Consider the following 66,526-nt stretch of genomic DNA (forward strand, 5'->3'; position numbering starts at 1 on the left):
AAGTTGATGATTATTGGCTTAAGAAGTGATATGATCAAGCTCCATCTTCATTTGATTCTTCAACAAATAAAAAGGGTATAAAGTTAGTAAGATGTTAATGAAGTGAAGATATAAGAAAGAATGGTAGAAAGATTTGTTGATGGGGGTGCAAGTGATCTCATGGCTAAGGAGGGGTATTTATAATGGGTTTTGGGCAACTTTTTAGTTCATAAGATTGTATGAAAAAGAAGGTTAACTTGTGTAAGTGATTTAGAGTGTGTAAGTGAATGTGTAAGAGTTGGAGTGTGTAAGTGGATGTGTAAGAGTTTGGAGTGTAGAAGAAGGTTAACTTGTGTAAGGAAATGGTGATAGCTTGTGTAAGTGATGAACATTATGGATTGATGTAGAAAGGATTTTGATTCATCAAATTTTTGTTCTAGTTTATGCTAGTGAAATGTTTTAGATTAATGGGAAAGTATGATTAAGGTTTGATTATGAAAATATGAAAGTTTACTTAGAAAATTTTAGTTAAAACTATACTTAAAGTTAATAAGAAAAATATAGTTAATTTTTAGGTATAAAATAATTAAATCAAAGTTGTAAAGTTAAAATGATAAGTAGTAAAGTTAGTTTAAGGAAACGAAATTGAAACGTAACGTTTTAATAAAACCGTAAATATAATATTAAAATTTTACTTTTCGTAGTATAAAATAATAAAATAATATTTTAGTGCTTATAAAGAAATTTAAGAATATATATACATTTTTAAGTTTAATATTTGGAAGAAATTACAAAAATCGGAATAAGGTTTAGAAATTAAAGGTGATTTGAATTAGATAACCAAAGGATTAGGAATTCGAAAAGAAATTTCGGAATAATTAATCGGAAGATTAAGATTAAGAAATTTGAGCCTGTTACAAGCACATTACAACAAAATGGCGATTCAGTGGAAGACTACATCAAAGAGTTTGATAGGCTTGCCATTGTGTGTGAAGTAACTGAAAATGAAGAGCTCAAAATGGGGCGTTTTGTAGCTGGGTTGGATCAAGAGTTGCAAGACAAGCTTGAAGGTTACACTAACCTTACTTTTGTGGAAGCTTGTAAACTTGTGACCAAGTTTGATGCAAAGAGGAAGAAGAAAAAACCAACTACCACTGCTCTAGTGGTACGTAAACCACCTTTCTCTTTGAAGGATGGTTCTTCCTTTAACAGGCCCAATGACCCACCTAAGAAGGACAAGAAGGATTTCAAGCTAAGTGACATTGTGTGTTACAAGTGTGGAGGAAGGGGACATTTTAAGAAGGATTGTCCTAACTCAAGAGCTTTAACCATGCAAGAGGTTAAGCTTATGGCCAAGCAAAATATTAATTGGAAGGATTTTGAAACAGAAGAAGAGGAGACCGAGAATCCCAATGAAGAGGATGGGGAAGAAGATCATTGCTTTCCGGAGATGGAGGACAAAGCCAATCTGGTTGTTAGGAGGGCTTTGCAAGCACGAGTAGATGAGCCCTTGGCACCACAAAGGCAACACATTTTCATCACCAAATGTAAAGTTGGTGACGAGGTATGTGACTTAATTATTGATAGGGGTAGTGAGGCTAATACTGTGTCAAAGACTTTAGTGTCTAGACTTTGTCTTACCACCACTAACCATCCACGTCCTTACAAGTTGAGTTGGTTAGATTCAAATTCTAGTACGGGGGTTAGAAAACAATGTATGCTTAGTTTTTCTATTGGTTCCTATCATGATAGTCAATTGTGTGATGTTGTGTCAATGGATGCTTGTCATATTCTACTTGGTAGGCCATGGCAAACGGATAGAAATCATTTCATAATGGATACCATAATACATACATTATAACTCACCAAGGGAAACAAAAAAAATTACACCCTTTACCACCCCCACGGTTTTCACAAAAACCATCCAAAGAAATTTCCTTGTTATCTTTTAAAGAATTTGAGAGGGAAGTTGATAGTGAGGAAGAGTTGTTTTTGTTGTATTCAAAAGAAATTCATGAAAAATTTGTGAGTCAAAATCCCAAGTTGGCGCAATTGATTAAGGATTTTGAGGATGTCTTTCCAAATGAATTACCTATTGGGTTACCACCCTTGAGAGGAATTGAGCATCAAATTGATCTCATTCCAGGCGCACCTTTACCAAATAAACCTGCCTATAGATGTAACCCTTTAGAAACTATGGAGTTACAACGTCAAATAGAAGAGTTGATGGGTATGGGTTATGTGCGAGAGTCTATGAGTCCGTGTGCTGTTCCTGCTCTTTTGGTTCCAAAAAAGGATGGTACTTGGCGTATGTGCATTGATAGTAGAGCTGTTAACAATATTACTATCAAGTACAAGGTTTCCAATTCCTAGACTTGATGACATGCTTGATGAGTTAAGTGGTTCGAAGGTGTTCTCAAAAGTTGATTTGAGAAGTGGTTACCATCAGATTCGAATGAGGGAAGGGGATTAATGGAAGACCGCCTTCAAAACAAAGCATGGGTTGTATGAATGGCTCGTGATGCTGTTTGGTCTTACAAATGCACCTAGCACTTTCATGAGATTGATGAACGAAGTGCTAAGGCCATTTCTTGGCAAGTTCGTGGTGGTGTACCTTGATGATATCCTTATTTACAATCGAGATAAGGATGAACATTTGGAACATTTGTTTCAAGTTTTTGCTGTTTTGAGAAAGCATAAATTGTATGGAAAACTTGAAAAATGTGATTTTATGTTATATGAGGTCACTTTTCTTGGTTACATAGTTTCAGGTGATGGTGTTAAAGTTGATCTAAGCAAGGTTGAAGCAATTAAATCATGGCCTAGTCCTAAAACACTCACGGAGGTCCGTTCTTTCCATGGGCTAGCTTCCTTTTACAGGAGGTTCATTCGAAATTTTAGTACTCTCATGGCTCCCATAACCGAGTGCATAAAGAAGGGTTTGTTTGAATGGACTCCTCAAGCTCAAAAGGTGTTTGAAGAAATCAAAGAAAAGATGTGCAACACACCTATCCTAGCACTTCCGGATTTTTCAAAGCCATTTGAAGTTGAGTGTGATGCAAGTGGGAAAGGAATTGGTGCCGTGTTGATTCAAGAGGGGCGTCCAATTGCTTACTTTAGTGAGAAGTTGAGTCAAGGCAAGCTGAATTATTCCACCTATGATAAAGAGTTCTATGCAATGGTAAGAGCTCTAGATCATTGGTCACATTATTTGAGGCCACAACCGTTCATACTTCATTCTGATCATGAGTCCTTGAGGTTTATTCATGGGCAAAAGAAGTTGAATTCAAGGCATGCAAAACGGGTAGAATTTCTTCAAACATTTAACTTTTCATCCAAATACAAGAGTGGAAAGACAAATGTTGTTGTGGATGCCTTATCTAGAAGGAATAATTTACTTGGTGTTGTTGAAGCCAAGATTCTTGGGTTTGAGTTGATCAAAGAGTACTACAAAGAAGATGAAGATTTTAAGACCATTTTGAAGAAATGTGTCAATGGAGTCTATGATTTATTTTCCTTACACGATGGTTTTCTTTTTAAGGGAAATAGATTATGCATTCCTAAGTGTCCGATTAGAAGTTTGTTGATCCATGAAACGCATGGGGGAGGTCTAGCTGGTCACTTTGGTGTTCAAAAGACATTGGAGCTTCTTCAAGCTCATTTCTATTGGCCTAAGATGTTATCTACGGTCCATCATGTTATCACTCGTTGCTCTACTTGTCAAAGGGCAAAAATGGTGTTTCATAAAGGTCTTTACAAGCCACTTCCAGTTCCTGAGAGACCTTGGAAAGATGTTAGCATGGATTTTATTGTGGCTTTACCTAGAACTCAAAGGGGTAAAGACTCAATCATGGTGGTTGTTGATAGGTTCTCAAAGATGGCTCACTTCATTCCTTGTCATAAAACCGAGGATGCTATGAAAGTGGCTAAGTTGTACTTTGAAGAAGTGGTTCGTTTTCATGGGGTGCCACACACCATTGTGTCCGATCGTGATACTAAGTTCCTAAGTCATTTTTGGAAGTCATTATGGCGTCTCATGGGAACTAAGTTGTTGTTTTCTACATCACATCATCCACAAACCGACGGTCAAACCGAGGTGGTGAATAGAGTTCTTGGTTCTTTACTTAGAACATTGGTTAGTAAGAGCACCAAGGATTGGGATGTTAAGCTTGCTCATGCCGAGTTTGCTTACAATAGGACTCCTAGTGCTACTACAAAGTATTCACCTTTTTGAAGTAGTCTATGGTGTTAATCCCTATGTTCCTATTGATCTCATAGCCCTACCTCAAGATAAGTTTGTGCATGGAGGTGCTAAGGAACAAGCTGAGTTCATGGTCAAGATTCACAAGGAAGTGAGGAAGAATATTGAAAAGGCCAATGAGATTTACAAGAAGCAAGCCAACAAGAGGGTTAGAAACGTGAAGAATTTTGAAGTTGGTGACTTGGTATGGATTTACATGAGGAAAGAAAGGTTTCCTAGCCAAAGGAAAAATAAACTCATGCTACGAGCTGAAGGTCCCTTTGAAATTGTGGAAAAGATCAATGACAATGCCTATAAGGTTGATTTGGGAGGCCAATATGGGGTCTCAAGTACGTTCAATGTGGGTGATCTTGCACCATATTATGATGATGAAGAATTGAGGACAATTCCCTTTGAAGAAGAGGAGGATGACCAAGATGGTCAAGGTACGAATGTCCAAGATGCCCAAGTCCAATCCAATGGAAGGGAATTAATTTTGTCCAAGTCTTATTTTGATCATGGCATGCACGGTCCAAATAAGTCATCAAATGGTTGTACTTTGCTAAGTATAACTAATTATCTTGTTGAAGGGACAAATTGAACACAGTGACAATGAAGGCGCAACTTAAAAGTGGCGATTACAAGGCTTGATTACAAGCCACATCAATTGGAATACAAAGGGGCGTGTTTTAAGGAGATTTAAAGCTGGTTTTTATTCTCATTTAAAGCTACAGTTTTGGAATACAAAGGGGTATGTTTTAAGGAGATTTAAAGCTGGTTTTTAATCTCATTTAAAGCGGCAGTTTTGGAATTCAAGGGGCAGCTTGTTTTTAATCTCATTTAAAGCGGCAGCTTTGGAATTCAAGGGGCAGCTTTGAATGACGGTATTGGACAGTTTTGAGAGATTAATTGCTGAACATTTATCTTTGTTTTAAGCTTAGTTTTAAGTAGTCTTTTAATTATTGTTGAATGGGGTTAAAGTGGACGGTTATGAGCCCTTTCATCATCTTTTGTTTTCAGCATTTTATTTTTGTTTTGTTGCTATTAATTAGGCAAGAGGTTGATGTAATTATTGGATGTAAGAAGGCTATATATAGCAAGCTAAATGATGAATGAAATGATATCCAGAAATTTGCCAAAGAAAAACGTGTGTTTGTTTATTGAACTTGACTTGTGTTTAGTCAATTTTAATTGTCCAAATTTGAGTGGTCCAAATTTGAAGAGTTAGAGTTTTAGTTAGAGTTCCTAAAACTAGAGCTTGTAGTTGACGATTTGGTGAGAGTTCCCTAATCTAAGCTACACCCAAACAAGTGAGTGAGTGTTCCTCCTTGTTATATCCTCAAGTTTAGGGTGAGAGTTCCCCTTAACTATCTTGATTAATTTAAACATTTTTCCTAAGTTAAACAAAACCCAAGGACCCCTTATTTTATACTTATTGTGAACAAGTTTTCCATCTTGTTTACACATCAGTACTGTACCATTCCGTGGGACGCGTAGAACTCCGTGGGGTGCGAAGTTGGTTCTGCTCCTTTTCACGGCTCGCGTAATAACGGTTTTTTGGCACGTTTTTGGCCGGTTACTCTTAGTCTTTGACGGTTTTTTGTATTTTCTTAACCCTAATTTCCATTTATTATGAGGTATATTATATATAGGCCCCATGTAATTTGAATTAGAAGGAGATGCAATGCAAAACACAAAGTGAGGAAAACTAAGAGAGAAAAAGCTTGGAGAGCCATTGTTGTGGTTTCTCGTGTTCATCTTGTAATCTCCCGGTTTATAGTGAAAAGATTATTCTCGGTGCCGGTGGATGTAGCTATCACGTTGATAGTGAACCACGTTAATTTCTCGGTGTGATTTTCTTTATTGTTTGTTTGAATCTTTATTGTTTCATTATTGTTTTCGATCTTTGCTTCTGCTGTCGCACAACAATTGGCATCAAGAGCTCAGGTTTAATCCTAGGAAAAGTTTTTGAAGGAAACAATGGTAGGAGATTCTACAATAAGGATTGAGAAATTTAATGGAAAGAATAGCATTGGGCTATGGCAGATTAAGATGAAGGCGTTATTAAAGCAGTTGCAGATTTGGCGTTCGTTGATCCCAAAGAGTGCGACATCTACGTCGGGATCTGGAGACGGATCGATTAATGAACACTTAATAATGATGGAAGAGAAGGCTCATTCTACCATCTTACTATGTCTTGATTATCATATCATCACGGAGGTTGCTGATCAGGAGACGGCCGCAGAATTATGGTTAAAATTGGAGTCACTGTACATGACAAAATCTTTAACCAACAAATTGCTACTGAAATAGTGGTTGTTTGGCCTCAGGATGCAGTCAGGTACGCCATTAAGGGATCATCGAGAAAATCGTAATTCTATTTTACTAGATTTGCGTAATTTAGAAGTTAAGATAGATGATGAGGATGCAGCGTTAATATTGCATGTTTCTCTACCGAATAGTTATGAGAACTTTGTGGAGTCTTTTGTGGTTGGCAAAGACTCGTTGACCGTAGAAGAAGTAAAGGCAGCACTTTATACTAGGGAGTTGCGTCAAAAGGCGAAAGGTGATAATGAGAATTATGGCAGTGGGTTAGTTGTTAGGTCGGGTAGAAATTCTAGAAAGAATAAGGGGTCTAACAATAGTAACGGTGCTAGGTCGGATACTTGTAATAGTAGAGATGGGTCTAGCAACACTAAGACCATAATATGTTATCACTATGAGGAACCAGGACATTTTAGGTCTAAATGTCCAGAATTAAAGAATAAATCTCATGCCACTGTAGTCGAAAGTAAACAGAACAAGAGCTATGATTCGGAGGAAGATTTAGCATTGATTAGTTGTGTTGAGTCTAATGATTTGATTGGTAGCTGGATTCTTGATTCTGGTAGTTCGTTCCATATGAGTCCTCGTCGGGATTGGTTTGATACTTATCAGTCTTGTTTTGGGGCTTCAGTTACGATTACTAACGGTACTCCATGTAAAGTAGTAGGTATTGGTTCCATGAGACTTCGGACTAGAGATGGGAGAAGGGTTACTTTGACTAAGGTGAGGCATGTTCCTGCATTGGAGAAGAACTTGATATCGCTTGGGACCTTAGATGATTTGGGGCTCAAGGGTGAGTTTAGCAATGGGGAAGTGAGTGTCTTTAAGGGTTCGTTTTTGATACTTAAGGGTGTCAAGGTGAAATCCCTGTATGTCTTTCAGGGTGTAACGCTGCCTAGTTCTGCTGTTAGTGCTTCTACTTGTCACCAAGAGATGACGATTTATGATAGGCATGGTCATATGGGTGAAAGTAGAGGGCTGGAATTGTCCATTGAGAATCATCTTACAAGTGTCAAGGATGCCTACCTTGAGGAAGACAAGCATTGTGTGTTTGGGTTTAAACACGGGTGTGAGCTTAGCATTGAAGCTCATGATCACTTGTATGGTAAGATGGTTAGTTGGCTACATTTGGATAGTTCGTTTTGTGGATTTTTTATGTTCTGTGTTTTAGGTATTTTGTGGCATCATACCTATGGGATAACACCATTGCAAAACGGTGTTATAGGAATAGCAAATTGGACCTTGTTAGCGAGAGTCTTATGCATGATCTCTGGTATTTGGTTGTTGAGTAGATACTGGATTAGTTTGTTCGATCGAGGTTTACACACGGGATTAGAGGTGCCCAGTATGTGTGTGGTGTGGCTCAGTAGGGTATCGTGCTATCTCATATTTGGAGTCTTGTTAGGGCTTTGGCGTGTTGTTGTGTATTTTACAGCAGCTGGTTATGGTGATAGTGGTACCGAGTTTGAGGTGGAGTATGAGATTAACTCCTCATTCATTTTTGTTCGACCCCAGATTGATGGTGCTGATGTTACCCCAGGTATCTTTCTGACTGTGATTTCTGGTGCTATCTTTATCTCTGTGGATAGTTTAAAGGAGTCAGTACAGGGAACATTCCGCCGATCTAAAGGATTTCAAAAAAGGCCTATATGTGTTATCGAGAAGTCTAATAGGTTGGCTGTAGGGAGTGTTGTTTTGGTTGCTATAAGTGTGGTAGATTATGCATTGAACCTTATGGGATTGGCAAGGTTGGTAGCCATTTTTGTGGAGTCACTTGGACCTCCAACTTATGAGCACATTGTAGAGTATAGTGAGCGGGCGCAGTGGCTTGCTATGACTTTACGTATGAGCAGAGTGTGGGAACTGTTGTATGGACTGGTAGTGTTACTTAGCTCAATTACATCACCTCATTTTGAGGCTAAGTCGGTCTACATGTCTAGAGTAATGGTTCGGTGTTTGAAGTATACTGTGATGTGTACTTGTTTTGCGCATGCCAGAAGTGTCATTTGTAGTTTGTGACTCTACCTGGGTGGGGGCACTGGCAGGTAGAGATTTGTTCTCTCTACGGTTTGCTTGTATTAGCTGTTTTGTTTATTATGTACGGGAATGATATTAAGTGCTTTGTTACATCGGTTGAAGCTTGGGTTGTGTTGGCTGAGTTTGATTATGTCTTGATCTCAGTGATAGTTCTTTGTGATCAACCTTGGTTGGCTTTTTTGTACTACGATTGTGTGTTTAGTGATCAGGTACTTGATGTTCGGGAAAAGCACAGTGTGATCAGATTTCATTCGGAATGCACGTACATGAAGATAGAGGTAAGGAAGGTAGGATGGTCTGACAGTCCTAGTAGATTCTTTACTATGCTGGATTCATTAGCATAGGCCCTTAAGGGTGGTGTGAGGGAGCTCACAGGTGGATGTGTTCACAACCGCAAGGTGGAGCTTGCCTCGTGTACTCGTGATGCAGATAGAGCATTATGAGTGAACTTGTGATGCTAGTTGAGCGTTTTGAGTTGTTATACTTGGAAACGAGTATGTGATGGGTCTTAGTTTAAGACTTATCAGGATGGGTCTTGGTTGGAGATTTGTCGGGATGTATGGCTTATACTTGAGCTTTGCATCGGATTTTGGCTTGAGAATGGTTTTTCTTCACTATGGTTTGATGAGGTAGTGGTTGACTACGTGTTCTCGTCAAGGTGGAGATTGTTGAAATATAGTGACTCGAACAAGTCGTTATATGGGATGAAGAGGAAATGGGTCAGAGAGACCTCCGCGGGGCGCATAGAAGACCGCGGGGCGTGGAGTACATACTGTACCATTCCGCGGGACGCGTAGAACATCACGGGGCGCGGAGTTGGTTCTGCTCCTTTTCACGGCTCGCGTAATGACGGTTTCCTGGCACGTTTTTGGCCGGTTACTCTTAGTCTTTGACGGTTTTTTGTATTTTCTTAACCCTAATTCCATTTATTATGAGGATGAAGAATAATCCATATGAAGATGAAGAATGCCGATCAACCCACAAAAACTATATTCAACTCATGTAATCACATGCATAATAGGTAAATAAGGCTTTGAGTGTGAAATTACTCAAGGAAGATTGCTGGAGGAATGGGCGATCAGATCTAAGATTTAATATCATAGGAAGTAAATAAGGAATATATAATGGGATTGAGACATGGATTTATGGAGGGTAGCTGAATAATTTTTCCATTTTAGAAAAAAAATCTATTAAAGTAATTAAAAGTAGATAGTGTATGGGTGAATTAAAGTAATTGAAGTAAAAAGATAAGATTGATAATGATACGTGGGGAAAAGAATAAAATAAAGGTAAAATAGAAAATTTTTTAGTTGCTTTTTACTAAAAAGAGTAATGCTGCAAGTAATATGAAATATCTAAAGATGAAAACTGTTGCAAGTAATATGGAACGGAAAAAGTACTAAAATACAACCACATGTATAGTCATGTCAGAGAAATGTCAACATATACGCACATCAACAAGTAACCTTATGTTTAGGTCATTAAGTGATAATAATTTGCTAGAAGAAATTTAACTGTTAAGTTTGTCTCAACAAACACAATACTTAAGTTGGACATGATAAATATTTTTTAACAAAAATTGGCTCTTTATGTAAGTAATTTTTTTCTATGATAAAATATGTAGATGAATTTCACATATTAAAGCACTTAAATTAGTTATTTCCAATATATATAACTTTTGATTTTAATAGACTTTTTTAAATTAATATTAGATCACGTCTTATAATATATTTTCACATAATAATCTGTATTTATGATAATATATCTTATCATATATTTTCACTTTGTGTTGTGGCCTGTGAATATGATAAATTTATTTCATTTTTAATCTGTTTTCAAAATTGTAAACATATTATTAAAATATTTTATGTTAAATATTTATTGTTAAATTTAAATTGCTTATGCTTCACTACATATTTTATCTCAAAGTATAACATTTTCTTACAAAAATATATATAATTTTATTTCCCTATAGCTTAATTTTTTTGAAATATGTATTTTTAATATAATCCAAATATAAATTAAACTAATTAAGAAACTTTTTGTATATTTGAGTTTTGCCTTTTTACCACATATTTTAGAATATATAATAAAAGAATAATTTAGAACATATCTTAAATTAAAATATATCAAATTAAAAAAAGTAAATTAAACTTTTTAAAATAAATAAACTATTTTAAAATTTTAAGAAATTAATTAAATTAAACTAAATTTTCATTTTTCATTGTTTTTAAGAGTTATAAGGTAGGTATTTGGGCGAACCACATTAGAGGGATAAGTGTAGAATTTCTTTCTTTTCTATTGTTTTTAGGATTATAAGGAGGTTGAAGTATAGTGATTTGAGGTGCTTTATCTGTTATACCTATTGTTGTTGATGTGTTAGTAGTGTGACAAAGTATGGAGGAAGTAGTATGGTTTATTTTGCAATACTTGGTCACACTAGAGAATTAGAGGAGTCGAGGAAAGGGCGGTATAAGAAGTAGATTAGGTTTGGATTCATGTCTTAGCCTTGATTTGTCATCTTTTTTTCACCTTGTGATTTGCTCGAGGACAAGCAAAAGTTAAGCATGTCGGAATTGAGAAAAAGGTAAATGATTGGATTTGTTAATCTAACGAACTCTAGGAATGCAAATTAGTCTAAAAATATATGATAAAGGAATCTAGGGCGTTGGGAATCGCTAAATTCTTGTATGATCGAACTTCTGTTAGTGTCAATAAAATGTCGGATTAATTATGTGATTAAATAAGATCTTGTTAATTTCAAACTCTTGCATGTTGATTAATTATACGATTTAGACTCTATTAATTCAATTCTTACACGCTTGTTTTATTGAATGAATTAATAAGAATTTAATTAAAATTTACTCTAAAGCAAGTTAATCCTAATCTCACAAGCTATTTTTATTGATTAGTCTAAAAAAGCATATTTAATTTAGGTTTGTTAGCTCAATTTAATCACTTCAATGTTAAGTTTATAGACACCTTCAATGGTCAAATCATACTTGAATCATAGGTTCAATCTCTAACCTTAGAAAAAGTATCCACTCACTATTCATGGTGAAAGCATTAAATAAAAATCGTAGGATGAGAGTAATCATGATAAATAAAACTTTTGAGGAGGAGCTATTAATGAGATATGAAAGAGCACATTTAAAGATTTAAGGGAGATAAGACAAGCGAAATAATACTATTTTTATTAATAGCTACTACTAGGAAAAATAATTAAAGTTTGACAAAAAAAGAATAAAATAATAATAATGAAGTAATTAAATGACAAGAAATTAAATGAAAATAAAATGAAATTCTAAGGAAAGCTTACAATGATTGTTCACTAAAGTGCAAGAAGAAGGAACAAGAAGAAGGAGGAAGAACCCTAATCTAAAAGTCTTTCTCTATTTATACTTAAGGAACAATCCTCCCTAAAATATTGAATAAACCCTAAGAATTTAATTCAATATAAGTAAATAAAAATAATATCCATATTAAAGTAGTGGGGAAACGCATGTTGACGGCTTCAATGGCCTGGTGACTAGTGGTGCGTCGCATACTTACTACCTGCAAATCAACTTTAGACACTTTGCAGCGAGTCGCAGCTTTTAGGCGACAACTCATCGCTTGCTACTGACTAGCAAACTTTACACTGCCACCATTTTTTGCTCGGCTATCGTAATTGGTGTGTAATATACAGTTGGAAATGTCTTGAAGTCTAGTTTTCAATGCCGCAACCCTTTCACTAAATAGATTCTAAAATTAAAGCTTATGGCTAAAAGAGTGAACATGTTTCAAATTTCACCTCAAAACTTTTGCTTTTCATTATTGTTCTTGTTTCTCTTATTGCTTTATAGAATGTTTATTGCTTAATAGAATAGTAATTGGTTTTATTTCCTTGTTGTATTTATTGTTGCTTTCTTGTTAATTATATTAATTATTATCATGCTTAGTTTTGTTGCTTCATTTATTACTATTGTTTTAGTTAGTTTAAACATGTGTGAGTAGTTTCTTTAGGGGTTTGATTTGTGAAACCCTAGGAATGGTCATGTTCTTCATTGCATAGGATTAGAGTGAATTTAACAATACTTATTGTCATTGACATTCGATATGAATGTTATCTTGCCATTACTAGGGAGACATAGGGCAATTATAGGTCGTTCGTGTGGTGTATGGAATCACCAACTTCCTCTTGTTATCATGAGTGTCTAGACTAGTTGTTTGATTTTCCCTAACCTAGTTTATCTTTTGTCAAAATCACCTTTCAAGGGTGGATCTAATTTATCCTGTTTTCCTTCTTTGATTTATATCATTTTTAATCTTGCATTGTTATCCTCGTCATTAGTTTTAGACTTTATACACCCAGGCTTAAAAACCTTCCTATATCAAGTGCTAGGGCTTAACTTGCCTTTTCCTCGTGGTTTGATCCCCTACTCTTGTTATACTTGTGTAGTGTCTAGGGGTGTTATAAATATTATTTGATAGGGTATCACGACAAAAGCCATTATCAATAGTCTTCCAATCTACTTCATGAGTTGTCCAAGATTCCGAAGATTTTTGCGAAGAAAATTATAGAAATGCAAAGAAGATTCTTCTGGGGGAATTATACTAGTGATAAAAGATTTGTTCATGTTGTAAAATGGTCAAACATAGAACTGCCGAAGAGTTAGGGGGTCTTGGTGTTAGTAACATTATGCAAAAAAATTTGATCTTTCTTTTAAATTGGTGATGGATTATACTCAAAAGATGATAGTACCTTATGGAAAAAAATTTTAATGTGTATATAGGATTAAAGGAAAGAAAGCATCCTCAAAGGGTCACTTTTAGTGATGTAAAGGAGGGCATGTGGATTGTGGGCACAAATGATGAGCAAAGATATGGAGACCACCAAAATTAGAGAAATAATTGAAGGTGGAATACATAATAGATTGGGGGATGGAAGATTCCATCTTATTTTGAAAGATCATTGGTGTTGTCCAAGTTCTTTGAAAAATGCTTTCCCTAGACTGTTCTTAATCTTATTACAGAAGGAACACTACATAAATCAAATAGGTGAGTGGCATGATTGGATATGGAATTGGAACATAAAGTGGAGAAGAAGATTATATGAATAGGAGGAAAGAGCTTTGTAGGATTTAAGGGCATACATTGAGCAAGAGAAACCGTAAAGTGGAGAAACAGATAGTGTGAGGTAGAGATGGTCAGAAAATAGTAGCTTCTCTACCAGGATCCTTAAAGATATAATCTATATATCTACAGAGCCAATCTTGCCTAAGTTAGTGATTAAACCATATGGAAGAAAATAACTCCTTTGAGAGCTCAAATAACCTTGTCACTTGCAAAAATGGAAAAATTGAAAAACGGGAGATTTTCTATTTAAAAAGGTATCTGTTATGGGGTCAAATAAACAAACCCATAATTTATTTAGTCAAACCCTAACCACCCAGCTCGGTTCAATAACTTCTTAAAATAACTACCCACTACTCACCATTACCTACCACTCACCCATCATACCCATGATTCCCACATTAATTCACCATCCAACCTCCATTCTACCATTATAAATAAATGTTGCGTACATCATTTGCAGGGGACTAAGTTTATATATTCCTATCATTACCCATAAAAAAGACACTGCCCTCCTACTTACAATCTATATTCTTGATCAACTATCCTTCAATTGATCTGAACTCATCCTATAATCCGTTAATCTTGTTTTCATCCAATATAACACATTCATTAATTATCATATATTCGTTACTTTCGTTTTCCCGATCTGACTTGAGCGTCGGAGGGGTTTTTCGGGAGATCACCCCTCGGACAAGGCTAACGTTGTATTGCAGGATTTGAGGTCTTATCAGCGGAAGGACCATAAACACTTTCAGCATATTGATAGTTGTACCCGATTACACCTATCTTCAGGTATTTTAAGTGTCTTTTTCTCTTCCTCGTTTCATTACCGAAACAGTTTGGCGCCGTCTATGGGGATTACAAACATAAAAGCCATGTCTCCTTTAAAAAAAATGACCGTAATTTCTCTTCCTTCGCGGTTACAAAAACATCTGCTAATACAAAACCCAATGCCAAAATCAACATGTCTAGTAATGGTGATAGACATTTACTTCTGTCAATACGGACTCAAATGAGAATTGGATGCAATTATTAATTCCTATTAGTAATTAATTCCCATTAACACGTGCTTTCCAATCACGATTATATTTTATATATTACCAAATTCATTCAGCTATCACCACTCAACAAACCAAATCATCAAATTGCTTTCGTCCTTATCACAATCACCATAGTCATTAAATATCACTTTAAACCTTCTGATTTTATCAAAATGGTGGAAGGAATCCTAAAGAAAAAAAATTACTACAGTTGTGTTATTCCTAAATTGCTAGATTGCTTTGTGTACCTTATATCTCTTGACATATATCAAGATGCTTCCTTATATCGGTGGTATTTGATTCATGATGTCTATGAATCACTTTGGCCTAACTTAAGAAGAGTTTCTGTGGATCGAAGCAGTTACATGTTCAAGGAATTATTCAATCCCTTCTATGGATTGTAATGAAACAAGAATTCGAAAGGTGTTTATTATATGATATTTTGAGGATGTGTAGGGAGAAGTTGAAAGTGTTTATAAAAAGTGAAAAAGGGGATCTATTTGTGCTTCATAGTCTTCATTTTAGGAGAGTAGGGTTGATTATTTGACAATTGGTCATCTTGATTTCGTAGTGATAACAATTCAGTCCCAATATTGAAGATCGGTTATTTTAATTATATATGGCATGAGTATTATTTTTGACCAAGATAATTAATTGTAACCACCTATGTTGTATTTGACCTTTTATCTGGCTGGTTAATCTATATCTTAATATTTACCTCCAACATATATGTGGGAAAAGTAATGGATTTTTAACATAAATATAAAAATAAAAAAATAAAAATAAAATTTGTGTAAGGATAAATAACTGTCTGATGACATTTTTTTATGTGTGGGCGTTAAGTAAGGAACTATAATTAAAGCAACGACAAGAGTATTTCCTATATGTTTTGCTAGTTCGATTTATAAAAAAAAATAATATATCAAGATAATATTGGTAAGACACATGAGATTGAGTGATAGTTCTCCAGAGCATCCTTTTTTAATCCTCTTGCAAAATCAGTTCGTACTTTTGATCTTCTGATAAAAATCAGATACTTTTAGATAGTGAGGCTCCATTTTTGGAGGACATTTATTTACTCCTAACTCTCAATTTTCATATTCAGATTGGATAACTATGTACTCCCAACTCCTGATTTTGGAGAACAACAAAAGTTCCATTAAAACAAACTAATTATTTCCACAAAATTCAAAAAGTTGTTTGGATGATGATATTGTTGATTGTGCTGTTTCAATTTGTTGCTTGATATGCTCTGTTAATCTCGTCCATTAATCCTTTTATTCGATTTGGAGTATGTCAAAATTTCCCTATTTTTATTTGGTTCTAAATTGTAAACAAAAGATTAGGATTGTTGAAGGAATTAAATTTAGGTTTGTCATCCATTCACTAGTGGAAAAAACCTCATTTGCTGCGGTTTTTTTGGCCATTTTTTGCTGCGGTTTTGACCCCCAGCAATAGTGATAGCAGCAAATGTCCTACTTTAAATGCTGCGGTTAAAAACCGCAGCAAATAAGAGCATTATTTGCTGCGGTCAGAGGCATAACCGCAGCAAATAAGGAGGGGTATTTGCTGCGGTCAGAGGCAAAACCACAGCAAATAAGTGGGGCATTATTTGCTGCGGTTATGCCCCTGACCGCAGCAAATACTTCTATTTTTTTTTCTTTTTGCGTTTTATCCTTATAATAATCCAATAATAATACAATGTAATAACAGTGATTAATCCAATGATAATCACAGATAATCAACAATAATCTCTTTGTAATAATAAACTCTCGCTCGTATATAATATAATATTATATACGTACATATATATATATATATATATATATATATATATATATATATATATATATATATATATATATATATATATATATATATATATATATAATATACATTAAAGTATAAAAAATAATCTATACTAATTACAATTTATCAAGGACAAATATTAGCAAGATACGCGGCAATCTTGTCTTTTAATTCGCGCATCTCGCCACTTCTCAAAGGGCGTGTTTCCCTCGGAATGTCGTTTAAAACCTATAATATAATATAAAAATAAAAGATTAATATAGAAACATTTGATTTTACCAATAATATATTTAATTAAGAACGTAACAAATACTTACGGCATCTATATTTTCGACTCCAAACTCCTTCACGGATTGTATAATATCGTCCATATACTTCAGCGCGTAGTAGCCGCAGTCAACGAAAGCAGAAGGTTGTTGAAAGCACTAAGAGAATATAGATGCTAGTGTCAAAAACGGTTTAAAACGCATAAAATGGCAACTTAACACGTAATTTCTAGCATATGACTACGATTTTCAATTTTAACCACTTCAACACATCAATATATACCAAATAGTGTTTTTTGCCAAGTTTCGTGCAAAACAAACCAAATTTGAGCTACTTTACGCGTGAAATTGACAAAAACGCTTAAAAACCCTTAAAATCGCAACTTAACACCTAATTTCTAGCATATGACTATTATTTTCAATTCTAACCATTTCAACACAATAATATATGCCAAATAGTGTTGTGTGCCAAGTTTCATGCATAACAAACCAAGTTTGAGCTACTTTACGCGCGAAATTGACAAAAACGCTTAAAAACCCTTAAAATCGCAACTTAACACGTAATTTCTAGCATATAACTATGATTTTCAATTCTATCCAATTCAACACAATAATGTATACCAAATAGTGTAATGTGCCGAGTTTCGTGCGTAACAAACCAAGTTTGACCTACTTTACGCGCGAAATTGACACAGCAGCAAACTAGCGACCAGACCACCTTGCACGACACGTGGAGACCAAACCTATGCATCCAGGACCTAGGCTAAAGTGGAAATGGAATCTTGGTACTTGGATCTAGCTACCAAGGTCCTAAACCCATTCTAATAATCCCCGTGGACTCCTAGAAGCTGAGCCGAAGGATGGCTGCTCGACAGTATGCTAGATCAGAATTCTTTGAGTGTTTGCGGTTGTTTCGTGTTCTTTTCATGATCATTTTTAGTTTTTGTCTGTGTCATTAATCAAAGCTTACGCGCAACATCAATCCTTGCATTACCAAGGCCTTAATCAGCCCCGGTTTCGCATCAAAACCAAGTTTGAGCTACTTTACGCGCGAAATTGACAAAAACGCTTAAAAACCCTTAAAATCGCAACTTAACACCTAATTTCTAGCATATGACTATTATTTTCAATTCTAACCATTTCAACACAATAATATATGCCAAATAGTGTTGTGTGCCAAGTTTCGTGCAAAACAAACCAAGTTTGAGCTACTTTACGCGCGAAATTGACAAAAACGCTTAAAAACCCTTAAAATCGCAACTTAACACCTAATTTCTAGCATATGACTATTATTTTCAACTCTAACCATTTCAACACAATAATATATGCCAAATAGTGTTGTGTGCCAAGTTTCGTGCATAACAAACCAAGTTTGAGCTACTTTACGCGTGAAATTGACAATAACGTTTAAAAACCCTTAAAATCGCAACTTAACACGTAATTTCTAGCATATAACTATGATTTTCAATTCTATCCAATTCAACACAATAATATATACCAAATAGTGTAGTGTGCCAAGTTTCGTGCGTAACAAACCAAGTTTGACCTACTTTACGCGCGAAATCGACACAACAGCAAACTAGCGACCAGACCACCTTGCACGACACGTGGAGACCAAACCTATGCATCCAGGACCTAGGCTAAAGTGGAAATGGAATCTTGGTACTTGGATCTAGCTATCAAGGTTCTAAACCCATTCTAATAATCCCCGTGGACTCCTCGTTGAACAACTTCTTCTTCTTACGATATTGGTGGTCTCGTGGGAGGAACTTTCGATGGTGCTTGAATACGTGTTTGCACTTAGGAATCCACGTGGATTCCATGTCATCGATACATATTGGGCATGCTTTCTTCCCTTTGTTCTTATACCCCGATAAGTTGCCATATGCCGGAAAATCATTAACGGTGCATAAAAGCATTGCACGCAAGGTGAACTCCTCATTAGCATATGCATCAAACACTGAAACGCCTTCATCTCACATCTTTCTCAAATCCTCAACGAGAGGTGCAAGATACACATCTATGTCATTGCCAGGTTGTTTAGGACCCGAGATAAGAAGCGAAAGCATTATGTACTTACGCTTCATACACAACCAAGGTGGCAAATTATAGATCACTAAAAGTACCGGCCAAGTACTATGTTGAGAACTAAGATTGCCGAATGGGTTCATTCCATCCGTACACAGTCCAAGCCTTAAATTACGAACCTCATCCCCAAAAGTCTTATGCAACCTATCAATACTCTTCCACTCCGGAGAATCAGATGGATGTGTGATCAAGTGACCTTTCTTCACCCTATCTGCATGCCACCTCAAATTTAACGCATCTTTCTTTATAGAAAACAAGCGCTTGAATCTAGGTATTATTGGAAGATACCACAATACCTTAGCCGGGGGCCCTTTAGCATCCCGAGCCCCTTTACGCTTGTAGCGCGATAACCCACACCTAGGACACTCTTCTAAGTTCTCATTTTCATTCCGATACAACACACAATCATTCGGACACGCATGAATCTTCTGGTACTCTAAGCCAAAAGGACACATGAGCTTTTTGGCATAATATGTCGACTTTGGAAGTTCATTTCCCTCAGGAAGCATCTCACCTAACGCTTCTAATAACATTGTGAAACTAGCGTCACTCCAATTGAACTTTGACTTAATGTTGAAAATTATCAACACTGCTGTTAGTTTGGTGAACTTTGTACATCCAGGGTACAAAGGCTTTTGAGAAGCCTCTGTCAACAAGTCAAAAACACGAGGACGTTTTCCTAACTCATCCTCGACTCCCTCCATCATCTCATCAACACGATCCACATCCTCATCGACATTCTCTTCATCTGTCTCATACCCATCAACATGATCTACTACATCCTCATTGACATCGGCCACATTATTGACGTCCTCAACAACACTTTTCTCTTTGTAAAACTCCTTCCTCACCATGCCAGACCCAAACATGATATTGAGGCCTAAACCCACGTCGAAGTATGTGCTCCCTAAGGATATCAACACTATCTACCTTTGATACATTGCCACAACTGACACATGGGCAATAAAAACCAACTCCCCCCGTCCTAACTTGATGTTCAACCGCAATACTACAAAATTCTAATACGCCATCAATATATTCCGACAATTCAATGCTTCCATACATCCAAGAACGATCGTTTGTCATCCTAATTAGTGTGATTAATTGATTCAAAACAAAATTAATACACAACTTTTAAACATATATACTTAACGAACTCTAAATAACCACAAAATTAAGTAATAATCATTCATTTAACACTAATTAACCCAAATAATAACACAATGTTTTTTAAACTGTCCAAATGATGTTTATTATAGTAACCATAATTAATATTCATATAAAAACAATAAAAATAAAATCACATTCATAAACTTGGACAACTAATTAACATTCATATCAACAACTCATTCATTTAACCATAAACAACCCTAATTAAACCTACTTTACAAACTAGAAATAAATTATGATAAATTTAAAACATAAAAACCACACACATTGATAAATAAAATGAAGAAATTACTTAAAAATATAACAAAACATGATATATATGATAAATTTAAAACTTAAAAACAACAACAACATACACATCAAAGTATGACAAATTTAAACCTAACTTACAAAATCAAAATGAAAAAGATACCTTGAATTTCGTGGGTTTTGGTGGGTTGTGTATAACCTATACAATGAAAAAAATTAGTATAAAAAAACTAAATCCCTAAAACATAATGAAGGTTGAAGAACTTAAATTAAGCTTGAAAAAATAATACCTTGAAGAACAATAGAAGAAAACCGATGTACTGTATATGTGTTCAAAGTTTATGAAAATTCTAAGTTTGAAGTTTAATATGATAATGAACTACAAGAACGGTTTTGAAGAATGATGATGAACAAGAACAGTAGAAGAACAAGAACAGTAGAAGAAAAAAACTGCTGTACTGTATCGAAGTTTATGAAAATTCGATGTTTGAAGTTTGATAATGAACAAGAGAAGTTTGAAGAAGTTTGGAATGGAACGAATTATAAGGAGAACGAAGGAAAACAGCATGCGTATTCGTTTAATGCGTGCAGTATAAGGAAACCGAAGGGTTATTATTTCTCATGAAAATATAAACGTTAAAATATAAAGGGCGCCATTTTAGTAAGCTTAATTGCTCCGGTTAAAGACCAAAACCGCAGCAGTTATTAAAATTCAAGGCCTATTTGCTGTGGGCACAACACAAACCGCAGCATTTAAAAGTTCAACTGAGTATTTGCTGCGGTCAAGGCATAGAACCGCAGCAATTAATGTTTTTTTTTCTTGTTGTTTTTCCTACTTTATGAAAATTCGATGTTTGAAGTTTGATCATGAACAAGAGAAGTTTGAAGAAGTCTAGAATGGAACGAATTATAAGGAGAACGAAGGAAAACAATATGCGTGTTCGTTTTGTGAAGTGTTTTTTCAATGGAGAAGATGATGAAGTTTGATGAAGAGCAGATGATGAAGTTTGATGATGAACTAACAAGAACAGTACATAGAAGTTTGAAGTTTGAGTATGGAGAAGATAAACTGCTGTGTTCGTCGTGCGTGTGTTTGTTTGTGGTAATGAAACAGAAGCTTATAAGGGTTTTATGAAAATATAAACGTTAAAGCTGGGCGCCATTATATTATATTTTAATATATACTATTTGCTGCGGTCAACGGGATGAACCGCAACAATTGGGTGTGTTATTTGCTGCGGTCCCAAGCATAATCGCAGTAATTGAGTTTGCAACTGCTTATTTGCTGCAGTTAGGTCCTTAAACCGCAGCAATTGTTTGTTTTTTTTTTCTTATTCTTTTTCCTATTTATTGCTGCGTATATACAATAACCGCAGCAAATAATAAGCAGCAAATATGTTTTTTTCCACTAGTGATTGAACCAAATTTTCCATAATCTTCTTCTACCAAGAATTCAAGCTTGAAAATGGGAGTTCCCGCCCAACGTTATTAGGGCTCAAAGTTCAAGCTTGAAAATGGGAGTTCCCGCTCAACGTTATTAGGGCTCAAAGTGTTCGATTTTTAATTGCAAAAATTAGTTACAATGTTGAAAGTCGGTTTGATGCACCTTCTAAAGGGATATTAGATCCGTAGAATGTTTCCAAATCAACTTTAACGGACTATAAAATTATGTCTTAATGTTGAAGTTTGATTTGATGCACTATCTAAAGGATTAGATGACCCGTAGAACGTTTCCGAACTAGCTTCAGCTAAGTGATTTCAATCTGAAAAAATTAGTCCAAATATTGCCCAATTCAATGTATTGGCAGGATCTGAGTATGATCTGATAATGGTTCAAACTATCTACATCGAATTCCTGGAAAACTACCTACATTCAATGTATTGGCTGGATCCGGCTATGATTTGACGGTGGTTCAAACTATCTACATTAGATCCCTGGAAAACGACCTACATTGACTGTATTGGCTGGATCCGGGTATGATCTGACAGTAGTTCGAACCATCCACCCGTGAGAGAACAATCTCAGGTAACTTGATACATAAAGTAAAATCATCACCATGGCCTTCTAATGAAATGCTACATAAAGGATGCAAATCTTTGACTAGTATTGCCAAGTGAAGAATATATTGTATTAATCTAATGATGATCATATGGTTATTCTTACTTTTATTCATCAACATATATCGGGTGTTTCATATTTGTTGTATTCATGGGTCGATGTGGAAAATGATCAAGTATGATACTGACACATATTAAAAGAATTATTTATTATTTATGCATGGAAATTCAATACTTCACCATTATTATTCTTAATATATTGGGTCTTACTTATATGTGGTTTTTAATGATGAATGTATAAAGTCATCTGAGCTTTCACCTAGTTTGAAAGTCATATTATTATTGAAGTTCCAACACGTGGGCGTTATTTGTCACATTATGGAATCATCTGAGGTTTCAACTAGTTTGAAGTCATATTATTATTAAAGTCCCAACATGTGGGCGTTATTCGTCATATTATGGAATCATCTAAACTTTCAACTAGTTTGAAAGTATATTATTATTAAAGTCCCAAAATTATTGATTTTAGGTGATATTTGTCTAAGCCTTTATCTTAGTTTTCTAACTTTTCACCTAGTTTGAAAGTGGGATCCATGCGAGTATCACCTAGTTTGATAACTCGAACTCTTATTAAGCCCCAAAACGAGTGATTTTGGGCGTTATTTGTCAATGTATTCATAGCAAGTATCACCTAGCTTGATAACTCGATCACTTATTAAGCGGACCTATGTCCGATCAGTATATTCATCAATGTTTTCGAAGGATTCACCTAGTATGATTCCTTATCTAAGTCCTGGATGATTGACGGTTGAACAAAGCGGACTTATGTCCGATCAGAATATTCATCAATTCTTTTGAAGGATTTACCTAGTATGATTCCTTATCTAAGTCCCGGATGATTGACGGCTGGGCAATGCGGACCTATGTCTGATCCAAATATTCCTTAAATGCAGACTTATGTCTGATCCGAATATTCATCAATGCTTTCGAAGGATTCATCTAGTATGATTCCTTATCTAAATCCCAGGTGATTGACTGCCAGGCCATATCGTCATATCAAGCTCAAATGTCGAATCATCACATCAGGTTCAAATGCCGAATCATCATATCAGGCTCTAAAGTCGAATCATCAAAAGTGGCCCAAAGGCCAAATATTTATAATTCATAGGGTTTCCACCATCATGGCCCATCGAGGCAAGACTTCGAAGTTTATCTTATTCGGACCTTATTGTATGGTTTCTTCCGAATATTTATTTGATCTGCATCACAGGTATGATTTTTTCCGCATAAAGATTGATACCCTCGCCACATTAAATTCCCTCATCTATCGCTCTTCATGCGTGGGGCTAATGTTATGGGGTCAAATAAATAAACCCATAATTTATTTAGTCAAACCCTAACCACCCAGCTCGGTTCAATAACTTCTTAAAATAACTACCCACTACTCACCATAACCTACCACTCACCCATCATACCCATGATTCTCACATTAATTCACCATCCAACCTCCATTCTACCATTATAAATAAATATTGCGTACATCATTTGCAGGAGACTAAGTTTATATATTCCTACCATTACTCCACAAAAAAGACACTGCCCTCCTACTTACAATCTATATTCTTGATCAACTATCCTTCAATTGATATGAACTCATCCTATAATCCGTTAATCTTGTTTTCATCCAATATAACACATTCATTAATTATCATATATTCGTTACTTTCGTTTTCCCGATCTGACTTGAGCGTCGGAGGGGTTTTCCGGGAGATCACCCCCCCAGACAAGGCTAACGTTGTATTGCAGGATTTAAGGTCTCATCAGCGGAAGGATCATAAACACTTTCAGCATATTGATAGTTGTACCCGATTACACCTATCTCCAGGTATTTTAAGTGTCTTTTGCACTTCCTCGTTTCATTACCGAAACAGTATCATTGATGAGTCTCAAGCTCTATGGGCTGGAAGCGTAAACAAATGCCCATTTTTTATTTACATATCGCTTCTCTTGAATTATTTGGATGGAAATTCTAGAATGGCGAGGGATATAAGGTCACATTACAAAATCAATGTAATAGTTCCTTACTAGGATGCAAAGGTCCGTTGAGGAGTAGAAGAAGAAACAAACTTTAAAACTTGATATTATTCTATGTGATTTGGACCATGTGGTAATACGATAAATTTTTAGAAGAGTGGCATATAAGCAAAAAAGATGCTGGGGACAAAAGACATTACTTCTCATGATCTTATGTATAACATGGATGCAATATTGCATTGAGAATTTAGAGATTATATTCATAGGTGGAGTCATTTAAGAGCTTGATTTCAAGGATAAGGTGGCTTGGACTGGCATGACAAGTATGATCCTGCTTAAAGTATGGTTATAATAGATGATGGACTTTGTATACTAGATAGGTGGTGTGTTGGTATTAGTCCTGTTAAGTACTATAGTAGTGTGTGCAAAATGCCAAAAATGAATTAGATATAATAGGAAGTGTATGCATATTGCTAGTTGTTGTTTTGCTTTGTCATTTACTAGTATTCACTTAGGAAGAAAGGGCATATTGTGTGGTCTATGGGAGGCAAACAGAACCAGACAAAGCCTGACTGTGGATAGCTATGCAAGGGTCATGTGGCTCAGTTTTTCTATACGAGGAAGCATTAATATATGGAAACAGGTACTACAACAATACTTCAGAGTTAAATGTGTAGGAATATCTTGATGTATGTTTCTGGTGGGCTGTGGTGGTTTGGCTTGTGGTGTAGATTTGTATTCAAGGAAGGTTGATGTCTCAATCGTGTACAGAGCTGCTACACAATACAAAAGGGAGACAACAATCATCCCTGCAGCAGAAGGATTTAACTAGATCAGCAGCATTCCAAAGTTGTTTGAACTGCGGTGGTATGCCTGGTTAAAGATTGAGACAAATTAAGGCAAAGGCATACATGAAGAATCAACGCAAAGCAGGAGTAATGTCATATAGGAGTATTTACCAACAACAAACGCGTTTGCGCTTCGTGTTTCTTAGGCTTTGGTTTCTCGTCCATTGTGTACGTTGTGGTATACTGAACATCTTGCTGCTGAACAAAGTTAACTTGAAGAGCAACAATATAAATACTTTATGAAGATTAGCTCAGTTTGAAGACATTGAAAGATAAGTTTGGTCGTCACAAAAGGTCTTTTGGTATTCCTCTCAATTTGGTGTAGTTTTAAATGTATTGAGTTTGTCTTTATTGTTTTGGTTGTACTCATGTGTAGACATGTAGTTGACTCCATGTAACAGCATGGTATAGTCTGTACTCGTAACTGTTGGTGTTAAAACTTCTATGCATAGTCCGCCACTATTCTTTATTTTTGGGTGGCCTATTTCTTGGGGCCCTTTGTTCCAATGGTATTTTTCACTTCCCTGTGGTTTTTTATACCGGCGATTTTTGCTTTTTCGGGTTGTTGTGTTCTATATAATTAATGTTCCTAATTTTTGAAAAAAGGGCTTATTAAGCCACTAACTTACTTAAACTAAGTCGATCTTAGTTTGTTCGACGTGAAACTTGGCTCACACACTAATTACTACTCCTCCATCCCATTAAATTTGCATCATTTTCCATTTTGGTTCGTCCCACTTAATTTGCATCATTTATTACCACTTTCTTGTTAACACTTTCTTATCCAAACGAGAAACCAGACAAGTAAAGCTTATTACCTTAACTATGTAAACAAAAGCTTTTTTGTTAAGAAAGATCCTAAAGTCCTGAATGTTATCCTATAGAGGAATCAGGCTAGTTAAATTTTTATCACTAATTAACTAAGTTCATGTGACACAGATTTTCTTAAAGCCAAGAAATGTGAATAATTTTGGCTCATTTTTTGTGGGTCAACACTCATTAAGAAAGTAATTAAAATAGCATGATGAGAATGTTCCAGATCCCAAACAGACAAACTTGCCATCTTTGGGCCGAGCAGCTCCTCAAGAAAGTAACTAAAAATACCTTGGCGAGATTGTTCCAAGATCATGGTCCCTAGAGTCTAACACCTTTGAACCAGCTAGTCTCTTAGGCTAATAATTCGAGACTAAGAGGTCAAGGCAGGGACAAGTTTAAATTATTCCCTGAAAAGGATAGACCCCTATTCAACCTATTTAGATTAAAACAGGGTAATCCATAGTCAATCAGCTAAGATTATACATCCTGGAGGAGATAGAAAGAACAAACTATAGGTTTACAGTCCATATCCTTTAGTATTGCTCCCAAAGCACACTGACTGGGGGCATGTATAGGTATCATACTGGAAAACACTTACGGATAATAAAGAAATTAGACATTTTCTTTCAAAAACTACAAGTATTGAAGGCTACAATTCAACAAAAAACATGGCAGAATGAAGTCTAAAGCTGAAAAAATCAGCAAAAATCAGAAGAAGCAAATACCTTTATTGATAGTCATCAGATAAATTACAAAGAATTTACGTATAAGTGTAAAGAATATATACACATTACAAATTACAAAAATCTATACATAAGAATAGACCTAAAAAAATTTACTTAAAAGGAGAGTAGAGCATGAAGGTGCTGACCCCTGACCTGCTACTTCTTCTTCATGAAGTTTCAAGAGAGGGTCATTCTTGTGTAGAAGCTTCAACTTCTTCACCATCTTTAGAGCCTGGAGATGCCTTTTGAGAGAGCTCTAATCAAAGTTAGGGTATTCTATACAACAAGCATTGAGTAGAGTTAATCTGGCCTTGACAGCCCTGTCTTTCTGATTGTATGCTGCAAGCTTATAGATCTGGGCTTTATGGGTCTCCTTCGCTTTTGCTAGGGTTGCCTAGGCCACAACAAGTTCCTCATTAGCAGTGTGTAGCTCGAGCTATAAGCTCTTGGAGCATAGAATGACTTTGTTGACCTGGAACTGTGGAGATCCTTCACCAGTCTAGATTGACAGAGTTGGTACTCCTCGCATTTAGACTCAAGTCGGAGGACCCTCTTCCTAGCCTTATTTGCGCTAGCCAAGGCCTCTTTAAAAATCTTTCCTGAAGCTTCAAAGTAGGGAGGCATAGAGGCCAATACATTCTTCACCTCTGAGGAGGACCTGGAGATGAGACCAAGGTCATGAGGGATTCTAAATGAGTTAATCTCAAGCCCAGAAATCATCATGGATTTCTCAATAATGATGGCATTAAGGTACTTCATTTGCCACTGAAGAGCCTTCACCTCAACAAGCTTATCAGTAGTGGCAAATATGGAGGTGGCTAACAGATCCCTGAGATTGGCCAGTCTACACTCCATTTTAGCCCTTAATCATTTTCGATCTATTGAGGCGCAGGATCTCGTCCTTGACACTGACCAGCTCAGACTCATACTTCTATCTGCTGACTCATCTCCAGGCGGAGGTGGGTACATGTAGTCTCGAAGAAGTTATATCTGCTAGCCTGCCTCGTCACGTGCTCTAAGTCAGCACAAAGTATCCTGCTGACCCTCTAGGACTCCTCAAGTAGTTTGTGGTCCCTAAAGTGGGCACCTTATAGAGCTTCAAAATCGGTTCCCAACCTCTTGTACGCTTCTTATTTGTGGTCCAGCAGGGACTCTAGGTCTTCAACCTTTTTAGTCACCTTGGTTTGTATACCAGCAGAGGACTCGAGTTGTATAAGCTTATGCTTTATCTCCTTTACCCTACCCTCAAGGGCATTAGCCTCCTTGATAACCTAGGGGTAACTGGACTTTATGTCCTGATACTAAGCTTCCCTGTCTTCTAGAACTTCATGAATAAGTCTACATATAAGCTTTAGAAGAAGGTCACACTTATCTGCAAACAATTCTCGTTGATCACAATGCTACCAAAATAGAAATCTAATCCTAGTGATTTAAAGATATTTTTCTTCCACTTTTATTTCTTACAATGAATTGAAAATAACAATTATTTAATAATACAAGAAATTACTCTAATAAATATTACAACATAACCTAAAAAGATTAATTTGAATTTAGAGCTTAGGAGTAATTCTTGAATGAGGATTCTCTTGAGACTAGAAAGACTTTTAGTAATCTTTCTTTTGTATATTGATTTATTCGTTATTCTTCATTGTGTTTCTTATCTTTATTGTTTAGCTTATATACTAGTTTGAAGCTTCGAATTCTTAACGATAACTTGCCTTAAATTGACTCTTTTGAGGCCTTGAAATAGTTACTGTACCTTTGTTTCCAAGAAAACTTTCCTACAATAAAACGTGTTAGTATAAACTATAAATAGCAGTAGAAAAATAGATTATTACCTTTACAAGAAAATCAATACTTAGAATAAATCATACGAATTTTAGGCAAGTTAATATACCAATTATTTCTAAATATATATGACAACCTTTTAGGAATTAAATCAATTAGTATCTAGTCATATATTTGAGATCTTAACAAAATCAATTTAGTATCTTACTGAAAATAAATATAAATAGAATCATATATTGTAAGATCTAATAACAAGGATAGAAATCATACCTTGGAAGGTCTTGTAGTAGCCGTTGGACAAGCCAATTTTCGAGAACAAATATGTTTGCCAAATATTATAAAAAACGACTATAATGAAGATTCTTGCAATCTTCCGGTTCATTACATACTACAAAAATATACAAATTACATGGAAAATAATTGATTGCACTTATCATTTATAAACAACTAATATTGTCTTCTTTTTTGCCGAGAGCATGTAATGTTTTTTTGTTAAAAAAACCCGCCTTTAACGTTCATAAACCCACAGCTACTATTTCATAAACCCACGAATAGTTCATCTTGTTCTTCTTGTTCATCTTCTTCTTGTTCATCTTAGCTTCTTGTTCATAAACCCTTTGAAACCCACGAAGAATATGCTCTACTATTAAAGCCCTTTAAAACCTTTAAGCATTTGGTCTTGTTCATCTTCAAAACTCACGAAATTAAGGTATAATTTCTCTTTTTATATGGTTAAACCTTTATGTTTTGCAAGCTATTCACAAAAGACTTGAAATTTAGAGCAACTTTTTTTATACTAATTTTTTTTTCTTTTTTCATTATAGATTACATAACCCATGAAATTAAGGTAATTTCTATTTATTTTGTTAATTTGCAAGTTCATATCTTTATTTTTTTACTTGTAATTTAGTAATTTAGTGCTAAAGATATCAATTATTTGTGAATTTTACATTTTTCAAGTTTATGTTATTAATTTGTTAATTATTTGTGTATTTTGTTAAAAATGTGGTTTGTTGTTGTACTTATGTTTTTAATGGTTAGAATTAGAATACATATGTTTTTAGGGTTAAATGATTTAATTTTATTATTTATATTTTGGTTATATAGAACTAGAATATGAAGTATGAAGTATACAATGTTAATTATTCTAAATCATTTAATTTTAGAATACAATGTAGTACTTATATAGAATTAGAATACATAAGTTTGTTTGTGTTATATGAATCTAAGTTTTGTTTTTGTTATGGATTAAATCATGGTTGTGCTTTCATGTATTGTTTTGGTTATGTGAATCTAAGTTTGTAATTCAAAGTTTGTTTATGTTATGTGAATCTAAGTTTGTAATTCTAAGTTTGTTTTTGTTACGGATTAAATCATGGGTTGTGCTTTTATGAATTGTTTTTGTTATGTGGATTAAATCATGGGTTGTACAATAAATTTCTCGTTTTTTGATGCTAGTTATGTGAATCTCACTTGGAATGTTGGTAATTTGACTAGTTGATGGATATATGATGATAGAATAATTATAGTATTGTGCATGTATAGATATGAATTTTAAAGTTTAAGACATATTGAAATTGTGTTGTATTTGATTGCAAATAGTAGTAGATTGTATAAGTATTAATTTTAAGGTTTAAGGCACATTATTTTTGCTGTAATATTAAGCTTGGTATGTACAACGAATTGTTGGTAATTTGGATGATTTTGCCTATGATTGTGGTGTGTTAAGTGGTGATTTTAGAAAGAATTTTAATATATATTGTTAAGCAATTTCATATGTCATTTGTAATTAGTTTGAATAAGTGAAGTCGATATAAGTCGCAATATCAGTTTCAGCCATATTTTTGGTGATTTGCTTAGTTTGACTACAGTGTTGGATTTTCGTTCTTTGACATGCATCAAATCATCGATGAAATGATGAACAAGCTAGATCGATGCATTTCAACCGAATTTTTGCGTAAGGTAGTAGATTTGTACATGTATATACATATATAAAATTAGTTTAGATTTATATATATATATATATATATATATATATATATATATATATATATATATATATATATATATATATATATATATATATATATATATATATACATATATATATATATATATATATATATATATATATATATATATATATATATATATACATATATATATATATATATACATATATATATATATATACAAATATATATATATATATATATATATATACATATATATATATATATATATATATATATATATATATATATATATATATATATATATACACATAAATATATAAATACATATATATCTATATATATGTATATATATATGTATATATATATATATATATATATATATATATATATATATATATATATATATATATATATATATATATACATATATATATATATATACATATATATATATATATATATATATATATATATATATATATATATATATATATACATATATATATATATATATAAATATATATATATATATATATATATATATATATATATATATATATATATGTATATATATATGTATATATATATGTATATATATATATATATATATATATATATATATATATATATATATATATATATATATATATATATATATATATATATATATATATATATATATATATATATATATATATATATATATATATATATATATATATATATATATATATATATATATATATATATATATATATATATATATATATATATATATATATATATATATATATATATATACATATATATATATATATATATATATATATATATATATATATGTATATATATATATATATATATATATGTATATATATATATATATATATATATATATATATATATATATATATATATATATATATATGTACATATATATATATATATATATATGTACATATATATATATATATATATATATATATATATATATATATATATATATATATATATATATATATATATATATATATATATATATATATATACATATATACATATATATATATATATATATATATATATATATATATATATATATATATATATATATATATATATATATATATATATATATACATATATATATATATATATATATATATATATATATATAGGGAAAATATTGAATGATTATTAGTGTAATAATTATTATGTATATAGTTATTAATATTTATTGGCGAATTAATATAAAATGAAAAAAAAAAAGGTTATATACTGCGGTTTCGCAGCATATAGTCTCTTATATGCTGCGGTTCTGAACCGCAACATATAATATTGTGTTATATGCTGCTATCACGAGTGCTGCGTGTCAAAACCGCAACATATTACGGGGATAAAACCGCAATATATAGGGTTCTTTCCCCTAGTGGTCCCATATTTTATGTATATGCCCACAGTATAACAATTGAATATCAACTAGAGATTGATCCTTGACACTCGCGTAAAATGTAGATGACGCCAAAATTTAAACTCCGCTATTCTACAAGTAAGAGGACTTCTTCCTCGAAATAATCTTGAGCGTCTCGTGTATGGCATCGCATATATTTTTCTCTATATGCAGAACGTCGAGACAATGCCTAACATTTAGATCTCTCCAATATAGAAGCGTGCAAACGATTGACTTTCTACTATAGTCTATCTTAATCCGCTGACCTTGGCCCTGTTTTACCAAATACAGTTTCAACATCCTTGATGTGCTCCTAAACCTCATAGCCGGTTAACACTTGACGAGCTACACGGTATTCAACCTCCCCGTTTAACATCTTCTTTGTCTTACGATAATGGTGATCATTTGGGGGGAACTTACGATGGTGCATGAATACATGGTTTCACTTAGGAATCCACGTGGATTCCAAGTATTCAATACATACTGGGCATGTTTTCCTCCCTTCGTTCTTATATCTTGATAAGTTGTTGTATGCTGAAAAATCGCTGAAAATGCATAAAAGCATTACACATAATGTGAAAACCTCATTAGCATGTGCATCAAACAGAAAAAAAAAAACGCTTCATTCCACATCTTTCTCAAATCCTCAATGAAAGATGCAAGGTATACATCTATATCATTCACAAGTAGTTTGGATATGAGATTAGAAGAAAAAGCATAATGTACTTACGCTTCATGTACAACAAATGATAACTAAGAGTACCGGCTATGTATGATGTTGAGAATTAAGATTGCCGAATGGGTTCATTCCATCTATACACAGTTTGAGCCTTAACTTATGATCTTCATCCTTTAATGTCATATGCAACCTATAATAGTATTCCACTTTGTAAACCCTCTAAATTAAAGCCATACAAACTTAAGGATTTTTGTTTATTAATTTACCTTAAGTTAATTTAGCCTTACGTTTATTAATTCAAATTACGTTAACAAGTGAAGATCTTAACACTGTATTTAACCTAGGCTCTGATACCACTTTGTAATACTCTTTAAATCAAATCCATACAAACTTAAGGATTTTTGTTTATTTAAAACAAGATTTAACTTAGAGAGTGTTAACAACCACTAAGGATGACAAGAATATAACCAAAATAAAATTATTTATTTGAACATATAATGAAAAATAATATTCAAATTACAACTCGATAGAAAATTCTTAATAGTGAGTAATGTTGACCCATCTTCTTAAATCCCGACATCTTGCATAGATTCATTGATCAATTTGAAAGACTTGCTTTAGTTATTAGGTCTTGGCTGTCAAGATTAAATACTCCTATCGTAACAATAGTTCGAAACTAGCACTAGTTTTGTAAAATCGGTTTTTTTACACTTCTAGATTTTCAGCTTCACATCTAATGTATATAGTTTTGGCTTGGTTCTATGCTGCTTCCTTGTTAGCTTGCTATTATAGTTGGTAATAGTGTAAATTATTAAGGTTTAAATTCTGAATTAAAAAATGCACTGCGAGGAGCTGCTGCCTCGTTGCGACTTTTACTATTTGTTTGTTTTTAAAATTTTTTCTTGGTTAGTATTTTCCAAGGATTTTAGCACTGAAGAACGCGGAGGGTATTCTAATGTGATTGGATGAACTTTTTTTGTGATATTGCTTTTGCTAGCATGGTTTAGAAACAAACAAAACAAGATAAAGCTAAGCACACTCAAAAACTCAAACAATTAAAATTTTGGTATCTTCAATTTGTCTCAGAACTGGAAGCTGTAAAACAAGAGTTGTTAACTTATTGAATCGCATGTTTGTAATACTTTGCTTTGTCTCATTTGGTCTGTAAATTGCTTGAGTTCTCAAAATAATCTAACTTTGATTACTTTGTTCTACATTCTTCCAGAGAAATGTGATATATTACCAAGGTATAGGCCATATGTTACGTACTATTTGCAAAGAAGAAGGTGCAATTGGTCTTTACAAAGGGCTCGGAGCAACACTTTTGGTATTATCATTTTTTTCGTTCCTATGCGCACAATAAACTGACCTACTGACTGACGAACATGTGCTCTAATATGCTTTTGTTTAATCTCGCCATTATGTGCTCCAGTTCTTCATGTTCATTCATTGATTTGTTGCTCCTTGCTGTACCATTGTGCTGATGTTGCATTGAATTATTGCTTGTATATTCTTCAATTACTTTTAGTTGTTCCTGTGTACTTCCAGCATGCCAATGTAATATAGAGTAGTCATAGACATGTCCCTGTGCTACTACCTTCAGACCATGTCATGTAGCTTGATTGTGAATGTTTTTTTATTCTTTTGTTGTTTGATTTAGTCTTGGTGGAGGGTGTTGCAGCTGGTTGTTTGTTGGGTGTGGTTTTGCATATTACTTGTGTGTTTGATTTGATTAGTGAGGGAGATCAAACCACTTTTAACTGATAAAGTGTTAAAGGACTTCAAATTAAGTTGTTTGGAATAAGAACATCAAATTAAGGGACCTGTTAATGTGTAATTGATAGTTTATACTGAGCTATTTGGAATAAAAGATTAGTTGTTGAACGTCAAAATATAGCCTATACTCAAACCTAACAACGACCCAAATCTAAATTTTTTTCTGACTCAAAGGGACAGAGGGAATAGGTTAGTATAAATAAATCAAACAGTTATATGTGAGATCATTTTCTCTTCTCTGTATTTGATACTGATTCACTTAAGCATTCTTCTTGATACTGATTCAGCTTTGTTGCTGCAGGCATGCTCGTTGCACTCGATCTGTCTCAGTGGGTAAGATAAACTTTTCAAGAAAAATATAAATACATATAGATCTAATTGTAGAACACTCTCATCATGTACTCAATACATTCCGTATTATTGTCTACAATATACTGTAAAAGCAGGAACAACAAAAATATCATTATTTTTGATTAATGCCAAAACAATAACTACACTTAAAAATTTGTAACTGAACTTAAACAATACTTGATAACAGAAAGAAGGAAGTACTTCACTAACAATAACAACAATATATTGTTTGATGCACTACCTCCAGCATATTATGCGCATCTTGCAGCATACAGAGCTTGATTCCACATGGAACCCGTTAGTTCTGATAGCCTAGGAGGATCACATAATTCACGCACGAGAAACGACCAAAACATTCGCCCATTGCCAGAATTGAAGCCTAGGGATTAAAGCAGAAGCCCTTGGACCTGAGCATCAAATTAATTGCTGCTAGAGGTAGGGCTCTGTTGATTATACTTTATTTTTGCTAGTTCATATTGAGCGACCCTACCCAAATCCTAGTAATCTTTTTACTCTTGAATAGTTTTGCTGGTAAGGAAGAAAAGCATGAGCTCACATAATACAATATATTTGTTGTTCATTTACTGCAATATTTTGATTTTTTTTTATTTGTTCACAGCGTGGTTGTTTATTTTGAGGTGTTGCTGGATCAGTCTGCATAAGATTGTATCTTATTTGCATACTTTTTTAGTTGAAATAAAATTCACGTTCTACAATTTCATAGGCTTAATTATTGTTAGAAAACTTTGTTCAAATTGCTAGCTTGCATTTAATAATTTGATAACAAAACTAAAAAATTAAATTATTACTTTATGCGTTCGGGTGGCTACCAAAAAATGAATACGACAATTAAAAGAATCAAATACAAGCATTCAAAAGCAGTTATGAAGACGTTTTACATTAAATTATGAAGACGTTTTACATTGGTTTTTAATTTTGTATTTTAATATCATGACAATGATATTTTTTTGAGTATTATTAGATATTTTGTTTGTTATGATATACAAAATTTGTGAACTTAATGTAGTAATCGAAGACAATATATATATATATATATATATATATATATATATATATATATATATATATATATATATATATATATATATATATATATATATATATATATATATATATATATATATATATATATATATATATATATATATATATTGAAATGAAAACATATGTATCATTTTATTATTTACCTTTTTTTTAACTTTGTTAATATAATAATTATTAAAAATAATATTTATTATTACTATAATAGGAAAATATTAAAAAAAAATAGTAGTAAAAAATTTCCCGCCAATATTTAAAAAGTAGTTACTATCTACATTACCCACGCTTATAAATGTGGAAAAACAATTTAAAAATCAATTGGAATGCAGTTAATTTCCCTATGCTTATAAATGAAGCTGGAAGTGCAGTTCCCCACGCTTATAAACGTAGCTGAATGTACATTTCCCCACGCTTAATAAGCGTGGGCAAAATCTCCTGACAATAATTTTCCCCACACTTATTTAAGCGTGGGGAATTTCTTTAGCCTCACATATAAGCGTGGGAGGATGTAACTCTTTTTGTAGTGCAAGTTATTTGACGTGTTTAATGAATGAGTGTTGGGCGGCATAGATCATATGTCATGAGTGTATTTAAATAAATTAGTGTTAAAATATTTATTTTCCTTAAAACTATATTAGTTTAGATGTTTGTTTTGATGCCTTACACTTTTTGAGTGTGGCGGACACCCTATTTTTACTTTTCGCTAGTATTAAAAATTATTTAGGTATTATTGTATTTATTATTTTTTATTTGTAAAAAAATTTGGGGTGTTACAATTGGTATCAGAGTCGACTTGCGATCGTCATTAATCCGAAGGGTTTAGTGTACCTAGCGGTTGAAAAGATCTTGGAGACTAGTGAAGCGGTAAATTGAGTATGCAGAGACTTAAGTTTTGAGTTTGAGGTAAAACTAATTCTTAAGTGGTGGATACAGTCTTTGGTAGATTATGATTAATATGTGAATTATATAATACTTCCTCTTATTCAGCTTATGTGTCCTATTTCCTTTTATGGTCAAGTCATTTTAATTGTCCCATTTCTATTTTTGGTATGAGTTTTGACTTTTATGCCCTTAGTAACTTTATCCTATTTTCAATTAGACCCTCCATTACCCATACTAATTTTTCTCCCTTACATTAAAAACCCATAATACTACTCTTTTTTTTACCCTTAGGGTCCCACTTTTAACTTTCTTTAAAATCCGTGAAAAGTCAAAAAAATCTTTCAATAAAGGAGTTATGTTGAGGAGATAGAATTTTATTTGAGATATGATCAATTAGCATCTTATGTATTTTATTATTAAAAGGTTTCTATATTATACGAATAATTTTGAGGATTTAGTAGTACGTAATTGAGCTATTATTGTAGAGTCTTGAGCGATTATGAGCTTGTCGATAAAAGCTTGGTTGTATAATATTGTGAGTATCAAGTAGTTGTAACATAATTTTATATAGAGGTTTAAGATCGGTTTAGTACATGTTATTGAGGATGACTTTAGAAATATTTTTAAGCGTTGAGTATTTCATTTGATCGTAACCATGGGAATAAAATTGACATGTGATAAATTTATTAGGAGATTTATTTATGTTTTTAATTACTTTTTTGAAAATTTGCAAAGAAACACCTTATAAAACCAGTTTTTAGTAAAAAACACCTTAAAATTTTTTTTTTTGTAAAAAAACACCTTTTAAGAGACTTTTTATTAAAAAAAAAACACCTTAAATCAGTTTCCGGTGACTTTTGTCAACTTTCCGGCGTTAACTATGCCATTTGAGCTCAAAAGTCAACGCCTGAAAGTTGACAAATGGCATAGTCAACGCCGAAAAGTTGACAAAAGTCACCGGAAACTGTTTTGAGGTGTTTTTTTAATAAAAAGTCTCTTAAAATGTGTTTTTTTACAAAAAAAATTTTAAAAGGTATTTTTTTACAAAAAACTGGTTTTATAAGGTTTTTCTTTGCAAATTTTCTTACTTTTTTTTTTAATTAAGGTTTCTTTTGTTCTTAGATACAAGTTGACATCTAGAGGATACAAGAGAATCAAATTGAGAATATCGTCTGCGTTGTTAGAGTTGTATTTATGGTTGCTAGTGGTATATGTTTCTTGTATTTGTAGTGTAATTTATGTGTTTGCTAGGTAAGTTTCATGTGATATTAGTCGGCTATAATGTTGTCTTTCTCGAATGAGTGGCCTTATTCAAATTAAGGATAAGAATATTCATCACAATTGTTGTAATGTAGTAAAACTTGTAAAAGTGGTTTTTTAATCATGTGATTGAGTAGACTGTTTGTAAGATAATGATGCCATAAGGTTTAATTATTTTGGGATGAACAACACATGAATAAGTCATTGGGTAAGTATTCAATCGTTTTAGTCTATTGGATGTTTATTTTCATATTAACCCGAAGCAAGTAAGTTCGAGGACGAACTCTATTTCAAGTTGGGTAGAAACATAAAATCTTGGGAAGTATGTCATAGCACGCATCATCATAGGCTAATCGTATATCTGAGTTTCTTGTCGATATTTTGTGTTTATGAGTTATAAGATTCGAGAAAAGGTATTATCATTGTTTAAAAGAAATTTTATCTAATCTATTACTATCTTGGAGAGATGATTTTTTTTTTAATGCTCTTTGTCATTGAAATTTAAAATTTAAAATGTTGTGATCTTTAGTGGAGCGTACCTCGGGAGATATTTATTTGTTAGAGATTTGTACTAATGACTGAACTACATTATATATTTGAGTTTTATTATTCGGATTATTATCCATTTGGGATCTTTGGTTGACATAAATCAAGAGTCCAAAATCACTATCGTGGGAATTGCATTTTAGTTATTCGAGACTGTACTTCGAGGATGAACTTGACTTTACATTATCGTGGGCTAAAGTTAACTTTGAGGATGAAGTTTGTTTTAAGTTGGGTAGAGTGTGATACTCCATTATTTTACGGTTAAAGTTCTTTACGATTATTATATGATATGTCTTGCGACCAATTGACATTTGAAAATCGTTGACCAAAATTTCATATCGAATATAGTTATTAACATATAACTAGTATTAGCGTGAAGATTCATATTATAATTAAAATTAATAACTTTGGTAATCGTTTATTATCATTAATTTTTATTAGGATGGAATTAAAAATTTAATTAGAATAATTGTAAAAACTTAAAAAAAGGGAGAAACCAATGTCATAGTAATGATGGTAAAAATAAAAGAAAGAAAGTGGGAGTGAAAGCTAACTTATATATCATGACGTTGTTATGTTTACAAAATAACAAGCATCTCCCATTTAGCTTTTGAAAGCCATTAATTGTAATATACAATTGAATCTCATATTTGTAATATACAATTGAATCTCATATTTAGCTTTTAAATAACTATTTCCTGAGTTGTGGCTCATATTTTGTATTTTTATTTTTCACAGTTAATGACAAATTTTTTGACGTGTTTAATGCATAAATGTTGGGCGGCATAAATCATATGTCATGAGTGTATTTAAATAAATTAGTGTTAGAATATTTATTTTCCTTAAAATTATTAGTTTAGATGTTTCTTTTGACGCCTTATACTTTCTGAGTGTGGTCGACACCCTGTTTTTACTTTCTGCTAGTATTAAAAATTATTTACCTATTATTGTATTTATTATTTTATATTTGTAAAAAAATTTGGGGTGTTACACCTTTGGAACTCCATGTAACCTTATCACCTCATTGAGGTAGGCGTTTGTCAGTTGTTGCATTGACCATGTATCCTTCATTGCTACAAATCTTACGATTTTTGTTAACCGGTCTACTATAACCCAAATTGCATTGTTTTCGGTTTTTGTTTTCGGTAAAGCCATGATAAAATCTATTGATATAGACTCCCATTTCCATCCAGGTACCGATATAGTTTGAAGTTTCCCACCAGGTACCGATATAGTTTGAAGTTTCCCACCAAGTTTCATATGTTGAATTTTAACCTTTTGACAGGTTAAATATTTTGCAACGAAGTTGACCACATTTTGTTTCATCCTAGGCCACCAAAAATATTCTTTAAGGTCCTTGTAAAGCTTATCTCCACCAGGGTATATTGAGTAATTTGAGTTGTGTGCTTTCTTCAATAATTTCTCTATGAGATCCTCATCATTAGGCACACACCAATGTTTCTTGTACCTTATTGTCCCACTTTCATCAATTTGAAATTCTGGTGCTTGGCCTGCCTCTTTCATTCCTATTAACTTGGTTAACTAGGTGTCTGATGATTGTTTTTCCCTAATTTCCTCGAATGTATGAGGCTCCACAGTGACACTGTTTAAGTCACTAAAAAAAACATATAGAATTTAGACGAAATATGACGGAGTCTTTTGACGATTTTTTGCGTCTAAAAAAATTTTTTAGACGCGTTAAAAAACATCCAAAAATCATGCGTCACAAAACTTTAGACAGTTTCTTTTTGACGCTTTTTTTTTGTCCAAAAATAAATTGGTTTTAAACGCCTTTTGCCGTTCCAAGACTTTTACCGCCTTGTTTTTTAATGTTATCAACGCATTTTTGACATACAAAAGCATCTAAAATAGCTATGTTTTCGACATTTTGAAGTGTCTAAAATATTTGTGTTTTTAGAAATATGAGAGCGTTTTCGACATACAAATCTTCTAGGTGAAAAATTAAAACCTGCAAAAAAATTAATTAGATTAGTAATTAATTTAGTTATAGAAAAACAAGAGTGGCATAAAAACAAGTTAAGAGTGATGATCATTACATACTAAACCCCTTATCATTAAAATAATACTTTTTAAGAAAAATTGAAAAAATTTTGTTGAAATTTCAATAGAATTACACTTGTAAAATAAACTTTCCAAGATTTTTAAAGTCACCTGCAAATAATAAAATGGAAAATCTAGAAACAGCTATCAACAAGCTCCAACAATCAAAAACATACGATAAACGCATCAACCTCAAAAAGTGAAAATTCGTAAGAAATAATAACTAAAATAAACTATTACAACTAAATTAAATATAAACTAACTCACCATACGCACCATTTCTAATCTACACCAAATACCAATATGTTTATCTCTTGGAATAAGCGTCATCCAAAACTAAAAGAAAGCATCAGAGATTTCAACACTAACCTTTTTGTCGACCCCAAGATTGCATTCAGATACAGCCTACTTATGAAGGTAAATCAGTGTAGAATCGTTCCCCTTCCTCAACGTACAGTCCTGATTCAACACTCAGCACCAGCCAGTTCTACTTGTAGCAACTACAACATGATTCAAGATAAAAGCTCTTTATGAAGGTCTATCATTCCTGGGCAGCAGTAGCTTTGTTAGTTTAGAATGATGGCAATCGCAACTCAAATTGCAAACAAATCAGTTCAGTGCAGCAGTAGCATAAGACACCCCTTGACAGAAATCATCTTTGCCTTCCTCACTGTGAAAATTACTAGACACCATATCCTACTTTGACGTCAGTCCCCTCCATCACACAGCTGCATCGGTATTATTAATTAGTCAAGTAAACAAACCAGCACACGAAGCACATCTCAGGCACCAGATTCTACCGGAAGTGAAACCCAGTAGTTCAAGATCAAAACCACCAGTACATTCACAGCCCAATATCATCTGCGTCTATACTCTAGGGAATATGATTTATAAATACAGCTGTCTTGGCAAGGTAAAGATTTGTGTTGCAGTCAGGGTGGCAGAGCAATAAAACAACAAATGCATATACAACCAAATATGAAATAACATATGAATACATAAATCAAATACGAAAAGAAAGCATCATTAAACTTCAAACCTTTAACCATTAGCATGATTATCATTGTCTGGAGTATTCTCCTCTTATGAACTTTCGGGCAACACTTGAGGTTCTTCATCCACATCAGAAGGCTCGATGCTGCAATGAGAACCTACTAAACTATATGTCACATTCTTAAAAGGCATTCTACATTGAATAACAGTGTTGTGAGATAATTTTCTTCTGTCCAAAGACATATAGCAGCGTCTAGAATCATGTTCACAACTCTTTTGATTATCTTCATTGTGTTTCTAATTGTTTCTTCCGCTCATAAAATTTTGAGCAAACCATCAACAAAAATCAAGTTAATGTAGGAAAAAACATTCAACAACTACAATATCTTCATTCCAAAGAATTCCATATATGAAGCAAACAATATTTTAACAAATAAAACCAAGCAACATTAACATGAACTAATGATTTTATACAAAGCTCAAAAATAGAGATGCTTCATGCTTAGGACGTGGCTTGAAGAAAGTTACCTTAAAGTCATAATGAATGTTAATATTCTGTACTTTGTGAAATTGGAACTGCAGAATCACATTAAGTCATTAACCACCATAGTTGCCGCAGAATTGGGGAATTAAATCGTAGAAATCAATTGAGGAATAAATATCTGTGCTAAACATGAATTATTGGGACAAACCTTTCAACTATGGTAGTTTCTACCATTTTATTCCTTAATTGAATCCATCAATAATGTCAATCCTAATTAAAAAAAGCTCAAATCACTCAAAACCACAATACAAACACAACTAACATTACAATATCAAAATCTATCAAGGGAAAAAAACCAATAGTAGAAATTGAAGGTTTGAAAATACTGGAATTATGTTTATGAAAGAGTACAGTTTCTTATTTTTCATTAAGGAGAACTTTTCTTTTATATACATGTGCACTATTCTAATTTAGGAAACTAATTGTATCAGTTATATTTACATGCATAACTGTCTAATATACTAAATAACTGCATAAAGTCTTCTTTCCCATACTTCCCCTCAAGTTAGGTCGTGGGATCACCGATGCCTAACTTGTATAAGGTGCTATTGAAGATCTCTGATGAAACGACTTTTGTGAGAATGTCAGCTAGTTGGTCTTTGGATCTAACAAAAGGAAGACGAATGACCTTGTTTTCTAGTTTCTCCTTTGATAAAGTGTCGATCAATCTCTACATGTTTCGTTCGATCATGTTGGACTGGATTCTCGGAGATGTTATTGCTGCTTTGTTATCACAATATAGAAAATTTGCCTGTGTCTGGTGAAAGCCTAGTTCTCCTAGAAGTTTTTTGATCCACAAAATCTCTGTAACTCCTTTTGCTATCCCTCTGAATTCGGCTTCTGCACTGGACAGAGCAACTACCTTCTGTTTCTTGCTCTACCAAGTGACTAGATTACCCCCTACAAGGGTGAAATATCCCGAGGTAGACTTCCTATTGTCCCGATCACCAGACCAATCTGCATCTGTATAACCAATAAGATCAAGATTATCATTCTTTGAGTAAAAAACTCCTTTATTACTGGTTCCCTTTAAGTATCTCAGGATCCTCAGAACTGCTGCCATGTGTTCAATTGAGGTCGATGTATGAACTTACTTACAATCCCTACTGCATAGGCGATATCTGGTCTCGTGTGAGATAAATAGATTAGTTTTCCAACCATCTTCTATAACGGTCTTGATCTGCCATTTCTGCCCCTTCCACAATTTGCAGACCATGGTTAGCTACCATAGGAGTCTCTGCTGGTTTACAGTCTAACATGCCTGCTTCTGCTAAGAGATCTAAAATGTACTTTTTCTGATTGATGAATATCCCCTTCCTTGAACGTAGAACTTCTATCCCAAGAAAGTATTTCAGTTGTCCCAAATCCTTCGTCTCAAACTCTTGGAATAATTTGCTCCTGAGTCGATCAATTTCCTTAGAGTCGTTTCGAGTAATCACCATATCATCAACGTAGATCACGAGACATGTAATTTGAATTTCACTCCTCTTGAGAAACAGAGTGTGGTCTGAGTTGCTCTGTTTGTAGCCAAATCTCTTCATCGCTGTAGTGAACCTCCCAAACCACGCCCTAGGGGATTGCTTCAAGCCATATAGTGCCCTTTTAAGTCTACACCCCTCTCCTTGACTATACTTATTTGAGTACCCGGGTGGTGGCTTCATGTATACCTATTCTTCAATCTCTCCATGTAAGAAGACATTTTTTACATCGAATTGAAACAGTGGCCAATCTTTATTTGCTGCTACTGAGAAGAGAACTCGAATGGTATTGATTTTAGCCACAGGAGAGAATGTTTCCGAATAGTCTACCCCATAAGTCTGTGTGTACCCTTTAGCAACCAGCCGTGCTTTATACCTCTCAATGGTTTCATCAGCATGGTACTTGACTGAAAAAACCCATCTACAGCCAACTGTCTTCTTATCACTTGGTAATCTACACTTCTCTCACGTTCCGTTTTTCTAGAGAGCTATGATCTCTTCATCCATAGCTTGCTTCCATTTTGGTTCTTGGAGAGCTTCTTTAGTGGTTTTCAGAATAGTACTAGAATAGAGAGATGCATTGAAGGCAACAGCTGTTTGTGATAGTTGCTCATCATCCAGTCTACACATAAGATATCGGAATCTCTGGGATTCATACTCAGGATCATACCGCTTCGGAGGCATTCCTCTTGTACTGCGAGGGGGCAAATTATATTTCTTGGGGACAATAACACTACTTGGTACAATACAGTCAGTTGATATTAATGAGAGGAGCAGGATTACTCGATGTTACCTTTTGTTCGGCCGGATGCTCAGGGACTGGAGTAGTAGTCTGAGGAGGTGATTCAATAACCATGTCAGTGGCAATATCAGTGGTAGTGCATACTTGTTCTTTGGGAGCTCGACTGTCAGCCAAGGGATGAATCAACCAGCTGAGATCTGTACTCACACTCTCCCCCTAAGATCGAGGCTGGGTGTAGTAGGTATAGTGTTCAAAGAAGTCACAATCCATGGTGGTGTAAATTTTGTTATGGACGGGATCATAACATCGATAGCCCTTCTGTGTAGTGCCATACCCAAGGAATACACATTTGACTGTCCGGGGTTCAAATTTGGTCCGAACTCGAGATGGAAGGTGGACGTACACAACACCCCCAAATATGCGAGGAGGAAGGGAGTGAGAAGAAGGAACAGGAGTGAAAGTATTGAGGGTGGCAAGTGGAGTCTTGAATTGGAGGATTTTAGTAAGGAGTCGATTTGTGAGATAGGTGGCAGTAGCAATAGCCTCAGGCCAAAAACGAATAGGTACATGAGTGTCAAACATGAGAGCCTGGGCGACCTCAAGAAGATAACGGTTTTTACGTTCAGCAACCCCATTTTGTTGCGGAGTATCGGGACAGGAGGTTTGATGAACAAGCCCATGATCAAGAAAAAACTGTTTCATTGCAATAGAGATATATTCACCACCATTATCTGAGCGAAGGATTTTTGGTGTTACATGGAACTGAGTGACAATCATGTTATAGTATTTCACAAAGACATCAAAAACCTCAGATTTGTGTTTCAAAAAATAAACCCAACACATTCGAGAACAATCATCAATAAATAACACATAATATGAAAAACCATGAAAGTCAATATGTGGAGCTGGGCCCCATACATCAGAATGCACGATATCAAATGGTTTTGGAGCACGATTATTACTGGGAAAGTAAGAATGTTTATGACTCTTAGCTAGTACACAAGTTTCACAATCTAATGATGTAGTACAACTCTTAAGAGAAGAAAAAAGATGTTTGAGATAACCTAAGGAAGGATGACCTAAACGACGATGCCAAGTCCTCAATTGGTGAGCAGGAGATCCTTGAGCAAGCATTGCACCACTATTTTGAATCACTTCATCGACATAGTATAGTCCACTTCGTTCAGTACCACGCCCAATGATCGTCCCCGTCTGAGCATCCTGCACAATACAATGGTCAGAGGTAAAAAACACAGTACAGTTTAAGTCCTTGGTTAACTGACTAACCGAAAATAATTTATCAGACAAGCTAGGAATGAACAAGCAATTTTTAAGATGAAGAGAAGGGGAGATATTGACTGGACCAGCTTGGTCAACTGGTACAAATTCCCCATTGGCAGTTTGGATGTGGGTTCGGTTAGAAGGATGGGTGAATAAAAAATCACGGGGTCAAAGGTCATTGTATCCGTTGCCCTGCAGTCAAATATCCACTGAGAGTTACGTTTATGGCTAAGGAGACTTGTGGGGATTTTGGGCTTTAAATATGGCCTGGGCTTAAGGGTTTTGGGTGTAGGGTGTAGGGTTGCTTGGTTATAAATAGAGGGAGTATTGATGTCTCCCTCCCCCTCCCAGACGGCTGGACTTTCTCTCTCTTCCTCCTCTTTCAGTTTTTCGCCATTGTTGTCCATTCCTTCTGTAGCTATTGTTTGTCCTTCCCTTTTGTACCAGTTACCTCCTTTACCTGAATTGCTCCATGATGTATCGGGTTGGTCCGTAGTAGTTAGGTGGGCCTTGCCGCCGGTCTGGCTTGCCGGTGCCTTGGTGGCGGCCCTCCGTTTCTGTAGATCGTCCCACCACTCAGGGTATCCCTCAATCTTGAAGCATCCTTCCTTTGTATGCCTTGAACCACCACAGTGGGTACATCGGAGTTTTCTCCGGTCATCTTCTTCTCGGCTTTTCTGGAAGGTTTTTTTTCTTGTGGCCAAGCCTGATCCAATCTCTGAGGGATTTGTTCCCAGTGATGAGACGCCGGTCATAATCCTCCGGCGTGCAATTTCCCGTCTGATTGTAGTATAGGCCGTTTCCACCGTCGGTAAGGGTTCACAGTTGAGAATTTCTCTCCTTTCTTTGTCAAGACTATCATGAATCCCAGTGAGGAACTGGTAAAGTCTCTGTTTCTGTATGTATCTATTGAACTCTGTTATGTCCTGTGAGTATGTCATTAGGTTTAGCATTCGCCGGTCAATCTCTTTCCACAACATGTTAAGTTTACCATAATAAACTTCTATAGTGTCAGTATCTTGTTTCATTGCCCCTGCCTTGGAACTAAGATCAAAGATCTGAAGTTCATCCTTTCCACATCCCAAAAGGCTTTCGATTCCTAGCCATAGACTTTGTGCTGTCGTATAGTCTAGGAACTGATTGACAATCTCTCCATCTATATTCTCAATTATCCATGATATGACCATGGCATCTCTTTGTTCCCACTGAACGTAATTGGGGTCTGATGGTGGTGGAGGGGCGGCAGTGATGTGGTTGAGTCGCCCTCGACCTCCAATGACTATGTGCATTAGTTTGCACCATTTTTTGTAATTGTGATATGTGAGTTTCTCTAAAATTTTGACAGAGGTTGGGTTTTCTGTTTGGTTATTTGTTTTGTTGAGTTTTTGAAACATCAGAAACATCTGTTCCAACTGTTCCATGGACATTAGGGTATTTTGTGAAAGTTCTTCTGGAAAATCGGTCATTTGCAGGTAAGATACGGTAGATTATGAGACCTTTACGGATCTAAACCCTAAGGCTCTGATACCATGAAGATTTGAAAATACTGGAATTACGTTTGTGAAAGATTACAGTTTTTTATTTTTCATTAAGGAGAACTTCTTCTTTTATATACATGTGCACTATTCTAATTTAGGAAACTAATTGTATCATTTATATTTACATGAATAAATGTCTAATATACTAAATAAATGCATAAAGTCTTCTTTCCCATAGAAATGACATGAAATTGAAAAACCCAATTCACAGAAATATAAATAAGTACCATTCGTTTAGCAACAATACAAACACAATCCAATTATTCTCTGAAAAAATTAATAAAATGTAATGAACATGGAGAAGAATGGATAGAAGAAATAGAATGATGAATTAAAGAAGGAATAAAGAGTAATAAACAACCAGTTCTTGAAATTTTTAATCATCAATGCAAATCGAACCTAAACTACAATCCATCAGTTCGATAGAATTAAGAAACCAATATGGAAGAATTTGAGTTGTTTAAACAATTTGATTATCCTAAACTGAACAGCATTACTCTCCTTGCCTGTTGTGATCTTAGATTGTTCTTGTTAGAAGTGCAATTGCAAGCATTACATGAACATACAGATAAAGGATCATGCATATCAATTTCATCCCAAATGCTTTTGATTTTGGTGTAGAAATCAGCAACTGATTCATCAGATTCTTGTTTAACATCCAACAAACTTTGCCTTAAAGAATATAACTGTGAAGCTATAGCTTGGCCATATCTTTCTTCCAAATCATTCCATATCTCAGTTGCAGTTTTGCTGTATTACACACTTTTTGCAATATTTTTTACCAATAAACAATGTAACCAATTTTTGACCATGTCATTACATCTATGCCAAGCTGCATGATTGATATGATTTAAAGGGGGTTCAGGGAGGGAGCCATCATTGAATCAAAGTTTGTTTTTAGGGGATAAGGAAAACATAACAGATCTTTTCCAATCAATGAACCCCGTGCCATTGAAGGGCTCAGGAACAAGTTTAATAATAGTAGTATCTGAGGGATGAATGTAGAAATGACTTCCATAAATGGTGCAAGGATTTTGATTGTGTTGAGTATTATTGTTGTTATTTGGTGGATTTTGTGCTGGTTCAGACATATTGACAAACACTTGGTCGACAAAGAAAGCAAAAGATCAAGAACAGAAGAAAGAAAAACAATTGAAGCAATAAAACAAAACTCAAAAACAGGAATGAGTAAAGAACACAATAAATGGTGATTTCAACAACGAAAGGTGATCAAGAAACAAATTGCAAAAGAAATAATGAGGCAGAAGAATCAGAAGAGAAAGAGCAGCAATGGAAGAGAGAAATGATCAAAAAGTCTTTAATGGCGTTTGATACCATGTTAGAATTCATTGGACGAATGGAATTGAAGGAATACAGTAAACTAGTTTGAAAGAAGATATCATCAATATTTTGTACAGAAACTGTTTCTTATTGCTTGAATATATGAAAACAGACCTATATATATAGAGAAGGCATCAATACAAGCCTCTAACAAACTAAGGATAACTAAGCAATCATAACAGAAATTAGTTATAACTAACTTCTAAGCTTAGAGCCTAACAGAATGTCCAACATAAAATACCCTTCGTTTAACCTAAAGAAACCATACCTGATTTTGAGGGAGATGTGCAGTTATCGTAAGACGGGGAAGCCATGGATGAGTAACAACCGATTGTTGACCGCAGAATTAAGATGAGAAGGATGAGGAGATGCACAGTTGAGATATACTGCTTTGTGGAGATGTATAGTTAAGGATAGCTTTAGACATGGAAGAAATGGAAGTGCAGAGTCGGGTGTTTGATTTTCCTATCCCGCTTTAATGAGCAGTTTTCTTTTTGAATACCTATCCCACTCTCACTAAAAATTTAATTTTTAAAATTGGGCTTTTCAACGCTATTACAATGTATTTTCTTCACTATTACATGTGTCAAAAACAAAGTGTCTAAACGCTCCTTTTTTTAAGTACCTTTTCATTGCGTCTAAAAGAAAATGTCTAAAAACACATTATTTTGTTGTAGTGAGTATAGGTCAACAAAACCATGTTCCACAATTTCAAGATTCATTTTCTTTAGATCCACACATATTTCATCTGCTATGATCATCACATTTAATGTATGACAACTCTTCCAACTTAGTGCATCAGCCACCTTGTCTGCCTTTCCTTCGTGATATACGATATCTAAATCGTAATTAATTATGAGTTCTAACCATCGTATTTGCCTCATGTTGAGGTCTTTTTGTGTGTATAAGAAGAAACTCTTATGATTTGTCCAAATGGTACACTTTTCTCTATATAAATAATGCCTCTAAATCTTAAGCGCAAAAACAATTGCCTCTAACTCCAAATCATATGTTGGGTAATTTTGTTCATATGACTTAAGTTGTCTTGAAGCATAGGCTTCTACCTTCCCATGTTGCATTAGTACACATACAAATCCATGCCTCGAGGCATCACTAAAACTTCAAATCCATCAGTTCCAGTAGGTAGGGTTAAAATGGGTGCAGTTGTGAGTCGCTTCTTCAATTCTTGGAATGCCTCCTCACACTTGTCATCCCATTGAAATCTAGTAGTTTTTTTAATCAAATTGGTAAGAGGTTGAGCGACCTTTGACAAAACTTCAAATCTTTTGTAGTACCCGGCGAGTCCTAGAAAACTCCTTACTTCTGTGACATATTTTGGGGTTGACCAATCTGTGATTGCTTGTATTTTTGAGGGGTCAACAAAGACTCTATCTTTTGATACTACATGTCCCAAAAAAGCAATTTTCTCGAAGCATTTTCAATACATTTCTTAAATGTTCTTCATGCTCCTTTTTGATCTTCGAGAATAACAATATGTCATCGATGAATACAATCACAAACTTATCCAAGTATGGTTTGAAGGTTCTATTCATGAGATCCATGAAGGCTGCAGGTGCATTAGTGAGTCCGAAAAGCATGATTGTGAACTCATATTGACCATATCTAGTTCGAAAGGCTTTTTTGGGTATATCATCTTCTAAAATTCGTAGTTGATGATACCCTGATCTTAGATCAATTTTGGAGAATATGGAAGATCCCTTTAATTGATCAAATAAGTCTTCAATTCTAGGCAAAGGGTATTTATTCTTGATGGCCACATTGTTTAACTCTCTGTAATCAATGCATAATCTTAAGGAGTCATCCTTCTTTTTAACAAACAGTGTCGGGGCTCCCCACGGAGAGACACTCGGTCTTATGTAACCTTTCTCTAATAATTCTTCTAATTGAACCTTCAATTTCTTCAATTCCGCGGGTGCCATCCTATAAGGTGCTTTGGAAATAGGGCCTATCCCCGGGACTACATGGATCCTAAAGCTAACTTTTCTCTCTGGTGGCATTTCTGGAATATCCTCGGGAAAAACATCTGGGAACTCTGTAACGATAGGGATATGCGTTACATCGTTATCCTCCTTACTTACATCCTTCATGTTGCATAGATAAATGGTATGACCTATTCTAAGGTAGTTGTGAAGTTTTAGGGCTGAGATGATTTTTATTCTGGATTCAAATGGGCTGTTTTGGTAAGATATTCTATTCCCCAAGGGTCCTCTTAAGGTAACCTTTTGCTTATGGCACTCAATCTTTTTGCTTGATACTTACATAACTAGTCCATCCCAAAATTATGTCAAAATCCTCCAAATAAAATAGGTGAAAATTAGTAGGAAGTTGGGTTTCGGCGACGATGATGGAGATATTTTGAAAGATACTATTAGAAGGAACACTCTCTCCTGTGGACATGGTTATATTTTCTAAACATGTCGATGTGGGTTTCAAGGAATGTTTCTGAACGAAGGTTTTTGAGATAAAAGAATGTGATGCTCTAGAGTCAAAAAGTACAAAAGCAGGGTAAGAGTTTACAAGAAAAGTACCGGTCACAACATCTGTGTTGCTTGTTTCAAAACGGCTCATTACATCAATTCTGCCATTGGTGGGTCTTGCTCCATTTCCATTGGTGTTCTTGTTGGAGTTAATTCCAGTAGGACCCCCATTATTGCCTTGTCCTTGACCATTGTTATGTTGATGTGGAAATTGATGGTTCCGGATTCCACCTTCGTTGCCATTGTGGCCTCCATTGTTGTTGTAGCCCCCATTCAGTCCTTTGTAAGTGCTAGTTCCCTTTGGACACTGATTGCACACTCATAATACCTTATCTTCTTTCCTTGACAATGGAACCCTGGGTGACTCTTATTGCACCGCTTGCAGACAAAAGGTTACTTGTTGATATCACCTTGACGATCCTAGTCATTGTTGCAGTTATTGTTGCGGTCGTTTTGGTGGTTCCCTCCATTATTATAGCGAGCCCTTTTGTCTTGACCTTGGGTTTGAGAATTTCCTCCATGGTCCTTTCTTTTGTTTCTGCCCAAAATTTCTTCTTCTCTTTTTAGGATTCTTTCTATGTTACTTGCCTTTACATAGGCTTCTAAAAGAGTTGAGGAGGTACCGCCACTAAGCTTCGTTTGGATCTTAAAGCGTAGTCCATCTTCATACTTTTATACTCTTCCACGCTCATATTAGGTCTTTGATTAAACCTAGTGAACTCACTACACTTTTGTCTCCTAATGTGGTCAGGGAAGAAGTCGTCTCTCATAGCGACCTTAAAATCTGCCCAACTGAAGTTGGGTTTTGCACGGATCATTGGTCCTTGAGTTTCCCACCAACGATGAGCATCCTTTTGAAGATAAAGTTGCTTGATCAACTTTCTAATTCTCAGGTGTACCAATAGAGGTAAAAGATTTCACTATATCGCGTAACCAATTTTCCAAGCTTGGGGGATCTTCTCGCCCAACGAAGATTGCCGGCTTCAAGTTGGAAATCATTTTTGCCATCATTCCTTGTTGATCTTCATCTCCTCAGTTGTTGTTAAGTTGACTTTGGAGGAGAAGGCCAAAGTTTTGGATAATTGTTTCAATGCCCTTCAACGAGTAGCCAATTGGTCGGATGTTTCAGCCATGTTATTTGGTTGACGTCTGCGTGAGCGAGTATATACAATATAGGTCATAAGTGTAACTCCCCGACCCAACGGACCGCCGATGACTACTAATGGAGATTGTAGACTAGCCCCTACAAACCAACACAAGTCTTTCCAGCACACTTTGACCTCACTCGTGCGCTCCTAGAAAAACTTCCCAAGAGGTCACCCATCCTAAGATTGCTCCCCATCAAGCACGCTTAACTCTGGAGTTCTTAGCAAACGGGCTCCCTAGAAAGAAGATGCACCTTGTTGATATGAGTAGTTTGTCAATCCTTTTTCAAGCTAAATTTGGGGTATCACAATAAGTCACCTATATCAAGGATAATGGTTATATTACCATCTAATAGACAATTGAAAAAGAACTTAACCAAAATATACATTTAAAGAAAGAGGAAACAAATATAATCGATTGCCTAATTAAGTTAATTAAAAGAAACGTTTTAATACTCGAAAGTTTTTAGTTTATGGTCCGAGACCTTATTACAAGCAAAAGGTAGAGAAAAAAGGAACTAAAGATAATTTATTCCTTATCCTCTTGAGGATCTTCCTCATCGGTCACGGGAGTGTAGGACATACGACTACTAGAACTCCCTTCTTCATCTCGTTCTTCGTTATAGTGCCATCCCTCCATAGCATCGATCATACCATCTTCAAGAAATCAAGAATTAAAAACCATCTTCCAGCATACGTATACCTGCTTCTGTTAGGTCTATCGTTAATCATCACATCGCTATACTTTCTTCGTATAGCTGCCAAAAGGCCCCTAATAGTTAAGATACACAACACAACATGAGCTTGTCGCACGGGGGTATAATAGTCGGAATGGCCCATCCTATCATTCATATGGTAGCTATTAATGGCAAGAGATAAACGATGGACATAATGACAAACATCTTCTCTATATCTCATGTGAATCAAATTTGGAGAGTTAGCATTAGGTCCAGTATTTTTTCTTGCGGTACTTTTCCTTGCGGTGAATCTTGGCATCTAAAAATAATATGAAAACACAAATAATTAAATATATTCTTTTAAATAAACAAGTAAATTTAAAACTCATTCTATCCTGCTCTCAAAGACCTATATAAATTTACCTTAAGTTAATTTAGCCTTATGTTTATTAATTCAAATTACGTTAAGATGTAAAGATCTTAACACTGTATTTAACTTAGGCTCTAATACCACTTTATAACACCCTCTAAATTAAATCCATACAAACTTAGGGATTTTTGTTTATTTAAAACAAGATTTAACTTAAAGAGTGTTAACAACCACTAATGATGACGAGAATATAACCAAAATAAAATTATTTATTTGGAAATAGAAGGAAAAAAAAATTCAAATTACAACATGATAGAAAATTCTTAATAATGACATAAAAAACATTATGAGACTTTAAAAAAGTTTCTAGGCGTTTATTCTAAGCATCCTCACTCAAATCCCCCTAGAACAACTTGCAAAATAAGATGGAGAAAATAAGAACAAAGTACACAAAAATCAGCATAAAGTGAGTAATACGACCCCATTCCATAAAATAATAATAGTAAAATAATTTTTAATTTAAAATCACTTGACCATTCAAATGAAGTAAAATAATTTATCATCGTTTTTAAATTTTGCCGGTCACAATAATAAGGCTAAAATAATTTAGAGGAGAAATGTGAACGCTCAGAGGCCGGGACTAATCCCTGTTTACTGCCTACTTCAATAAAGGTCATCACCTTAATAATAATGGCCAATCACAAGAGTCCCTAGTGTGCACACCCCTTCTACTTGGATCGCAACAAACAAAAGGAAAACAATAGAGTTATAACATAGAGTATGTAAATAATATGACTCGTTGGTAGCTAAACTAATCCAATAGGACACACTGTTCAACACCCTTACGGGCTACACTTTCCTCATAATTTTATTAGTATAATGGACTAGAACCCTTTAAAAACGTTTCACAAGTTTCCCTAGTAAAAGTTCTAATCCCAATCTCACAAATTAAAATTCTAACTCCCTTTCACTCTAAGACCTATTTTAAATGTGAGCGTTAGATGAACTATCTTTTTGATCTTAAGACTCAAAGTAAGTAGAAAGCTAAATTGTAAGTTGTGTTGTAATTATCTTAATCTTTGAATGAACCCTCTTATATATATGTTACGCCTCCAACATAACCATTAAATTAATTGAAACTTCACTCCTTAATTTTCTCAAACTGGTTATGCTACACCAGTCTTTAAAGCCTTGATTAGCAAGTAAAACAAACGCTCCACTTTGACTTATTCAATATAAACGTGCTTGTTGCTATTTTTAGCTTTTCCATATCTTTGTGATCCTGCCATGTTAGTACTCATGCCAAGAATTGGATATTGATTAATTCAAACAAAATAACCGAAATATATAAGCCAAATATTATTCCTTTATTATTGGTCCTTTGAATTATTCATCCCTATATTTTAGGTGCACTAAAAAAACTCCATATTTTTAGGAAAACCTATAATTAGTATAATCTTGTTCATCAAGTAAACAACTTATGTAATTTATCAATTTAAAAACCGTGTAATCAAGCTAGAAGATAAAACCTAATTAAACTATACGTTTTACTTAGTCTAAATTACTTATCTTATAAAACATTAAACTTAAGTCAACATATTTAAACATTAAACCATACGTTTCACATCACACAATATAAAATCCTTTACTAAATAACCTAAACGCATACAACACATAATATAAACTCGTATAACACATAATATAAATACCTAAAACAAATAACCTAAACAACTACATAATATAACAAAAATACCTACAACACATAACAAAAACAACTACAACAAATAACCTAAACACCTACATCACATAACCTAAATCTTACAGTAAATAACCTAAACACCTACAGTACATAACACCTACTTGACATATTGTGAACCCCTACTTGACATATACTAAATGTCAATTTAATATATCCTAAACCCGTACCAAGTAAGCTTGTAATTACACTAGATTTTCGAATTTGTATTTGAAAAAATCTAATGGATCGAATTAATTGAGACTAGGGGTGTCAAACAGGTCGGGTTAGGACATTTTCAGGTTCGGGTCATATATAAATGGGTCAATAGACCCTTGACCTGAACCTGCCCCATTTAATTAAATGGGTCAAAAATTGAAACCCCGACCTGATCTGTAGCAAGTCGGGTCAACCTGCTAATGACCCATTTAACCTGCTAATTAAATGGGTCATTAAACCCACATATTTCAGGTCATTTGACCCATTTGACCCATCTGACCCAAATATTATATTCACATTTTATAATGAAATTAAACATGCTTCAAAGTCCAAAACATATGAATCTTGCAAAAATTGGGTCAGGAAACCAAAAAATGGAGTAAATAAAGAGAATAAGTAGAATAATAGGAAGAAAGAATTGAGATTTAATGAGGATATGAAATCAAAAACAAGATGCAAATTACCAATTTTGTGAAAATAAAACCCAAACAAAGTCGAAAAAATCGAACCTTAAATAACACAAAAATCAAAGATGGGATTAAGAACAATGAAAATAGCAGTAATAGCAATGAACATTAAAATCAAACACAAAAAAATCAAAAAAATCGAACACAATCCAAATCAGAAAAATAAAATCGATCAAAAAAATCAGAAAAATCGGACAACAATGAAATAATACTTACCTTGCCGCAGAGAAGATGAAGGAGAAGGTGTAGGCGCTGAGGAACAGAGAATAGAAAAGGAAGGAGATGGGGAACAGTCACAGAAGAGCTGAGGAGGCGCACAAATTTTTAGGGTTTATGAGAATATGAGAATATGAGGAGGCGCACAAATGTCTGTATCAGCTTATGAGAATATAAGTCTTATCTCTTATGACTTTATTAGTTTATTTGGGTTAATAAATTTCTAGTCATCATCTTTATGATTTATGAGTTTATTAATTTATTTAAAATTTTCGATGGGTTATTAAATGGGTTAAATATGGATCGACCTGACTTGATTGACCCATTTAATAAATGGGTTAAACAAGTTTTTTTCGGGTTTAAATATTCAACCTGAACCTAACCCATTTAATAAACAGATCAGGTCGGGTTGACTCATTTAATTAATTGGGTCAAAAATCTAAACCCAAACCCGTTAATTTCGGGTCGGTTTCAGATCAGGTTAGCAGGTCGGGTCAGCATTTGCCGACCCTAATTGAGACCGTTTCTCTTGTCTCAAATTTGTGGATGAAGAATCTCATTGTCAAGAATTGCTTATGATGCTTGCTTGGCAAAATTCAATTGGTTATGCCATGTCGTTCCGGAAAACCTTATGGACGAAGTAAATTAATATTATATAAAATGATAAATTTATGTTGACTTAATATTTTTCCATGTATTTCTGGAAAATTTCCGTTTAGATTTTAGAATTATCCGGAAAAGTCTAATTATACATCGCGGCGATGGTCAATAAATAAAGAAACAGAAATTTCCAGAAAACTAACTCTAACAAAACCCTATATAAAGAATACCATTTACTCTCCCATAAAAAGGTTGATCAATAATTGTAAATTTATCTAATCATCTGCCCACGGAAAGTTTTATTCTCTAGGACACTGAAAATCTTGAATTTCGAAGGGAAGAAAGAGAAGTAATGGAGTCATACTCGTCGTATTTCCAATCGCAATCTGGTTATGGAACTTCTTGGAATTTTGATACTTTTAAGAACTTGGGTGAAATTTCTCCCACCGTTCAATCTCATCTTAAACAGGTTGATTTTTTGTTTTGTCATTTTTGTCTAATTTTGTCTGTATTTGATGTAACGTTGTTAGATTGAGTGTAATTTAAGAATTTCAGTCATGATTATTAGGCGTTCGTAGTATTTAATGATTTCTGGGTTTTTTTTTCTTTTTTTTTTTTTGAAAAACAAATTGTGTGCTGTCGAATTTGAAAGCTTAGCCGTCAAATCTCATCTTAAACAGGTTCATCTTCTGTTCTTTTTGTTTAATTTTATCTGAATTTGATTTGATGAAAGGATGATAGATTTAGTGTAATTGACGAATTTGGGTTACTCGTTTTCTGTGTTCTTATAGTTTTTGACGATTTGTGGGGGTAACTTCGCATTATTTTGTTGAAACGTTGAATTCGAAAGTTTAGGGTTTGAGAATTTTGTAGTGTCGTAACCATGTCTAATTTAGGGTTTTGATTGTTATTGGATAAAAAATTAGTTTCCCTCTAATTGTTTTGTGTGTACCTTTTGGGAAAGCATTTACGATTTTGAATGAATTATCTGTAAAATTCTGTTTCTTTGAGCTTATTTGTGTTGAAAATTAATTGTTTTGATTCAGTCATTTATATTCTTCTTCTATATGATTCGTTTTCTTTGTTCTGTTAAGAGGATTTATTCTTCCATTATTTCATAATTGTATGTTCTGCTCTTGGTTGATGAATCAGGTATTGATGTTTTGAACCTTTAATTTCAGGTATACTTTACGTTATGCTGTGCTTTGGTCGCATCGGTAGTTGGAACTTATCTGCATATCCTTTGGAACATTGGAGGTCTCTTGACAACTCTTGCTTGTTTGGGTTGTATGGTCTGGCTGCTTTCTTCCCCTCCATATGAGGAGGTAATTTAAGTTGTGTTTAATCTTGTGTTACGCAATGTACTTTTTAATTGCGGTCTTGTGATGTGGTTTGCTTAATGTGCTGAACAGACAAAAAGGTGTAGGCTGTTGATGGCTGCCGCTGTTTTTGAAGGAGCATCGATTGGTCCTTTGGTTGACTTGGCTATTCAGATTGATTATAGGTATTTATTTGGATGGCTCAATTCTATTCCTTGAATTAAACTTAACCTAATCATACGAGAGAGTGTATATGAGTTATTTTGTTGTATGTGAGTGTATATGAATTATTTTGATGACCGATTCTTTGAATGAGTTTTTGAGATTGTTACATCATTGAAATGGCTTATCTTCGGTTGTTATTGAAACAGTCTCCGAATTTAGTGTTGTTTATGTTGACAGTTCTAATATAAATGTAAATGTAATGAGGTACGTTCATGGCTTGATATAATCGTCTTTGATGTCATTTCCCTTTCCTGTTGGTTAATGCATTCTGGTGTTTAAAGTTAAAAAAATTTGCCTGTTTCATCCATGATCATTGACATAACAAATGGCAAATAATTGGAATTATTAAACAAGTTCTGTGGATTCTGCCATGTTTCTTGTGTACAGTATCAAATGCAAGTTAACTTTGTTTCGCAGTCTGGGGGCTTAGGATTTTGCTTCTATTCTATTCTCTCATGTTAAGTTATCTTATGATGGGAGTGTAGGTTATTATGTTTTCGTAGGAGAGTTCTGAAATGGCAAATTCTCTGGTATTTATCAGGGGCAGAACATTGTTTCTAACTCTAGGGCAGAAATTGTTCCCAACTCGTACTCCCTTTTGCATTTGATACATTTAAACCGTTGATTATAATACTGTTTACAATCTCAGAATGGAACTGCTGATATCAGGTGTAGTATGAGATGCTAGGGAACACCTCATTTCATGTTAGAGGATGGGGGTTTGTTTTCTTGCAGCCACTTGGATGTTCTTGAAAATTGTTGAGTACAAATTTTAGATTAAAATGTTTCCAATATATAGACCTTTTCTTCCTTGTTTATGTTGGGCATCAATTTTTCATTTATAGATTTGCTTCTATGCTTTGCGATGCAGCATTTTGGTTACTGGCTTTGTTGGTTGTGCGATTGCATTTGGCTGCTTTTCTGCAGTTGCCGTGTTTGCAAGGCGAAGGGAGTTTCTATATTTGGGGGCTTTGCTTTCATCTGGTGTATCAATCCTCTTCTGGCTGCAGTTCGCCTCCAATATTTTTGGAGGCAGTGCATCTCTTTTTAAGTTTGAGGTATGCTTTACTTTTAGACAGGTCTAATTCAACAGCAACTTGTAGTACAATAATATGGATAAAGTAGTTAGTTTAATAGATGAATAAACTAGAAGATATTATGATTAAATTAGGAAACATGTTATTCATAGTTCCAAGTCCCAAAACCTAAGACATGAGTTTTATGGATGAGAACCTTAAATAAAAAAATCGAATGTCGATAACATCGATTGATGTGTAATTTGGTCGTAAATTCCAAAATTAATGCCCCTTCTATTCAAGCTAGTAGTCCGATTTAGTTTTTGTTTAATATTCACTTGTAACCCTTAATTTGTATTTTATTTTTAATCTATAAGTTAAAATGTATTCGTGTTTGATCTGGTTTGATTTGGTTCAATGTAAGTATTATTAAAATCAACTTTTTATAATTTTGCAATTAAGAACAATTAAAGATATTAAGGGGTAAAATGTTGCTTCGGCAAGTGTGAAAAACTAAATTAGACTACTAGCTTGGATAGGAGGGAGTACTATTTTGGGTAATATATCTATGCTTAAGAGTTAGTGTAGCCCTAAGGGCTAGGAGATATGCATATCACAACACTTGAACAATGTTGTCAGTTGAATGGTTTCCGTTGGTGGAAGCTATAGTCATATTGGCTTTAACAGCTGATCTGGATGATTGAATTCTTTCTAGTGTTCTTTCTGTTTAAAGGGATGTATTGACAAATCTTTAATGTATTGATGTTGCAGTTGTATTTTGGCCTCTTGGTTTTTCTTGGGTACATAGTCTTTGACACTCAGGAGATTATTGAGAAGGCTCACTTTGGAGACCTGGACTATGTGAAACACGCTTTGACTCTCTTCACCGACTTTGTTGCTGTATTTGTCAGGATTCTAATCATCATGGTATGTTTAGCATCCTACCTGCTCACACTCACCCCCACAAATAAAATCAAAAATAATTTCTCTGATTTGTATTAGTTGCTACAGATAGTGACATTTCCTCTTCACAAAATATTACTATTTGTAGCGACTAATAAAAACCAGAGGAAGCAAGCAATGGAAAAGGTTTGGCCGCGCAGAGCTAACAGGGTTTTGTCTCTTTTGCAGCTTAAGAATTCAATGGAAAATAAAGAGAAGAAGAGGAAGAGAAGAGATTAAATGTGCTTGGTCCAAATCTCGTTATTATTTTAGTATACAAGTCTTTTAGTCTGAAAGTTGGGTGCGCGCCTATAGATATGTGGCGAAACACTGCAGCAAGCATGCCTTAACTTGCACTAAAATATACCATTTCGTTGTTTTTTCTGACATTAGAAAATGAATGTTGTGCTTCTTATGTTCACCTATGTTTGGGTTCTGGATGCTTGTTTCGCATCATTCTATTTGAATGTTGTGCTGCTGACCTGAATTCAAAAATATATTTAGGGTTTGCTTGATTGGTTGACTTTGGAGCGGTTTCTACGCCATTCCAAGTTTCAATCTCACTTAACCTTAAGATTCTATATTTCATTCTTTATTGAACGCTTATTTGACGAGATTTTCTTTCTTTCTTTAAGGAATCTAAATTTTTATTATTCTCAATAGGTTTAACGTAGGATTAGATGATTAATTATTAAATTTAACGGGTGTCTAAAATTGCTAATAGCGTTTTTTCTTTTTAGGAATTATTGACATTGTAAGCGGTTTTAACAAATATTAGAATTGCAATTAAAAACCGCTTGAATACAATAAGTTTCGTTTTCTTTTAATGCGTCTAATTTTTATAAAATAAATATTAGAATTGCAAGTTAAAAATATTTTCTATTTTTGGCTAATTTTTCTTTTAATGCATTAGTTTTTTGGTTACTTTAAAATCTCACACAAATTCTTGTGCAGAGAGAGTATCTAATAGGCTGGCTCATTATATATTTTTTGGTTACTCTAAAATCTCACACAAATTCTTGTGAAGAGAGAGTATCTAATAGGCTGGCTCATCATATATTTTTTTAAATATTGTAAGTAGACATTAAAAATGATGTAAGTAGACATTTAAGATATTAAAAGTATATTAAGGATACGGTAAGTAGGCATTAAGGATAATGGAAGTAAGTATTGAATACGGTAGTATACATCAATCTTTAATAGGTTGGGTTTAAGATGTATTTCTCAAAGAGACGGCCTATCAAGAGACTAGCTGAAAATCTCATTCTATAATCTATGGTCCAAGCAAAGTTATGCTTTCATAGCGAAAGCTCAAAAATCAAGCAAAGTTTTGCTTTCATAGCGAAAGCTCAAAAATCAGATATTTGTATTACAATCTCTCCAAAACAGCTAAAATTGCTTCTCAAGAAGGCTTTCATCCCCAAGAAGAGAATGAACTGAGTCAAATTTTGGTAGAACTAAAGTGTGGTGATTAGTGTGACTTAATGTCTTTAATCATGGTATAATATGTTGTGTTTAAAGAAGGGGCAAAATGATAATTCAGATATAAGGATGTAAGGGTTAAAGGAACAAATGATGATTTGAGGCAGAAGCAAATACCGAGTCGGCTTTTCCCTTGGCCAAGGGAAAGCAGACTCGGCGGCTGGTGCTGGATCAAAATGCTTGTTGTTTTGTTTCGGTTCTTGATTGGTCTTAGGATCTCTTGTAAGTGTTTAGGCCCCATGCATTATAAATAGGGCTAAACACATAGATTTCATTGATTGCTTTCATTTTTCCTCATTTTCTTTCTACGTAATTCTCTCTATTCTCTTTTCTCTTCTTCCTCAATTATAATCATCATCAAGTGTACATCTCTATTGGAGAACTTGTTAAAGAAGCAATAAGACATCTAGGCTAGGACAGTGGACGTAGCCCAATTAGGGGTTGAAAACGATGATATATTAGAGTTCGAACAATGTGTTTCAAACTCCAATATTGCCAAGATCGAATGTATGAGGTTTTGTGACAAAAAAATTAAGCTATCAATGATATCGATGTTTGTAGGAGAAAGTAATGCAATAAAACGACACAAAAATTTAACGAGGTTCACCCAATTTAGGCTACGTCCTCCGGTGTGTAGTATCTCTTATATTATCAAAGGAGTTCAAAGAACTCTCAAATATGGAGAATTACAATAAAGAAGAGATATAGGCTAGTGTTTGGCTTGGGGTGCATTTTGTGGATTATTCTTGATGTGTGAATGAGAGCTCTCTATTTATAGAAGAGATCTCACTAAGTAACATTAAGTACATTAAAACTATGAATAAATGATAATGAAATATCCCCAAGAACTTGAAGAGTCAAAAACAGCATCCTAGGAGTATCAGAGACATCGCTCGACCAAAGCAGAGGCTCGCTCGGTCGAGCGACCTGGTCGAGCGAGCTACAGGAAGTTTCTGGTTACATTTTGTCTGCTCGCTCGGCCCATTCCGAAGCTCGCTTGATCGAGCGAGCTGGTCGAGCGGCACTTCAGTGAAATTCTGACAGTTTTGCTCGACTTTGCATTGTAGAGCATCTTGAATTAAACCTTTACACTTCTTCATTAAACTCCCATGAATAACTCATACTTCATTACCTCATTAATCCATACTTTTAATCACCATCATAAATCACAATCATCAAGACTCAACTTAATACACCCATCCATGACATACTTATGGGATTCCATCCCAAGAGTCACCACATGAATGCACCCATCAAATGTGCACTCAAGTCACACCTTTCATAACAGGGGTGAATCATTTAAATCTTGCTGTGCTTTTGATTGTGTTCTTATTTTCTTATTAATTGTTCTTCTTAGGTTGCACATATTCAAATTGTGTTTTGGATGTTTATGTGAAAAGTGTTCTTGGGATCAAGCCTTTGATCCTTGGGCATATAGTGCGTAATTAGTTCTATTGGTATCACAGCAAGGGATCTTAGAGGTTGTTTTTTAGATTTCTTGATTGATCTTGCACAAGAAATGGCATCCATGAAGTTGGATATTGAAAAGTTTGATAGGAATCAAAACTTTGGTTTATGGCAAGTGAAGATGAAGGCCATATTGGTGCAACATGGAGTGCAAAAAGCTTTAGATGGTGTAGATAAGATGCCACAAGGAAGAATATGGATAAATGGGAGGAAATTTACTCAAAGGCATTGAGTGCAATTCAATTGTGTCTCTCCAATGAAGTGCTTAGGGAAGTTGTGAAGGAATCTACTACAAACGGCATTTGGGACAAACTTAAGTCATTGTATATGGCCAAGAGTATCACCAATAGGTTGTTGTAGAAGAGTAGATTATATGACCTTAGTCTTGAAGAGGGTGGTTCTCTTAAGAGTCATTTGGATGAGTTTAGTACCATAGTCATGGATTTACACAACATTGATGTTGTGGTGGATGATGAGGATTTGGCCATATTCTTACTTTGTTCTTTACCCTCCTCTTACAAGAATTTTAGGGAGACAGTGCTATATGGAAGGGATGTCCTTAGTAGTGATGATGTGAAGAATGCATTGGTGCAAAGAAATTTAATTGAGAAACAATTAACCTAAAAACATAATGGTACCAATGATGGGTTATTTGTAAGGGGTAGGATGAATGATAGTAGTATTGGAGGTAGGAGCAAGGGTAGGTTTAAATCTAGGGCCTCAAATAAGGCTAAGACATGCCACTTTTATAAGTTAAAGGGGCATATCAAGAAAGATTGTTGGAAGTGCAAGAGAATGCAAAGGGAGAAGGATTCTAAGGATACTACATCCGGTGATGCGAGTTACGTCAATGATAGTGACGATGGTGGTGCTTTGGTTGTGACGCACTAGTACAAAGGAGATAGAGAGTGGATTCTTGACTAAGGATGCTCTTTTCACATGACTCCCCACAAGGATTTCTTCACTACCTATGAGAAGGTAGATGGTGGAAGTGTTACTTTGGGTAATGATGACACATGCAAGATTGTGGGTATTGGGAGTATAGCCATGAAGTTGCATGATAGGGTGATTAGAGTCCTTGATGGAGTTAGGCATGTTCCTGGTTTGAAAAAGAATCTCATTTCCTTGGGTACATTAGACATTCTTGGTTGTAGGTGCACTTGTGAAGGTGGAGTGATGAAAATTACAAAGGGTTCGTTGATTTTGACGAAGGGTAGCATGGTGGGTCCATTGTATGTTCTACAAGGGTCCTTGGTTACCCGTTTGGGACATGTTTCTTCTTCCACTATGAGTGAACAAGAAACTAAACTTTGGCACACGAGACTTAGGCACTTGAGTTAGCAAGGGATGAACGTGTTGAGTAAGAAGGGAGTCTTTGGTGGGAAGAAGCTCGGAGCATTGCAATTTTGTGAAGATTGCGTTTATGGGAAGCATAAACAGGTGAGCTTCAAACTCGCTGTCCATAACACTAAGAGGATTCTTGATTACATTCATTCGGATCTTTGGGGTCCATCAAGAAAGGTGTCCTTAGGTGGTTGTAGTTATCTTCTTACGTTCATTGATGACTATTCAAGGAAAGTTTTGTGTTTCTTTATAAAGACTAAAGATGAGGTGATGGGTGTCTTTATTGATTGGAAGACAATGATAGAGAAGAAGATGGAGCGTGGAATCAAGACATTGAGGATTGAAAATGGGCTTGAGTTCGTTAAGAAAGAGTTTCTCAAGTTTTGCGCTAAAGAGGGTATCACAAGGCATCGCACATGTGTAGGTAGGCCTAAACAAAACGGGGTGGCCAAAGAGGATGAACAAGACATTGTTAGAGAGGGCAAGATGCATGTTGAGTCAAGCAAAGCTTAGAAAAGAGTTTTGGGCTGAGGCGGTTTCGACGGTATGCTACTTGATCAATCGTTCTCCACACACCGCTCTTGACTTTAAGTGTCCCTAAGAGGTATGGTATTCTTCTCCTATTGATTACTCAAATCTGAAAATTTTTGGATGTAATGCATACATACATGTTAATGAGGGGAAACTTGAACTTAGAGCTAGAAAATGCATATTTTTTGGCTATGGTTTGGGCGTCAAGGGCTATAGAGTTTGGTGTGGCAAAACTAGAAGGATAATAACTTCTAGGGATGTCAAGTTTGATGAGTCATCTATATTTGCTTGTTCTTTGGATATTGTTGTTACTAACAATGTAGGTACAACACATGATGCTTGTGAGGAGGTGGAGTCACCTATGGATGAGGAAGCAACAAGGGTTGAGAATGATACGTATTAACCGATGGAATCAACATCTCACAATGTACATCGGTCAAAGAGGCAAATTAAATCAACAAGGAGGTACACTGAGGAGTGTGATTACGTGGCCTATGCTCTCACGGTTGCAAGTGAGGTAGAAGGTGGTGATGATCTGGGTTCTTTCAAGGAAGCAATGAGTTTGATAGATGCAAGTGAGTGGTTTGGAGCCATGAAGCAAGATATGGAGTTTCTTGAGAAGAATGGTACTTAGTCTATTGTGAAGCACCCAAGAATAAGAGGATTGTGGGTTGTAAGTGAAATTGGTGCTATCTACAAAGCGAGAGTAGTTGCAAAAGGTTATTCTTAAGTCGAAGGCATTGATTTCCATGAGGTGTTCTCTCCCGTGGTAAACATTCTTCGATTAGAGCCCTACTAGCTTTGGTGGCGATGGAGGACTTGGAATTACATCAATTGGATGTTAAGACGACTTTTCTCCACGGTGATTTAGACGAGGAAATTTATATGCTACAACCAAAAGGATTTGAGGTGATCGGAAAGGAAAATCATGTGTGTAGGTTGGAGAAGTCATTGTATGGCTTGAAGCAATCTCTAAGGCAATGGTATAGGAAGTTTAATGCTTTCATGATAGCACATAATTTTGCATGTAGCTCATATGATAGTAGTGTTTACATGAGGAGTACGAATGCGGGGCCCTTAATCTACCTAGTGTTATATGTCGATGACATGTTGGTTGCTTGCAAGAATATGCTTGAGGTGGAGGAGCTAAAGAGTCAATTGTTAAAAGAGTTTGACATGAAAGATTTGCGAGATGCAAAGAAGATCTTAGGGATGGAGATAGTGAGGGATAGAAGCAAGGCTTATTTGTATCTAAATCAAACAAGATACATTGAGAAGGTGTTGAAGAGATTTGCGATGGGCGACGCCAAGTATTTTTCTACTCCTCTAGGTTCTCAGTTCAAGCTCTCAAAGGACTTGTGCCCTCGGGCCAAGCAAGAGGAAGAAGACATGAGGGGCATTCCATACACAAATGCCATTGGGAGTATTATGTATGCTAGGGTATGTAGCCGACCGGATATAGCACAAGCGGTTAGCATGATTAGTAGATACATGGGAAAATCGGGAAAACAACATTTGGATGCAGTAAAGTGGCTTCGTAGATACATGAAGTGTACATCGGATTTATGCCTTATGTTTGGCATTGACGACACCGGGTTGGTTATTGTGATTCTGATTTTGCGTGTGACCTTGATAGTAGAAAGTCAACTTCGGGTATGGTATTCACTTTGGTGGTACAGCAATTAGTTTCATGTCTTCTCTACAAGAGGTTGCGGCTTTATTG

The 66,526-nt window shown here is 34.5% G+C and overlaps 2 protein-coding genes across 3 annotated transcripts; one reads left to right on the forward strand and one right to left on the reverse strand.

The window, feature by feature from the left end:
• Positions 1–44,399: 44,399 nt before the first annotated feature.
• On the reverse strand, positions 44,400–47,137 carry LOC130799317 (uncharacterized). The gene is made up of 4 exons (XM_057662419.1): positions 45,892–47,137; positions 45,225–45,403; positions 44,725–45,152; positions 44,400–44,553 (listed from the first exon to the last, which is right to left on the reverse strand). The coding sequence occupies exons 1-4, from the start codon at positions 47,135–47,137 to the stop codon at positions 44,400–44,402; spliced, it is 2,007 nt and encodes a 668-aa protein (XP_057518402.1).
• Positions 47,138–56,555: 9,418 nt separating this feature from the next.
• Positions 56,556–60,562, forward strand: LOC130799863 (bax inhibitor 1-like). 2 transcript variants are annotated; one of them, XM_057663130.1, is made up of 6 exons: positions 56,556–56,946; positions 57,659–57,802; positions 57,890–57,981; positions 58,893–59,079; positions 59,809–59,964; positions 60,169–60,562. In XM_057663130.1, the coding sequence occupies exons 1-6, from the start codon at positions 56,830–56,832 to the stop codon at positions 60,217–60,219; spliced, it is 747 nt and encodes a 248-aa protein (XP_057519113.1). In that variant the 5' UTR covers positions 56,556–56,829; the 3' UTR covers positions 60,220–60,562. The 2 variants fall into 2 exon arrangements, with proteins under 2 accessions (XP_057519113.1, XP_057519114.1); XM_057663131.1 differs by lacking the exon at positions 56,556–56,946 and adding an exon at positions 57,004–57,157.
• Positions 60,563–66,526: the final 5,964 nt, after the last annotated feature.

This window comes from Amaranthus tricolor, chromosome 14 (genome assembly GCF_026212465.1).
Source record: "Amaranthus tricolor cultivar Red isolate AtriRed21 chromosome 14, ASM2621246v1, whole genome shotgun sequence".
NCBI classification, from domain to species: Eukaryota; Viridiplantae; Streptophyta; class Magnoliopsida; order Caryophyllales; family Amaranthaceae; genus Amaranthus; species Amaranthus tricolor.

Excerpts from the sequence above, each read along its gene's own strand:
- LOC130799317 (XM_057662419.1), bottom strand. The coding sequence starts at position 47,137 with ATGACCGATTTTCCAGAAGAACTTTCACAAAATACCCTAATGTCCATG. Across the intron at positions 45,404-45,891 it reads AAGTCTCCTTAGCCATAAAC|ATTGTGAAACTTGTGTACTA; the intron begins GTAACTCTCAGT and ends CTACATCATTAG. Across the intron at positions 44,554-44,724 it reads GTCAAATGTGTATTCCTTGG|TCGAGCTCCCAAAGAACAAG; the intron begins GTATGGCACTAC and ends CTTGGCTGACAG.
- LOC130799863 (XM_057663130.1), top strand. The coding sequence starts at position 56,830 with ATGGAGTCATACTCGTCGTATTTCCAATCGCAATCTGGTTATGGAACT. Across the intron at positions 57,803-57,889 it reads CTTCCCCTCCATATGAGGAG|ACAAAAAGGTGTAGGCTGTT; the intron begins GTAATTTAAGTT and ends TGTGCTGAACAG. Across the intron at positions 59,965-60,168 it reads TCAGGATTCTAATCATCATG|CTTAAGAATTCAATGGAAAA; the intron begins GTATGTTTAGCA and ends TCTCTTTTGCAG.